Consider the following 72,089-nt stretch of genomic DNA (forward strand, 5'->3'; position numbering starts at 1 on the left):
GTTCAATCTTTAAATTCTAGAATCATATCTTTTAGTTTCTTGTTAGTCAAGTCATTAATTTTAATTTTAAAAATCAAATCTTTTTAAAATCTTTTTCAAATCACATCTTTTTCAAATCTTAATTTCAAAATCTTTTTCTAACCTCTTATCTTTTTAAAAGTTTACTATTTCTTCTTTTTCAAAACCACCTAACTACTTTTCTCTCTCTAATTTTTGAAAACCACTAACAACTCTTTTCAAAAATCTTTTTAATTAACTAATTGTCTTAAACTCTAATTTTATCTTATTCCTTTCCTAATTTTTGAATACTAACTAATATTTAAAATAAAAACAAAAAGATTTTTCCTTTTCTTTTATTTAATATTCGAATTCCCTCTCTCTCATCTCTCTCTATTTATTTATTTATTTACTAACACTTCTGTCCTTCTTAAAATTCGAACCCACTCTCCCTCTCTGTGTTCGAATTCTCTTTATTTTCTCTCTACCTCATTCTTTTCTTCTACTCACATAAAGGAATCTCTATACTGTGACATAGAGGATTCCTCTTCTTTTCTGTTCTCTTTTTTTTTTTCACATGAGCAGGAACAAGGATAAGGATATTCTTGTTGAAGCCGATCCTGAACCTAAAAGGACTCTGAAGAGGAAGCTAAGAGAAGCTAAAGCACAACTCTCTGGAGAGGATCTGACAGAAATTTTTGAAAAAGAAGAAGACATGGTAGCCGAAAATAATAACAACAATGCAAGGAAGATGCTTGGTGACTATGCTGTACCAACTTCCAACTTCTATGGAAGAAGCATCTCAATTCCTGCCATTGGAGCAAACAACTTTGAGCTTAAGCCGCAATTAGTTTCTCCAATGCAGCAGAACTACAAGTTTCATAGACTTCCATCAGAAGATCCTCATCAGTTCTTATCTGAATTCTTGCAGATCTATGATACTGTTAAGACCAATGGGGTTGATTCTGGGGTCTACAGACTTATGCTTTTCCCTTTTGCTGTGAGAGACAGAGCTAGGACATGGTTGGACTCACAACCTATAGAAAGCCTGAACTCTTGGAAAAAGCTGGTCAATGCTTTCTTGACCAAATTCTTTCCACCTTAAAAGATGAGTAAGCTCAGAGTGGATGTCCAAACCTTCAGACAGAAGGAAGGTGAATCCCTCTATGAAGCTTGGGAAAGATACAAGCAATTAACCAAAAGGTGTCCTTCTGACATGTTTCCAGAATAGAGCATCATCATATGTATATTCTATGATGGTCTGTCTGAGTTATCCAAGATGTCATTGGACCACTCTGCTGGTGGATCTCTTCATCTGAAAACACCTGCAAAAGCTTAGGAACTCATTGAAATGGTTGCAAATAACCAGTTCATGTACACTTCTGAGAGAAATTCTGTGAATAATAGGGTGACTCAGAAGAAAAGAGTTCTTGACATTGATACTCTGAATGCCATATTGGCTCAGAATAAAATATTGACTCAGCAAGTCAATATGATTTCTCAGAGTCTGACCGGATTGCAAGCTAAAGACACCTCCTCTGAAGGAGAAGCTTATGAACCTGAGAATCCTGCAATGGAAGAGGTGAATTACATGGGAGAATCCTATGGAAACACCTATAATCCTTCATGGAAGAATCACCCAAATTTCTCATGGAAGGATGAACAGAAGCCTCAACAAGGATTTAATAACAATAATGGTGGGAGAAACAGGTTTGGCAATAGCAAGTCTTTCCCATCATCTTCTCAGCAACAGAAAGAGAATTCTGAGCAGAGCCTCTCTAGCTTGGCAAACATAGTCTCTGATCTATCTAAGACCACCCTCAGTTTCATGACTGAGGTACGATCCTCCATAAGAAATTTGGAGGCACAAGTGGGTCATCTGAGTAAAAGAATTACTGAAACTAATCCTAGTACTCTACCAAGCAATACAGAAGAAAATCCAAAAAGAGAGTGCAAGGCCATTAACACAACCAAAAACATAGTCTCTGATCTATCTAAGACCACTCTCAGTTTCATGACTGAGGTACGATCCTCCATAAGAAATTTGGAGGCACAAGTGGGTCATCTGAGTAAAAGAATTACTGAAACTAATCCTAGTACTCTACCAAGCAATACAGAAGAAAATCCAAAAAGAGAGTGCAAGGCCATTAACACAACCAAAATGGCCGAACCTATAGAAGAGGAGGAGGACGTGCTTCAAAGTAAGGAAGACCTCATGGGACGTCCACTGGACTACAAGGATTCCCCTATTGAGGAACCACAGTAATCTGAGGCTCATCTAGAGACCATAAATATTCCACTGAACTTACTACTACCATTCATGAGCTCTGACGAACATTCTTCCTCTGAAGAGGACGAAAATGTTACTGAAAAGCAAGTTGCTCAATATCTAGGAGCAATCATGAATTTGAATGCCAAATTATTTAGTAATGAGACTAGGGAGGATGAACCTCCATTGCTCATCAATGAACTAAGTGCATTGGTTCAGCTGAAAATACCTCAAAAGAAAGAGGATCTCGGAAGGTTCTTGATACCTTGCACCATAGGCACCATGACCTTTGAAAATGCTCTGTGTGACCTAGGATCAAGTATCAACCTCATGCCACTCTCTATAATGGAGAAACTAGGGATCTTTGAGGTACAAGCTGCAAGAATCTCAGTAGAGATCACAGACAAATCAAAGAAATAGGCTTATGGACTTGTAGAGGATGTCTTGGTAAAGGTTGAAGACCTTTACATCCCTGCTGATTCCATAATTCTAGACACTAGGAAGGATGAGGATGAATCCATCATCCTTAGAAGACCCTTCCTAGCCACAGCAAAGACTGTGATTGATGTGGACAGAGGAGAGATAGTCCTTCAAGTGAATGAGGACTACCTTGTGTTTAAGGCACAATGATCTTCTTTTGTAAACATGGGGAAGAAGCATGAAAAGCTTCATTCAATTCTCTCCTTGCAGAGTCAAGCAAAGCCCCCACATTCAAACTCTAAGTTTGGTGTTGGAAGGCCACAATCATGTTCTGAGCACCTGTGAAGCTCTGTAAGAGCTTCCTGTCAAGCAATTGACATTAAAGAAGCGCTTATTGGGAGGCAACCCAATTTTATTTATCTATATTATTTACTCTTTCATTTTATTTTCCATTGTTATTTTATGTTTTCTTTAGGATGATGATAATGTGGAGTCACAAAAACAACTGCAAAAATTAAAGCAAAATAAAAACAGCATCAAAAATAGCACACCCTGAAGGAAGAGCTTACTGGCGTTTAAACGCCAGTAAGGATACCAAAATGGGCATTTAAGGCCCAGCCTGGCACCATTCATGTGATGCCTAGGCATCTTTAGTAGTTTTTAGGTTTCTTTTTGAATAGTTTTCTTACATTTAATTCAAAGTTTTTATGTTTTTAGTGAAGTTTTTATGACTAATCATATGTTTGGAGTTGTTTTAGAATGATTGTATTTTCAGTCTTTGTTTTAAAAGTAATTAGAATAAAAAAAATTAAACAAAAAAACACAAGTACACTCCTAGGATAAGAAACACAAAGTTGGCGCTTGGCTTAAGAGATTTCAAGCCTAGTGCCAGCTGAAGCATGCCCAAAAGACCCCCCACGCCCGGCTTCCAACATGAAATCTCACTCCTAGGGGTCCAAATCACCCCCAAGCTCGGCACCCAACCTCCATGCCTGGCTCCTTCAAGAAGGTCTTCAAGGGTAGCGCCCAACTTAAGGAATCTAACCCCCGCGCCTCCCAAATTTCCAACATGGGTGCCCAGCACCAAGTCTCAGAGCCCAGCTTCAACACTCCATGCCCGACTTCAATTCCCAGAGCCAGGCTTCAAGTGATTTTTCACTTCAAGTGGCCCAAAAGTGCATTCAAGCCCGGCACAGTCACCCAAGCTCAGCGCCAAGTCCAGTGTCTTCTAGATTCAATCGAAGATTCAAGATTTGAATGCTTAGTTAGCATTAACTTCTTCTAGAAAGATAAGATTATGTTATTAGGATTTAGTTTTATACTAAATTTGAGTTATTGTTTTTATCTATCTTATCCTTCAAAAGATAAGATTAGATTTAGTTTTTGAATTTTAATTCTAAGTTAGAGTTAGGATATAAATAAGTGAACGTATGGTTCACAAATCATCATGGATCCCTGGATCCTAACCATCATCCGTGCATCCCTCTTCTTATTAGTTTAGGTTATTTTCTTGATCATGGGTAATTAACCCTCTTTTATTAAGGGTTAGAAGCTCTGTTTGATTTTATGGATTAATAATGCGAGTGTTTTCTTTATTTTAATTCATGTTCTTCTACTTTTTCAAGATTGAGTCTCGTTTTTTTATCTTTAATGGTTAGAAGTATTAGAAAGTATTATAATTCTGACTTGGATTTGTAATTACTTTGGAAAATTTAATATCGGAATTAGCTTGAAAGTTGAAACTCTTTCTTATAGTTTTTAACTTGACTAAGAATAGTATTTTGAAAGTTATGCGGCTTTAAATCAAAACCGTGCTTAACCTCTTCCATTAATTAGTTGACCAAGAAATTGGCAATTAATTAAGTTAAGAGAAATTGAATTGCCAATTGGAATTTGGTTTTAAATGATTTGCCATGAAAATAATTTTTACATGAGTTAAAGTAAGAAAATATAAGCATGACCTTTTCTAAAAGTTAAACATCTTCGAAACCTTTAACATCTCATTCATTGATTACTTTCCCAAATTCAAAAACATTCTCTTATTCACAAACAAACACTCTTCTTCACTGTTCTTTGTTACTTCAAGATTCACAATCCTCTTACCAAGGTTTGATCGATCTAATTAGAGGTTCAATTAGACGTTACTTGGTTCAATCCGTTAATTCTCGTGGGAACGATATTCATTTACCGTGGTATTACTTGGAGCGATTTGGGAACTTACTAATATTCGAACGTATCAATTTTGGCTCATCAAATTTTTGGCACCATTTCCTTTTCTATTATTCTATTTAATTCTTCTTTGCTTCTTTATTCTTCCTCTTTATTTCACATGATACGTTTGATTTCTTTTGTTTTTGTGCATGAAAGGAAAAGAAGATTGTATTTTCTTCGAACCTAAAATAGAGAAGACACTTGCACAATTAAGGTAGAAGTCAAGGGCTAGGAGAGAAGAGGTAGAGAGAATGGCAGAGGAGAACAATGTGAGAAGGACCCTTGGTGATTACACCACGCCTACAACTGATAGCTGCGGAAGTAGCATAGTGAGGCCTATAGTTCAAGTAAATAACTTTGAACTAAAGCTCTCACTAATTCAATTGGTATAGCGAGACCAATTCAGTGGTAGCTTGCAAGAGGATCCCAATATCTAGATAGCAAATTTTTCTGCAGATATGTGATACAGTGAAGAGTAATGGAGTTAGCCACAAAACCATCTAGCTAAGGCTCTTTCCATTCTCTTTGAGAGATAGAGCCCCACAATGGCTCCAAACTCAACCTTTGGACATCATTACCTCTTGGGAGAATTTAGTTAGCAAATTCCTAACTAAATACTTCGGACTTTAAAAGTTGGCCCAGTTGAGGAATGACATAAATTCTTTTTTCCAAAAGAAGGGTGAATCACTCTATGAAGTTTAAAAAATGTACAAAGAAATGCTTAGAAAATGCCCACACCACGCCTTCCCCAAATGACTTCAAATCTAAATTTTTTATGATGAAGTCTCTTAAGTCTCAAAAACGATGATCGACTCATTGGTAGGAAGTTCTTTCCATAGAAAGACTCTTGAAGAAGCATTGGAATTGATAGAAATAGTGGCAACTAATAATTTCATGTATTCATCCGAAAAGTCCACTAAAAAGGGTGTGATGGCATTAGATATTATGAATGCAATTTTAGCACAAAATAGAATTATGTCCCAATTGTACTCGTATGATTAGTTATGAGTACTATCTAATTAATTTTTAATTTTTTTTTACTATGAGTACGAACATTATTTGATGAATATTTGATAATTATGAATACTCCCTTGCTGTTCGCCAAATGACTAGGCGAACTGCATGCGAACTTTTGGTTCGCCAAGTAATTAAGCGAACTGTGGTGAATCCAAAAAAAAGATACTGATAATTAAAGTCAAAATTATTTTTTTTTAAATAATGAATATTTTTTCATTTATTCCAGAAAGAAAATCCTTATTAGATATATTTAATCTTAACTATTTAAATTAATCCGATGGCTATTAAAGCATTCTCACATTCTCATATAAATCTCATTCTCATAAGATACATTTCATATATATATAATAACCTTTATTGGATAAAAATTAATAAATCGATGTGAGTTTTTTGTTGTGTGGCGAGGTCTTTTGTTGGCTTGAAAGAGTGGCCAGTGGAATGTAATTTATAAAATGAATCGCTTGAGGTAAGGCTTTTCTCTCAGTTCAAATGAGAATCCTCATGTGTGTAGTATTTATCATAATTTGGTTTTTAAGATTTACAATTTTTTTTACTTTTGGAAAAGGAAGACAAATGTGGTGTTGGTGCAGTAAATAACAAATCGTGCAAGGATGCTATGGTAAAATATGCCGTCAGCATCAAGATCTCGTATCTAGAATGGTTAAATCTTAAGAAAATCTTGGATAAACTACCATTTCTACCCATGAAAGTTTAGAACGCTGACAAATCTACCCACAAAAAAATGAAATTGACTTTATACCCATAAAAGATGAACTTTTGCAAACAAAAATATCCAAACTCTAAAAAAATTAAATAAAATTCCCAAACTACCTTCTAATATAACCTAACTCTAACTTCTAAATTTACTCCATGCCACTACCCCAATCCCAAATCCTACAATCACCCTCTTCCCCAACTACCAACATCCTTGCCGCCATCACCATTACCACCGCTGTCATCACCATCCTTCCTCCTCCTTCCACCTATTCGACCCTGACCTCAATCGTAGGCTCCGCTTTCCTCTCACCTTCCTCCCCTTTCGAAACTCCAACCCTGTTGCCTCCTCCCCTTCTATTTCATCCTTCAAATTTAGCACAAATATCCATTTCATAAATTTTAAATTCCATGAACTACTAACTCAAAACACACTACAGTTTTTCTCCTCCTCCAAAGCTTCAAAAGATCAGAATTTGATTATGGTTTTAGTGTAAAATCAAAAATTGGTAACAAAAAACAAGAGAAGAGATGAGGAGTTTGATGAGTACCATTGTAAAATCAAGCGTTGAACCGATGGGTGATGGTCCTCACCAAACTTGTGGCCCTCTATTTCTCCGGCGACAATAACCACCACTAGATGAAATTCTCTTCCAACCTTCCCATGGAGCCATGGAGTCAAATCCTCATCGTAGACCACATCCTCACACTCTGCAATGTCGGCTTGTCATGGCTGATGGAGGTCCCGCGACAGTGTTGATGGTTGGTGGGTTGAAGTCGTTGTTCTCGCTGAACGCGTCATGCTCGATGATCTTGATTCTGCGGCTTAATTTGATGACGATGGAGTCGGAGGAGGAAGAGAAGATGGCGCCAAGGATATTCCGGCACTTAAGGGAGTCCAGCAAGTTCAAGGTTTTTGAAAGCGAAGACATGGTTTGCTTCTCGATGGAGTGGATTAAGAAGAAATTGACACTTTTTGGACCAGTTCGGGAGCAGTGGAGGAGGTGGTGGTAGTGGTGGTGATAGTAATGGCGGTAGTGATAATGGTAGTTGGGGATGAAAGTATTGGTAGGGTTTGAGATTGGAGAAGTGGTGTTGAATAAAATTAAAAGTTAGAGCTAAATTATATGAGAGGGTTTTATTTAATTTTTTAGGGTTTGGATAGTTTTATCTGCAAAAGTTTATCTTTCATGAGTATAAATTCAATTTTATTTTATTTTATTTTTTTGATAAATTTATCAGTATTCTGAACTTTCATAAATAGAAATAGTAGAAATAGTAGTTTACTCTTAAAGAATCCTTTTTTATAATATTACACTTAATCCTTAAACCTAGTTTCTGTCTTTTATTTTTGTTTTCTTTCTTGTTAAATAATAAAAGAAAAAGAAGTCATGAAATTAAATAAGTGCATAAATTTAATACAAATGTCCCTAATACTCATCCGTTGTTATTTTTATACACAACTATAAAATGGAACTCGATTAAAATATTTTATTAGTACATCCTTAAAGTTTGACATCATTTCATCTCTTATTATGTAGTCTAGTTTGAATAATACTTGGTTTCACTTTTATCTCGTTATTAAAGAGTAAAGGATTGTTTTTGTCCTAAATGTCTGGGGTAAATTTTAAAGTTGTCCTTAACGTTTTAATTGTCTTATTTAAATCCCTAACGTTTTAAAATTGACTCAATGTTATCCTACCATTTGGGATCCATTAACAGAATTGACGGCGGGACAAAATTGAGATGATTTTGAAACGTTAGGGACTTAAATAGGACAAAAACGTTGGGAACAAAAACGATACAAAAAAATAAATTTTAATTTTATCTTTTAATAATATCAACTTTTTACTATACATAGTATTCAATTATTTTTTAATCACATCTAAATAACTTACACTTAATCACATTACTTTCATTCTAAATAAATTTATTTTTTTTATAATTTTACACTTTCATTCTAAATAAATAATGTAATGTGATTAGAACGAAAGTGTAAAATTATAAAAAAAAATTATAAGTAATGTGATTAAGTAATGAAAGTAAAATTATATTTATTTAGAATGAAAGTGTAAAATTTATTTATTTATAAAAAATTACATTACTTTAAGAGTAAAATTATAAAAAAAAATTAATTTATTTAGAATGAAAGTATAAAATTATAAAAAAATTATAAGTAATGTGATTAAGTAATAAAAGTAAAATTACATTATTTAGAATGAAAGTGTAAAATTTATTTATTTATAAAAAAATTATATTATTTTAAGAGTAAAATTATAAAAAAATTAATTTATTTAGAATAAAAGTAATGTGATTAACTGTAATTTACTTAAATGTGATTAAAAAAATAATTGAATACTATATACAGTAAAAAATTGATATTATTGAAGGATAAAATTAAAATTTATTTTTATATATCGTTTTTGTCCCCAACGTTTTCGTCTTATTTAAGTCCCTAACGTTTCAAAATTGTCTCAATTTTGTCCCGCTGTCAATTCTGTTAACGAATCCTTAATGGTAGGACAACATTAAGTCCATTTTAAAACGTTAGGACTTAAATACAACGATTGAAACGATAGAGACAACTTTAAAACTTATCCCAAATATTGGAGATAAAAACGATATTTTATTCCATTATTAAATGACTCAAATTTTATAATTATTAATTTGAGTAATCCTATTTATTAATACATATAAAAAAGAATAAATTTTTTATAATAGTTTCAGAAATTCATGCAATTACTCAATGTGGTCTTTGAAATCTTAATTTCATTATTGTAGTCCTCATATAGAGTTTTAGACACCATAATGATTTTTGGACATTCTTCCGACGATGAGTCAACTATGGCAGTACTAACATGGCATCACTTTATCCAATTTGGTCCCTTCTTATATTTAACCCTAACTTCTCAAATCTTCAAAAAGTTACTTTCTTCTTCTTCCTCTGTTCTCTTCCATTCTTGTGACTTCGGCTTCCTCATCAATCCAAGTCCCTGCGGGTTGACACTCGAGTCTCTCTAGCAATCAGCATTCCCAAACCAACCCACAAAAACCCAGATATCCAACACTCGCTGCGATTCAAGAACTCCATTCCATGGTTGTGCCTACAAGGCTCCTTCCAGTGGCGAACTGTCTTCGTTAATGTGTTGAGAGGGTTGTCAATGAAATCCATCTTAAAAATCTTCTACTGCTGCGCACCTCCTAGCTTCTAGCTCACTTGAATTCCATGCTTTTAGCTCACTCGAATTCCATGGAGACGTCGTCGCAATGCCGCAAGAAGGAGATATTAGAGCCGCGTTCCCTTTCGCCTTTTTCAATAATTCTCTGCTCAAGCTCCTAGTTAGCTCTCCTCCGTCGAAGAAGAAGAAAGTCATTCATTGTGTATGTAATGCCTCCGCTCTTCTTTGGTTTTAGTTTGACACGCCTCTGTTGTAAGTTAACTCCAAATCCTGAAGCTCCTTGGCACAACTAAATCGGACTCCTCCTAAAATCCTATTATGAGTCAGCGTTGCTTTGCCACCTCTTACGTGTTTTGTGGTTTCAATTCTCTTATTCACGGTCTGCTTCTCAATCTCAGGGAATCCAGGATCTCTTTCCTCACAATGTTCTTGATGATTTATGGTATACATCTAATTAGTGATAATATGAATTAACTCAAGATATGTTCTCAAATTTTGTTTATTAGGTTTTATTTGTGTGGATGAAAGAAGAAGAAGACACATGAGAAGAAACGGAAGAAGAAGAATTGTGAAGTTAGGGTTAAATAAAGAGGAAGGAACTAAATTGAATACAAATTACAATCTTGCCAGTTAAGCTAGTTGTTGCATTCTCTAGCATGATAAAGTGATGCCACATCAGTATTGCTGACAGCTGATTCTTGTCGGAAAGATGCTCAAAGACCGTTACGGTGCCATGAGATTAATCTAGGGGACTACAATGATAAAATTAGAATATCAAAAACTAGTCACATTGGATAATCGCATGAATTTCGGGACTATTATAAAAATTTATTCTACAAAGAAAAACAAATCATTCAAATATATTTCTTGTAATTCTTGGGATGATAAACTTCCGCTGGTAATCTTGGCTTTCCGAATGCAACTAGTGGCTTAGCTTTTGAGGTGTCCCTTTCAAGTTCAGAGAGATCAATGATTGGTTCACTGGGAGGTGCAACCCATGTGAATCCATGAACCAACCTTGCAAAGAGCATAACAGTTACATAAGTACCAAGTGTGATGGCAGGGCAACTTCGTCTTCCAGCGCCAAATGTGAACAACTCCAAGCTTGGCTCAGTCAAAGTCAAATCACATCCATCTCTTTTCAGATGCCTTTCAGGTTTGAATTTTAATGCTTCTTTCCAAACTCTTGGATTTTGGCCAACACCTTGCCTCCTAATAAGAACATGACTACCTTTTGGGATGAAGTAATTGGCGACAATTGTGTCTTCCGTTGAGACATGAGGAACATTGAAGTCTACAATTGGGTGAAGGCGAAAACCTTCTCTTAAACATGCCTTCACATAGTTGAGTTTTGAAAAATCTGATTCTTGCACTAACCTTTGGTTTCCTACTACCCTGTCTAATTCTTGAGTAGCCTTTTGAAGTATTTTTGGTTGATTTAGCATTTCAGAAAATACCCATTCAACATTATTAAATGGATTATCCATTGTTCCAACTGTAAGTTCCTGCAAAAGACAAAATTCTTTATTATCATATTCATCTTTGTCCAAAAAAAAAAAAAGAAATCTTTTAATATAAGCTTTGAATGCTAAGTAATACGAGGAAGAGTATTAAATTGGAAGTCTAAATTAATTAATGTAATTTTCACATTAAGACGATAAATTTAATTAAAAATCTTCTTTAAAAGATTTTGACAGTTCCACAAAATTTAAAGTCTAAAACGAACCAATACTTACATTCTTTTTTTTTTTAACTTTTAATATAAGAATAAGATAATAAAATTTTTAACTTTTTTAATATATTTAGTAATTAAAATATAAATAATTATATTTTTAATAATTTTTTGAAAAATATGTTCTTATAGTACTATTAATTAAGGTTAAATTACACAGTTAGTCCCTGCACTCTCAGTGAAATTGTAAATTAGTTCTTATACTTTAAAAATTTGTAATTGGATCCTTAAAGAAAATTAAAATTTGTAATTTAATTCTCGCCGTTCAAAAAATGTTTGATTTAACAGAATATTCTCAACATATTCTCCATTTTAACAGAATATTCTCTGCATATGCTGAAAATATTCTGTTAAATCAACACTTTTTGAACGGTAAGAATTAAATTGTAAATTTTAATTCTCTTTAAAAATCAAATTACAAACTTTTAAAGTGTAGGGACCAATCTACAATTTTATTAAAATGTAGAAACTAACTGTATAATTTAATCATTAATTAATTAGTCTCTTTGTAGCATATGTTAGTAACATCCTAATAATATTATAATAATGAGTAAAATTAAGAAATATTCTCGAAAAATTTAAGTGTCAATAAAATTATATCCGAAAGATCAGAATAAAAACGTCCTAATAAAAGAGTTAAAATTTGGATAAAAATAAAAATAAGAACATATTTTTTTTATAAATATCAGTTAGTTTTCGTCTTTGATCTATGAAGTATAGACACTTTGTTGAGTTGTCTAGTCCGTGTGTTGGATACATTTCGGACACGACACTCATTCGACACGCGTGTTTGCCGTGTCCAACTGTGTTTTAATAAAAAATAAAAAATTCTTCTCTAGACACACTTAAATACACCTAAATACTATCATGTAGTTGCGTGTCCAGCCTTATTTTTAACATATATTGTTGAAATGAATTTAGAAATAATATATATTATTATTTATTAAAATAAAAAATATTTTAGATACTTTTATATAGTTAAAAAAACATTAAAAACAGTTAAAAAATTATTTAATATTTTAATTTATCTAAAAAATACTTTATATTTTATATATATACCGTGTCTGTGTATTTCGTGTCGCATCGTGTTCCGTATTCTTGTCAATGTCCGTGCATCATAATCTACTATAAATAATTTATGTATTTGATTTAAAATTTTGTAAAAACATTCAGACTATTTAGAAAGTAAATGAAAAAACGGGAACAAAATTTGATTTTTACACACATTTTTTGAATTTCTATAAAAATTTTATTCACAAAAAAGTAGATAAAAATTTTAATTACCAAATTTTAAGGATGAAAATATCTCATTTTTTTAATTGTATTTATAAAAAAATCATAATCCAATTTTTTATTTTTTTAAGAATATATATTTAATATTTAATTATTTTTATCATTTTTTAGATTTTTTGAGTGTATTTTTGTTGTGTTAGTTTTTCAAAAATAATTTTTTCGGTGTTTATATTTTTAAAGGAATTTTTTCTGATGTAATCTATAATAATAAATGGAATATAAAAGCATTATGATAATAAAAGTAATGTTAATTACCATAATTTGACTTTTTATTTCCTCCACAGTCAAAAGTGGATTTTTATTGGCATCTTTCAATGAGATGAAAATATCAAGCCAATCCTCTTCATGAGTCCTTATCCCATTCTTCCATTGATGAATCCTTTCGTCAATTATGGGATCATGGTACTTCCTTATGGTGGTAGTAGCTTCCTTTAATATTTTTTTATGACCTTCAAAATCAAGCCACCACAAGCAAGGAAGATAATCAGAAATAGGAAATGCAAAAAGGTGCCTTACCACAACGAAAAGTGCTACAACATGGTCCAATTCCTCGGGACCAGGACCCCCATCTTCTCTACCTTTACCAAAGTACCTCTTATTGAATAACATCCTCCTACTCAAGTTTCCACCAAAGTGTTGCCCAACATGCCTCAAATCCACTAGGCCACCCCCATTCTTGGTTTGGTTATACACATAGCGGACAAGGTTGTCGGCTTCTTCAGCCCTTTTGTCATGCATCCATTGATGCCTTTGGGGCGAAAGCAATTCCTCTACAAAGATTCTCTTCATTTTCTTCCATTGTTCTCCACATGGTGTCACAGATGTGGTTAAGTACCCAGATGAGACATATTTACTCGACCAATTCAACGGCCTTGATGCGAAAATCGCATCTTGTTTCATTAAAAATTCACGTGCAATGGACGGACTTGACACTGGGATGACATGGATGTTACCTAGACGGATGCATACAATTTCAGTGTCGAGATCATTCATGATGTTTTGTATCCATCTGAACGTGGGTTTGTTTGCAAGCATTTCAGGGAGGTTACCAACTATAGGCCATGGTTTGGGACCTGGTGGGAGACTAGGCTTTGATTTGTTTGATGAATCAGTGTGTTTGAGGAGTTTGATGAAGAGAGGTATAATGAAAAAAAGTATGAGCAAGAAGGTAGGAGCAGATTCCATGGTTTAAAGACACTTTAACTATGTAATTGATTGAATGATGTGTATTCTCTCATGCACTTCGGTCTTCGATTGATGAGTTGGGTGCATGCAACAATTATATACAGGAGTTCGGTGTGCAGTTACCCTAGGTTCGCAGATAAGGTTACTGGTAACTTGTGATATTCTTTTACACTATATTTAGTTTGATAGAAAATAAATGAAAAGAAAATTCATGAGAAAAAAAAATAATATTATTTTTGTTTGGTTATCAAAAAAAATAATAAAAAAATTTTATGTGGGTCTCACTACAAAATTTTTCTTTTCATTACAAGCAAAAAAAAAAAAAATGTTATATTTTTGTATTTTTAATACTATTTATAGTTATATTATTATTAATATAAATTTAATTTTAATAATTATTATAATAGAAATTCAATTTAAATATTATATATTAGATAAATAATTTAAATCAAATATATAAAATTATAATATTTTATAATATTTATAAAATATAATAAAATATAAATAAATAAAAATATTTATACTTTATTTTATGATAAGAGTATTAATATAATTTTATATTATTATGATTTTTTTATTTTTTTATCTAAACAAAAAAAATATTTTTTTATTTATTTTCTATTCATTCAAAATACATAAATAATTCAACTTTTTCTTTTATTTTTATTTTTTTATTTTTTTTCATTTCATTTTCTTTCCTTTCTTGCTTTCCAACATCCAAATAAAGTGTTAACGGACGGGTGTTTTATTTACAAGAAAAGGGAATTTCATTCGGTAGAGGATATATAAATTGTTTAACAAGGCCAAATTTTAAAGATGATTTTGTTAAGTAACAAGTGTAGAAAAAAAAAGAGTATATAAGATAAAAAATTTATTAATTTATTATTTTAAGGGCTTTTTGGTGATTGAGAATTTTTCACGTGGCCCGACCCAAAAGAGTTGATGTATTTTCTTCCATCCACGTACAACTTGCATTGATAAGTGCAAGTTTGTTAATTCACGACTTCCTCTTGATATGACTAAATTTAAGACTTTTTTAAATAAATATTTTATTTACTAATATAAAAAATTTAGACACAATTTATATTTTTGTATCTTATTTTTAATGTATAGTTTAATTTATTTGTGTATAAATATATATATATAGTTTAATTTATTTTTAATATGTATTTGTATTTTAACATAAATTTTATACTCGTGGTGGCTGATTTTAGCAGTTAATTTTAGTGGACAAATAACATTTTTAAAATGAGATATGAGTATTTATAAGTATAAAAATATAACTTTTATAAAAATATAATTTTTTAAGGTAATAAAAAATATTAATAATTTAATTTAGATCGATTTAAAAAATAAAAATAGATATATTTTATTACTATTTAGATCAACTTTAATTAATATATATCTCAACTAAAATTTAAATTTTAAATTAATAATTTTCTTACTATTGAGATAATAGTATGCCCAAGATCCAATCTATTATGATTGGCTCTCGTGCAAGTGGAAGATTATTGGGAATAAATAGTATTATCACAATCTAATCAATTATGTGTCTAATAATTTGTTATTGTTATTATATTAAAATATTAATATAATAAGATCCTTAATTAAATTTAGAGATTTATCATTGTAATAGTGATCATAATATTGAGAGATAAATTTTTTATAATTTAATCTAAATTATTCTTGGTCATAGGATTATTAAAAAGGACATTATAATCCTGAAAGATCAATATGTATATATAATGGTCTTCATTGGATGAAGATTAATAGATCTCATTTATTAAATTATATATATAGATGGTGCATATAGAGATATAACCATTGAATTGACTCATTTGAAAATTCCTAATAGTTATAATTATCGCATATTTGTCAATAGGATATTCTTAAGATGAACATGGTAATAGAGTTTTCTTTGACTTGCGACTGTCATAGTAATTAACAATGTATTTATTATACTTTGATTCTGAACACCTAATACCCTAGAGTGCTAGTTGAATTGATATTGGGTATGACTTAAATACTTATAGAATTAATGATTAGTCAAATAAGGAATCTGTCAACTTTCGGTAAAGTGAGCTCTATAATTTAATAATTGAAATGAATAAAACCTTGGCTAAAGAGTTGAATGAATGAAGAAATGAGTTTCTTAAGTCATTCATAGTTCATTATAATAATATAACAAGTTAGAGTTTGATAATTAAACCATACTTTAAGGGTTAACCAAGAGTTGGAAAGATGGAAAGAATTATACTTTGTTCTTCTGAAGTTCTCAGTAAAAAAAAAAAAACCAAAACTCTAATACCATTGAAGGATTACCATGTGTTCATAACACGCAGCGGAAAAAAAAATAATCATAAACATCTATTTTGTGCTTAAATTTTATTCAAATAAACAATATATAGATCAGGTATAAATACATGTGTACACTAGTAAAAATTACTTTCTCCTTCGATGGTACGAAGACGCTATGCATATCCATACCGAAACCAACCTTTGCTGTCAACTCCTTAACCAATGAACATCTTATCTAAATTGAGAAACAAGTTGCAACTCTTTGCATACCATAAAATTCTTCTCTAAAAATTAAGCTCACATACGTTTATGTGTGTAGAGGTAAAAGAATAAAACTTTTGTGTTTTATTCTCGTCTGTTTCGTGTACTCTTGACATACATATATATAGTATGAGATTTATTACTAATTTTAAATTTAAATCTTAATTCAAATTTAAATCATATCTTATTATTTTTAAACTTGAATCTTTCAAATTTATGAATCATATCATAACTCAATTTAAAACAGAATTAGTTAGAATCTCATCCAAACTTATAATTCAAATTTAAAAATAGAATAACTAATTATTCTCAATTATCATACTATTATTATATTCTTGGTACTAGCAAAGAATACAATAATATTCCCTTTGAATTAATATAATTATTTATTTGATCAAATAAAAATAATAATTAAATAATTCTACAGCAAAGATTAGAACACTCGTTAGTGTGTGACCCCATAAGTTCAATACTAAGCGGGTAGTAAATTAGTCATACTAAATTTACTAATCAAGGTTAGCGTCTAGCAACACTTCTTAACAATCCAATAATATGAATTAATCTATTTTTACTGAGAACCTCAGAAGAAGAACAAAGTATAATTTCTTACATCTTTTCAACTCTTGGTTAACCGTTAGAGTATAGTTTAATTGTCAAAGTATAATTTGTTACCCAATAGATGTGTGACACTTGACTGAAAAATTATGAAGAGTAATTAGTGGTGAGAATGATAAGTAGCGATTAACTCTTGGAATGTTACTGTAAGAGTAAAATAAAAAATTAAACACCAAAAATTGAACCTTATAATGTGGCCTATGTACCAGGCCAACAAAAATATGAAAAACACAAGACTTACGGATAAAAATTACTAAAAATCAGAGAAAAAAAGATCTTGAATTGTTTTGCTTTTTTTTTTCTTTAGACGAAGATAGTAGTTAATCAAATTTACAATAGACGACTTAAGAAAAAAAAAATCCAATTTGCAAGAAATTGAAAAAAAAAATAAAAAAAATGAGAAAAACACCATCCATGATACATCTTTTTTGCGTGAAACTCTTTCCTTTTTTTAATGGTTTTCTAGTGGATTTTTTTTTTTGACAAAATTCTAATATTTCTATTAGTATTTATGAACACTAACATATCTTACAAATTAAGGTTATTTAATTTAAATGTTGTAATATTAATTTAAAATTATATAAAAATTATAATTTCTAAAATTGTAAATTTTAATTATCCAATAATACATTTTTGAATAATTATCCAATAATATTTTTAAAATTTTTAATATTAAACATTTGAGTCTCCTAAATTTCAAAATACACAAAACAATCCATAATATTTAGATTTAGTTTGGTAAAACTTTTTGAAAAGGTGTTTGTTTTTTTTAAAAGTACAAGCTCCTCATTCTGTTTGAAAAATTAAAAAAATTCTATGCTTGTATTTGCAGCTTTTAAAAGAACGCGGTACCTTTTTAAAGTTGGCTTGTGCTTGTCAAATTTTAAAAGCGTAATATAACCTCGTATATTAACTAATTTTTAAATTTAATGCTTAAATTTATATCTTTTAAAATATTTTTAAATTTTAAAAACTATTTTACCAAACATAATTGTTATTACTTGTATTTATTAAAAGTCATTTTTAATTTGATTTACCAAATATAAATGCTACTCTTTTTAAAAGACTGTCTTTTAACTACCAATGTCTTTTAAACACTGCCACAAAGATATCTACCAATGTTTTAGGTTAAAAAAAAAAACCAGAAAAATAGAAAACTAGGAAATCCTGCTTTAAATATAACTACCAAAGTACCAATCCACTTGAAAAAAAAAATAATTCAATTAATCAAGGTTTGGTTTTAACTTCATAACCAAACCTCATAAACTGAACATTATTGACTAAAATTTTATAAAGAGCATGAACACAAAGATAAATAAAACGAAGTATAATTTTCACAACCCTACACCACCAACAGCCCTTAATGACATTTTTCTGCTTGTTTTGATTTGATAACGGTCCACGCTAGTCACATGTGATGAGAATTATTCAAGGACAAATTGAAAGGCGCAGTCCAGTAGGCCACGACTCCAGCATGTTGTTTCATAATTCTTAGAAACCACCGCCACATGTTTCTACTATATGACGAGGATTATATGAGCAATCGATGAACCTACAAATTTCAAACATGTTGCTAACAACAAGACAGCAAGCAATACAAGAGATGGAGCCATCCATTTTTTGAATGATCAAAGTAGCTAAATAATGCAAGTTCATAACATGAAATCTTCATCTGTAACAATTTCCTATTATAAATATCAATACAATAAAACACCCTAGCAGATCACAACAATACATCCATGAATTGAACACATTCAAGTTTCTCAACTCCCCAAAAGTTTCGATTGTTGCAATTTTTAAGTGCATTGCACATCAATTTGACATGATTTTTCAATGTCACCTCATCCTCCAAAATAGTAGTTAACCAATTATTTTTTACCAATAAATAGCTGAATAAATTCAAGACAAAATATTCACCAACATGTAATGAGTTTACCATTCATTTAAACGATACTAAATGGAATTTTCACCCTCTACTAGAAAGAGAGAGAATGTTCCTACCAATAAAGTTTCCATCATTGAGAAAACTCGCAAGTTATTGACATCGCCAAACCTGACAATCCTAGAGCTGAAACTAATTAACCATTAAGAAATCCTGTTATCCGTGATAACTACTTTAAAACACCATGAAAAACATTCAAATCTCACGCTACAATACAAAACATTAATTCGCAGCACATGAGGCAGTAGCATAAGAATTTCATAAATGCCATTGTATCTAAAGTGAACTCCATTGTACCTAAAGTGGACTTTTACTACGCAATACAAATTTGGTACTCTTACTATTAATTTATGCCAACACCGCTACTTTGTTATTTCAGAACTTCAATATCTTTTACATAGCTTTCACAACGTAAAATGTCCACAAAAATTCAAGTATTTGCATTAACTATGCATGAGTTATTTCAGTTCTTTAACATCTCTTATATCTCCTACATAGCTTTCATAATGACAAAATATCCACAAGAGTCTAAGTAATTGCATCAACTAGGCATTAGAGAACCAAATATATGTCACGATTGAAGACGTTTGGCTCAATTACTATGGAAAGCAATTCATACAAATAATCTAGTTCCAAATTATCACATTTTGCGCCAACAAACTTTGCACTACAAGAAATTATTAGTAAGTATATAGTTATAGTTATTAACTAAATCAAACACAAATATTGGGTCAACTTATGGCACACGGTAAAAGGTGTCTTCTTTACACAAATATTCTGCAAAGATCTCTCAAAACATATTGATCGAAAATTATACCAGACAGAAGATTAATCCAACTGACACTAACAATTATATCTAAACACATCACCTTAGAAGTTTATCCATTGGCATACCATGCACATGTGCCCAAATTCTTTCGACACAAAATGCACAGAGCTAGAGACAGATGTAAGTAAAACACACATAATCGATAAAATCCTCTTACCCGATCACAAGTTGCGTGCTCTGTCTTCGCCAGTCGCTGCTAGCCTGCCTCCGACATTTATCTTCTTCGACGACGAGTACTACCGAGGAAAAGCTCTCCAGCATCTTCCTGCAATCTCAACGGCAGTTCCCCATCGATTTTCCACTTTTCCTCTTCTCGCGACAGATCGTAGACAACGCGATGTGAATGCCATTGCTTGCTATAATGATCGATCTTCCCAAACCCAGATAACCCTAACTCATGTAATACCTCAGCATCCATGGATGATGTGATAACATTTATTTTCTCCTTATTCTTCTAACATAAAAAATTATTTCCCCTAAATTCCAGTTAAAAATGTTTAAACTAACTATTAGCTTTTTTACCATGTTTAACACACAGTAACTCAAAGTCAAAGCATTTTTAGAAAAGCCAAGTGTTCACTTCAATTGGCAACTTCCTTGTAGTCACCATAGCCATGCTAAAGTTATAGGTACCACAGAACGCACTTTATTATAATGAACTGTAAATGATTTAAAAAACTCATTTCTTCATTCATTCAATCCATTGGTCAAGGTTTTATTCATCTCAGTCATTATAATTATAGAGCTCAAACTCTTTACCGAGAGTTGACAGATTTCTTATTGACTAGTCATTAATTCTACAAGTATTTAAATCATACCCAATATCCATTCAACTAGCACTCTAGGGTATTAGGTGTCCAGAATCAAAGTATAATAAAAATATTGTTAATTACTATGACAGTCGCAGGTCAAAGGAAACTCTATTACCATATTCATCTTGAGAATATCCTATTGACAAATATGCGATAATTATAACCATTAGGAATTCTCAAATTGAGTCAGTTTAATGGTCATATTTCTTTACGCACCATCTATATATATAATTTAATAAATGAGATCTATTAATCTTCATCTAATAAAGACCATTATATATATATATATATATTATTGATCTTTTCGGATTATAATGTCCTTTTTAATAATCCTATGACCAAGAACAATTTAGATTAAATTATAAAATATTCATCTCTTAGTATAATGATCACTATCACAATGATAAATCTCTAAATTTAATCAAGAATTTTTTTTGAAACAAAAACCTCAACACAACAAGGTGGAGCATCAACGAAAAAATATTAAACAGATAAAATAAACTAAATTCTAATCATATTTGGTAAAAGCCATCAACAACCCAAAAGATCAAATATCAATTCATTCTTTATAACTTCTAATCGACCTGTTGACTACTCTTGCAACACCCGTTTCTTGATTCCTGAAGATTCTGTCATTCCTTTTCACCCAAGTGCTCTAAATGATAACAATAAAACCAAATTCACCAACATTCTATCAATTCGACTACACGATTGACTCTCGAACCACGTAAACTTACGGTCATTTAGCTCTATATCCAGTAGTTCCATATTGGTCTTAACACACTACCGCATTTTCTTTCTTCCAACTGCACAACCTCATTGAAGACACCCATATAGCAAAAAGAAAATTTACATATTTCCGATAAAAAAACTCAACTCTTCCCACACAGCAAGCTTCTCTTCCCTTGTATACGCACTATACACTAAGCACACCGCACAAATAAAAATTATTGTTTGTCAATTTTCCTTCTATATACAACTATCTCTCCTCTTTGTAACAATTACTCAACCTAAACATCATATCATCCCACATTATTAATAAACATCCAAAAGCACCTTCCGATCCCACAAATTTCAAACTCACTGCATCATTACCCCAAAATTGCACTACATCAAACTTAGTAATCATCTCCTTCTTTGTCTCTATCAATCCTAACATATTCACATTATTTTTACGCTTAAATTTTTACCATTTTTCACTTTTCAACACCCCCTAAACCCCTCCTATTCCACAAACTAAAATCATTTAAAAACTTTATTACACACCTTATTCCAGTTTTTGGGGCGGCTCCTTCTTGCTTTCTCTTTCTGTTTTGCTTGCCTTCTTTTTTTGTGCCAATACTTCATTCTGAGCTTAAAGAATAGCCATAATATCCTCATCCTCGTCATGTAAAATAATTCCTGATTCAACCGCCAGATCCTAAGCAGCCCTATTTTTAGCCATATCTTTATTCCAACTTTCTCTGTACTCATCTTGATTAGTTTCACCGTTTACATCCTGCTCTGAGTCCCCAAAATCTTCCAAGTTTCTTACAGCCCCTTCATCCTCCAACCCAGTTTTCTCTACCACTGTATTCCCATCCTTTAAATATAAATCCTGCACTGCATCACCCCTCATAAGACATATGCCAACATGCTGCTTACCACTCTCGTCCAAACTAGTATGGATCTCATTAACTACACTTGGTGGAATGTTTTCCTCCCCTGTGCTGTTCGAACAATTTTCCGCACCTCCATCAATCTTCTTTCCGATTTGATTCTGCTCGTCGGGTGCATCAGGGGATTCACGCTCCTCCCTGCCCTCCACGCCATCAAACTCAGCGCGGACATTATCACCTCCGCCATCAACAGCTGACTTTCGCGCTCCCATATCCGCTTCGTCAGCACTGTTCACCGTGGCATCAACCCCTTCGCGAACTCCATGACCAGCCACGCCCCTCTCTTCACCGTCGCCCGCAGCAGCCAGCAAAGAGGCTCTTTTAAAATGCACAATGACGTACTCTCCATCGCACCACACAGCTACTTTGCCGCCACATCCCACTAACATTTTAATATTAATATTTTAATATAATAATAATAACAAATTATTAGACACATAATTGATTGAATTGTGGTCATACTATTTATTGGATATGTCTAAAATGAGCACAACAATTATGTGTTTATTGGATGTGCCATGTTTATATAGACCATTAGATTTTATGGGCCTGCTACACATACAAGCAAAAAGCCCTACAAGTCATACAAGCACCCCAGCCCACAATCCTTGCACACGCGCAGTGAAATACATTGAATGGCACGTCATTTACATGCACTCAACTCAAACGGTTGCACTTCGCGTAAATCGCTCTTTAATGGCACGCTCTTCCAATTCTCGAAACCATTCAAGGAAAAAACTCCCGTTCTATTTTCAAGCAACATTTGAAACTGAAGATATACAACTCGTCGCTAAAATTCGAACTCTGCATCAACACAACATAGAATTCTCGATCAAGAATTTCCAGAAAAAACAAAGTTATAATACTCAAGGTATGTTACGTTACTATTTTACTCATCCTGTATATTTTCCACATTTCAAAATCAAAGAACTAGGTTTTACTGTTCTTCTACGTTGTTGTACGTTTTACTGTTCTTCTTGTTCTATGTCTCATTTTACAGTTTATAATGTTCTACTTGTTCTAGGTTTTACTGTTATTATTGGTTCTGTGTTACACTATTCTTCTTAGTTCTTTTAATTGTTACTGTTCTTGTTGTTGTAGTTATTCTAGTAACCAATTTTTGGGGGTATATTCCGTAGTTTGGTGGGGGTATATGGAATAATCTGTTGGGTGTATATGGTATAAATTGTTAGGTGTATATTTCTGAACTGATATACTGTAATAGTCAGTTGATGCAACTGTTCTTATATTTGCTTGTCCATGGTGTATATTGCTTGACATTCTAATGTTGCTTGACCTTGTATATTAATGCATATTTGAGTGATATCTGACTGATATATATGGGTGTATTTAAATCAAATCTATGGGTGTATCTTACTGATATCTATGGGTGTATCTGACTCATATCTATGGGTGTATCTGACTCATATCTATGGGTGTATATTACTGACATCTATGGGTGTATTTTTCATTTTAGAAAAAATGGTAGCGAGAAACCAAGTTGGAAAAAATGTAAGAACAAATATATGCCTTAGATGAAATCAGTTTTATATAATAGAAATATATCTGACTATAATTTTATTTTTTTTATAGCAAACCAAAGACCTTAAGTGTGCAACACATTTATTAAGTGAGAAATTCAGAAACATGAGTGAGGAAAAGAAAATGATTGTGAGGGATTTGGGATTCGGTGGCTTGATGCACATCCCACCACTAAGGGAGCATCACCAAGTATTAAGGGAGTTGGCTAACAACTTCAAATTAGGGGAGAACAGACTGGAAACCGGATACGGTTCTTTTAAAATAACACAAAGAAGAATAGGTGATGCACTTGGCATCAAGGCATCAGGTAACTCGCTAAAATTTATAGGTGTATTGGAGCACGAAATTATGATCATCAATGGCGCCATCAACATGGTACGCTCAATTGCAATCTCAACTCTTTATCACAACATCGCACAACTAACCAGCAAGTGCACTGGGTCGTCCAAGTAATAAACCTTACGCGAGTAAGGGTCGATCCCACGGAGATTGTTGGTATGAAGCAAGCTGTGGTCATCTTGTAAATCTCAGTCAGGCAGATTCAAATGGTTATGAATGATTTATGAATAAAGCATAAAATAAAGATAGAGATACTTATGTAATTCATTGGTGAGAATTTTAGATAAACGTATAGAGATGCTCTGTCCCTTCCGTCTCTCTGCTTTCCTACTGTCTTCATCCAATCCTTCTTACTCATTTCCATGGCAAGCTGTATGTTGGGCATCACCGTTGTCAATGGCTACAGTCCCGTCCTCTCAGTGAAAATGTTCAACGCGCTCTGTCACAGCACGACTAATCATCTATCGATTCTCAATCAGGTTGGAATAGAATCCAGTGATTCTTTTGCGTCTGTCACTAACGCCCAGCCTTCAGGAGTTTGAAACTCGTCACAGTCATTCAATCCTTAAATCCTACTCAGAATACCACAGATAAGGTTTAGACCTTCCAGATTCTCTTGAATGCCGCCATCAATTCTAGCTTATACCACGAAGATTCCGATTAAGGGATCCAAGAGATATCCACTCAATCTAAGGTAGAACGGAGGTGGTTGTCAGGCACACGTTCATAGGTAAGAATGATGATGAGTGTCACAGATCATCACATTCATCAAGTTGAGGAACAAGTGATATCATAGAACAAGAATAAGCTGAATTGAATAGAAGAACAATAGTAATTACATTAATACTCGAGGTACAGTAGAGCTCCATACCTTAATCTATGGTGTGTAGAAACTCCACCGTTGAAAATACATAAGAACAAGGTCTATTGCTGTTCTAGTGAGATTCTTGCAGCTTGTACCTCAAAGATCCCTAGCTTCTCCATTACAGAGAGAGGCATGAGGTTTATGCTTGACCCTAGGTCACACAGAGCCTTCTTGAAGGTCATGGTGCCTATGGTACAAGGTACTGAGAACTTCTCAGGGTCCTGTCTCTTTTGAGGTAAACTCTGCCTAGTCAAGTCATCCAGTTCTTTGGTGAGCAAAGGGGGTTCATCCTCCCAAGTCTCATTACCAAATAACTTGTCATTTAGCTTCATGATTGCTCCAAGGTATTTAGAAACTTGCTCTTCAGTGACATCTTCATCCTCTTTAGAGGAAGAATACTCATTAGAGCTCATCAATGGCAGAAGTAGATCCAATAGAATCTATATGGTCTCAGTGTGAGCCTCAGATTCCCATGGTTCCTCATTAGGGAACTCATTGGAGGCCAGTGGACGTCCATTGAGGCCTTCTTCAGTGGCGCTCACTGCCTCTTTCTCCTCTCCAAGTTCGGCCATGTTGATGGCCTTGCACTCTCCTTTTGGATTCTCTTCTGTATTACTTGGAAGAGTACTAGGAGGGAGTTCAGTAACTTTCTTACTCACCTAACCCACTTGTGCCTCCAAGTTTCTAATGGAGGACCTTGTTTCAGTCATGAAACTTTGAGTGGTTTTGATTAGATCAGAGACCATGGTTGCTAAGTCAGAGTGGCTCTGCTTAGAATTCTCTGTCTGTTGCTGAGAAGATGATGGAAAAGGCTTGCCATTACTAAACCTGTTTCTTCCACCATTATTGTTGTTGAAACCTTGTTGAGGTCTCTGTTGATCCTTCCATGAGAGATTTGGATGATTTCTCCATGAAGGATTATAGGTGTTTCCATAGGGTTCTTGATGGGAAGCAGAAGCTGGTGAATTAAAAATTATTAAAATGATTATGTTGCAAGTATAGTTCTTAATTCACCAAAAATCTGCCTATCAATTTAGAAATATGTCACAGAGAGTTTAAATTAAAATTACTGGGAGTTTTAAGTCCCAGGTCGTCTCCCAACGAGTTGCAGAGAAGTGTGATATCTTATTAATCCTATGTTCAAGAAGTTGAGTTGAGTAAATTGGGATTTAAATTGAGGGAAATTAAATAATATGAATAAAAGCCTTGACTGGGAATTGATTGGTTGGGATCTCTATCATTGATGGAGTAATTTTTAAGATTAATTTATAATTAATGGTTGCTCTGTTTGGTTATCCTTTACTAGGTAAGGGAAAGTCAAACAAGTTGAATTACTGGATCTGCTCACAAGTTATAACCCACTTAGTTCAAAGGGATTGATGTCGGTGACAGAATGGTAATTCAACAGTTAACCCAATTACAAATTTTCTTTCAATCCTTCCAACTCAAGAGTTCCTTTTTAATCAATTCCCCATCAAGTAATGAAACTACTCACGCATTGTAAATAATAAATCTATAAAACATGAAAGGGAATAAAAAAAGACATAGTTATTGAAATTGAAATTGAATGAAAAAGAAATAATCCTTGCATTAAATAATCATAAAAGTATCTGAATGACAAAATTGAACAAAAACAAGGAACATGGAAGAATAGAACCAAGTTAAGAAGACAAACTAGAGTGATGAAGTCTTGATGAGGAAATAACTCTTCTCAATATTCCAATGCTAAGATCAATTAAAGATTAAAATTAAAAACTAGAGAGAAAAACCTAAGAGAGAAAACTAGATCTCCAAAACTACTGAATGAATGTCTGTTGTTTCTGCATATTCTCTGACTCTAGTCTGCTGTTCCAGGCCGAAAACTGGACCTAAATAAGGTCCAAAATCGCCCCCAGCGAATTCTGCAGATTATGCAGATCGCACATGTCACGCGATCGCGTCATCCATGCGGATGCGTCGCTTGCGCTTTTTCCTCGCCACGCGTACACGTCGTCCACACTACCGCGTCGCTTGCGCTTTCCAATCCGCGTGGCCACGTAAGCCATGCGGCCGCGTCACTGCGATTTGCGCTCCTTCGCGCGGTCGTGTGAGCCATGCGACCGCGTCACTTCTCGCTGGTTATCTCCTCAAACTCTTGTGTTCCTTCCATTTTTGCTAGCTTCCTTTCCAACCTCCAACTCATCCATGCCCTATAAAGCCTGAAACACTTGACACAAAGATCACGGCATCGAATGGAATAATGGAGAACTAAAATTAAATAATTAAGGTCTCTAGGGAGCAATTTTCAAACATGTACTAAATTTAGGAAGGAAATCTAAATGCATGCTAAATTAATGAATAAGTGGGTAAGGATCATGACAAAACCACACAATTAAACACAATATAAACCATAAAATAGTGGTTTATCAACCTCCCCACACTTAATCATTAGCATGTCCTCATGCTAAATTGAAGGAGACAAGGAAATAAGTATGAACATGTAGAAACTCATGAAATGCAATGCAATCCTACATATATAAATAAATACAACTATATGATTATTGTCCACTTGATCAAAAGTAAATAAGCCCTTAAAAATAATTACAAATCAAATTCCACTAATTCTATCATTATACAATAAAACAGATAAAAGTGCAAGAAGATAGCTTATGAAAGCAGGAAACATGAAAATTCAAGCATCGAACCCTCACTGATAATGTATGTACGCTCTGATCTTTAGTGTATAGGGTAATCACTCTATTCTTCTCTAGTCATGTTTTCTAACTTTTGTTTTTCTCCTAACCAATCAACAACAGTTAATATATCAATGCAAATATCATGAGGTCTTTCCAGGGTTGTAATGGGGCCAAGGTGCAGGTAAGGGTATACATATGGTTAAGTGAGCTTTATAAATTGAATCTTTAATTAACCTAAGCTCTCACCTAATATACATATACTCTATATACTTTAAATTCATGCCTAGCTACCCATAATTCCCTTTTTCAACCCATACTCATGTTTTAACTTTGTATTTTGATTCTATCATATGTGCATTGATTTTTGAATTCTGAATTTAATATTGGGGTAATTTTGTCCCCTTATTTATTTATTTATCATCATTTTTTTTTGAAAAAGAAATAAATAAAGCTTATCAATGCACATAGATTTTTTTTTTCAATTCTTATAGTTTCACATGAGTAGGAATCCAAATTCCCTTTAAATTTTCATGACACATTCCCTTAACAACTTTTGTTCCCACAATTTCCCATACTTAACTAGCACACACAATTCTATCTTAAGCTAGCCAAAGATTCAATTTGGGATATGCAATTGTTTTTCAGCTTAAGGTTAGTAATGTGGTAAAATATAGAACAAATGGGGTTTTTAAAGGCTCAAAGTGGTTAACAAGGGTAATTGAAAAGGGTAGGCTTGATTTGGATAAGTGAGTTTAAACAAATAATGGCCTCAATCATGTGCAAGCATGTAAATATAATAAATATTGGACATATAAGATAAAACAAAATATAGATTACAATCATAGAGAAGTAAACACACAAGAATAAAATAATTATGGTTAAATAATGTAACCATACATAAAGGCTCAAATCTTTCACAGGTTGTGTGTTCTTTAGCTCAAACGTCATGTTCCAAATACAACTCAAGCAGATTTATCATAAAAATTTTCTGAAAAATTAGTGAAATTTTATTCCAAAGATAGATTTTTAAAAGAAACTTATTGTCTTTTCAATCAAGTAGAACATGCATGCAACTATTCTAACCTCTGCAATTTATTCTATTCTATAAAGGGAAGAAAATCTAACTAAAATATCCTAATTATTGGTGTACAAAGAAGAGAAATTACCTCTGGAAGTCAGGTACTGACCGACCTCCCCACACGTAAGGCTTTGCACCGTACTCGGTGCCATCTGTTAGGAACAGGGGTGGGCTGGTAGCAGTATCTCCACAGTTGGGACTATCATGGCTCCCGGTGCTGGTAAAATAAGTGGAGTCCGGAGTGTCTGAGTCCTTGAATTTGCCCATGATTAGCTCCTTGAGGTATGTGAATCGGTGCTTGTTACGGCGCTCTCTCATCTTAGCTTTCTATTCATGCCGATCCAACTTTTCAAGTATCTGCTGGAGCAATTTCTCAGTTGTAGATGCTTGTGGTGTTGAAGAAGGAATATCTTCAACTGGCTCAGTATGCTGGCTTGTAGTGGCTACTGAAAGTCTGAGGTATTTTCCGTTAGGGACATATTGATCATCCCGTGGAAGCATGGCTTTGGTGTCCCCAGCTCTGTAGGAGACTCCGGCGGCTGAAACAAGATCTGAGACCAGGGCGGGAAAATGTAGGTTGCTCGCAATTTGCACATGCTCCATAGCATTCCGGATGTGTCTTGAGAGATTCAAAGGTTGGTCTGTAAGGATGCACCACAGTAGAACAGCCATGTCTGCAGTGAAGGAGGACTCATGAGTGCTCGGAAAGACGTAATGGGACATGATCTATGCCCATACGCGAGCCTCCAAGGTAAGTGCGGAAGCCAAGATTCCCTTAGGGCGGGTACGGTGGTATCCGTAGATCCAACGGCTGCCAGGTAATGCAATGATTCCGAGGACGGAGTCCCAGTCAAGTTGGTATCTCTGGCGCTGAAGGGTGGCTTCTTGAAAAGCGTCCATTCCTGCTGGAAAAGGGGGAAGACTCAGAGCTTGCTGGATGGCCTCTTCTATAATGGGCACTTGCTTCTGCCGGACATAAACAGACTGCAGGGTCGGTATGTAGAAGTTGGAGTAGAACTCAACTATCCAAGAGAGATTGACCTGCCTCGACTGTCTCCGTAAGAAACCCCATTGTCTTCGTTCAATTTGTGGCTCAACAAAGGTGGCAATATTGGACGGGAGGATTAGAAGGTATTCATTGTTATAGCTCCTTTCTGCTAGGATACGGAACATCTGCTCATAGTAGCGATTGGGAAATCGCGCAGCGTCCTTTGCTGGAAAGGCTTTCTCCTTTTCGTCAACCTTTATTATCCTCTTAACTTTTTTTATTGAGGGCTTGACTGTGGTAGAAGAAGGCTCTGTCACTAATGCTCTTTTTAGTTCCTCTTCTTGCTGGTGGTTTGGAAGTAGCTTTCTCCTTTCCTGTCTTGGTGGCCATCCTGAAAGAAGGGAAGAGAAAGGAAATTAAATGCAAAGAGATAGAGCAAAGAAGAGGGTAGTGGAAGTGATAATCAATGCACAATAAGGATAAATGGCAGTAACACATGGTCCGGATTACATGTGAAAAGCTCATCAATGGAAATATAGTAAGTGCATGTAGGACAATGGAATGCGAGAGGTTTATTGGCATGCAGGCAAAGGCATGAGTAGCATATATCAAACATTCAATGTCCAAATTAGATTACCATTTGTAACAAACTAGCCATCACGTTTGTATTGACAATTAAATTTAATTAATAAAATATGAAAGGGAATTTGTGAAAAGCAAGCATTGCATATTAGAGTAAAATAATGTGAATAAGTGCATAATGTCATATGGGCTTTTTCACAAACACATAGCATGCATGTAGAATAAGCTCTTGAAAGTATGAATTTGAACATGCAAGCATTCCCTTAAAAAGTAATATATATGATTGTCAAACAAATTTACAACAAACCACAAGCATATAATGATAAATAATGACTCACATAAATAGATAACACCAAGTAAAAAGGAAAAGAAAAGAAAAGAAAATAAGAATAATGAAGAAAAGAAAAGAAGATAGCATATGAAAATAAGAAGAATAGTAGAAAAGTGGGAAAGAAGAAAAGAAAAACCTTGTTAATGGGGGTGAGAGAGATAGAGAATGAAAGGTGAGATAGAAAGGGGAAGGGAGAAAGAAGAAAGAAGGAGGGAAAAGAAAAATTAGGATTTGGGAGATAGGAAGATAAGATAATTTGGCAACTTAGGTTGAGCTGTGCGGCGCATGCGACGCGGCCGCGGAGGGCACGCGCTCGCATGAGTGTGCTCCAGGTAGGGCGACGCGATCGCGTCGGTCACGTGGTCGTGTGACCTATGTTGTGCTGCTGGCGCGAGTGCAGCCTCGCTCCAGCACAACTCTCTGTTCAATTTATGTTAATTGCCAAAATCGGGTGACGCGATCGCGTAGGTCACGCGATCGCATGAATGTGTATTATAAAATGAACGACGCGGCCACGTCACTGACGCGATCGCGTGACAAGGATTGTGCTTCTAGCACAAATCCAGCATCACTCTCGCACAGAATGTGACTGTGCACCCTTTTACGTCGAAAACTCAGGGCACGCGGCCGCATGGTGCACACGAACGCGTGAGGTAATTTGTGCCAGTGGCACGCCTCCAGCGCGGCTCCTGCATAACTTTCTGTTCATTTTTATTTTTCTTTACTCTCCCTACCACGCGGACGCGTCGCTGATGCGACCGCATCGCGCAGCGAAATTTTTTTTTTTAAATAAGGACATGTAAGTGTAAAAACATGAAAGTATTAATAAAGAGAAGAGTCATTGAAGAAGAAAAAACTAAAAGTGAAGAAAAGAACGATCATACCGCGGTGGGTTGTCTCCCACCAAGCACTTTGCTTTAACGTCCGTAAGTTGGACGCTTCATTAGCTCAATCTGCTGCTATGTGGGGATCTTCCAAGCGGAAGATCTTGAGCTCCTTATTTTTCTGCACCTTCTCACCATGGTACACCTTCAGGCGGTGTCCATTGACCTTAATAAGTTCAGAGCTTGAAGGATGGCTTAGGTGATAAATTCTGTACGGTTCAGCCTTTTCTACTCTGTATGGACCTTCCCATTTTGATCTTAACTTACCGGGCATTAGCCTTAGTCTAGATTTGTAAAGGAGAACAAAATCTCCAGGTTGAAACTCTTTCATCTTGATGTTTTGATCATGCACAGCTTTCATTCTTTCCTTGCAAATTCTGGAATTCTCATAAGCTTCTAGGCGAAGGTTCTCCAGTTCCTGCAGTTGCAACTTCCTTTCAGCTCCAGCATTCTCAATTCCCATGTTGCACTCTTTAACTGCCCAGAAGGCTCTGTGTTCGATTTCAACTGGGAGATGGCAAGCTTTTCCATAAACCAAGCGAAAGGGACTCATCCCAATGGGTGTCTTGTATGTGGTTCTATACGCCCACAGTGCATCTTGTAGCCTGGTGCTCCAGTCTTTCCTGTGAGGCTTTACTATCTTTTGCAAGATACGCTTAATTTCTCTGTTCGACACCTCGGCTTGCCCATTAGTTTGAGGATGGTAAGCTGTTGCAACTTTATGGATTATCCCATGCTTCTTCATCAATTCTGTTAGTCTCCTGTTACAAAAATGGGTGCCTTGATCGCTCACGATCGCTCGTGGTGATCCAAAACGGCATATAATATGGTTTCTCACAAAGGAAACAACAGTGTTAGCATCATCGGTGCGGGTAGGAATTGCTTCCACCCATTTGGAAACATAATCTACAGCTAACAGTATATAAAAATATCCACTAGAATTTGGAAATGGACCCATGAAGTCAATGCCCCATACATCAAAAATTTCACAGAAAAGCATATATTGTTGAGGCATCTCATCCCTTCTGGATATATTACCAAATTTCTGGCATGGGGGACAAGATTTACAAAACTCAGCAGCGTCTCTAAAAAGAGTAGGCCACCAGAATCCACAGTCTAAGATCTTTCTAGCTGTTCTTTGAGGGCCAAAATGTCCTCCACTCTCAGATGAGTGACAGGCCTCTAAAATGGACTGGAATTCTGATTGAGGCACACAACGTCTAATTATCTGGTCAGCGCCACATCTCCAGAAATATGGGTCATCCCATATATAATATTTAGACTCGCTTTTCAGCTTGTCTCTTTGATGTTTAGAGAAATGTGGAGGGAATGTGCGGCTAACTAAATAATTAGCAACAGGTGCATACCAAGGGACTACCTCAGATACTGCTTGCAGGTTATCAAAAGGAAAATTATCATCTATAGGAGTAGAATCATCCTTTATATGTTCAAGGCGACTCAAGTGGTCTGCTACTAAATTCTGATTACCACTCCTATCCTTTATTTCTAAATTAAATTCTTGTAACAGCAGTATCCAACGGATAAGTCTTGGTTTGGACTCCTTTTTAGCTAATAGATACTTTAGAGCTGCATGGTCCGAATACACTACTACTTTGGTACCAAGTAAATAGGCCCGGAATTTATCCAGAGCAAAAACAATAGCAAGAAGTTCTTTTTCAGTAGTAGTATAATTGGACTGGGCAGTGTCTAAAGTCTTAGACGCATAGGCAATAACAAAAGGATCCTTACCTTCACGCTGAGCCAGCGCTGCTCCTACTGTATGGTTGGAAGCATCGCACATAATTTCAAACGGCTGGCTCCAGTCGGGTCCTCTCACGATTGGGGCTTGAGTTAGAGCAGTCTTCAGCGTATCAAATACTTGTTTGCAATCCTCACTGAACTCAAACTCAATGTCCTTCTGCAGTAATCTGGATAAGGGAAGTGCCACCTTACTAAAGTTTTTAATAAATCTTCGGTAGAAACCTGCATGGCCAAGGAACGAACGGACTTCCCTCACAGAAGAGGGGTAAGGTAGACTTGAAATAACATTCACCTTTGCTGGGTCCACCGAAATGCCAGTATTAGATACCACATGTCCTAATACAATCCCTTGTTTTACCATAAAGTGGCATTTTTCGAAATTCAATACAAGGTTCGTATTAATACATCTATCTAATACTCTCGATAACCCATCTAAGCAAAGGGTAAAAGAATCACCATAAACGCTAAAATCGTCCATAAAAATTTCCATACAGTCCTCAGTAAGATCAGAGAAAAGACTCATCATGCACCTTTGGAAAGTAGATGGTGCATTACACAAGCCAAAGGGCATTCTCTTATAAGCATAAGTCCCAAAAAGACATGTAAAAGTAGTCTTTTCCTGATCCTCAGGAGCTATATGAATCTGGAAATAACCTGTGTAACCATCTAGAAAGCAATAATGTGATTTACCTGACAGGCGATCTAGCATTTGATCAATGAATGGAAGTGGGTAGTGATCCTTACGGGTAGCTTGGTTGAGACGCCTGTAATCAATGCAGACTCTCCAAGCATTCTGAACTCTAGTTGCTATGAGCTCTCCATGCTCATTCTTCACTGTAGTGACTCCAGACTTCTTGGGTACCACTTGTACTGGGCTTACCCATTCACTGTCTGAAATGGGATATATGATACCGGCCTCCAGTAGTCTGGTCACTTCCTTTTTGACAACTTCCAAGATGGTGGGATTCAATCTTCTTTGGGGTTGACGGACAGGTCTTGCTCCCTCTTCTAAAAATATTCTGTGCTCGCATACTTGAGGATTGATTCCCACTATGTCTGCCAAGCTCCACCCGATTGCCTTCTTATGCTTCCTCAGTACATCAAGTAGCTGCTCTTCTTGTTGAGAAGTCAATTCTCTTGCAATAATAACCGGAAGCTTCTGCTCATCCTCAAGATAGGCATATTTGAGGTGTGGAGGGAGAGGTTTCAATTCTAACTTTTGATCATGGGTAGGCTCTGGATTATCTGGAGCTTGTGAAAATGGCGAAGTGTCCTCACTGTCAGTTAAGAGGGTCTCCACACTTGGACCTTGTCCAGTGTGCCTCTCTTCAAACTCTTCTTTTTGAACTTCAGCCACACTTTCGTCTATGACATCACACTGGAAGATAGAACGATCTTCTGGGAGATTGTCAATGACTCTATTCAGATTGAAGATCACTATGCGGCCATCTATTTCAAAGGAGTATGTTCCTGAAAAAGCATCCAACTTGAATTTTGATGTCTTCAGAAATGGTCTTCCAAGTAAGATCGATGATGGCTTATCTGAATCATTATGGGGCATCTCCAAGATATAAAAATCAGTGGGAAATGTAAGCCCTTTAATGTTCACCAAAACATCTTCAGCAACTCCAGCCACTATAATAATGCTTTTATCTGCTAACACAAAACGAGCTGCCGACCTTTTTAAGGGAGGGAGCCTCAAAACATCATATATGGACAAAGGCATTATACTGACACATGCTCCTAAATCACACATGCAATCATAAATTACTACACCACCAATAGTACAACTAACTATGCAAGGACCTGGATCACTGCATTTTTCAGGTAATCCTCCCATTAAAGCAGATATAGAACTACCTAAAGGAATAGTTTCTAATTCATTAATTTTGTCTTTATGGATACATAAGTATTTTAGAAACTTTGCATATTTAGGTACTTGCTGAATAACATAAAAAAGGGGAACAGTTACCTCGACCTTTTTGAAGATCTCTACCATTTTAGGATCAGGTTCCAGCTGCTTCCTGGGCTTCCTTGCAAGCTGTGGAAATGGAATGGGAATGGTGGTTCCTGTGGTGCCTGCGCTTTTTGGTACTTCCTCTTATGGTTGAGCTATTTCTTCTTCAGCTATGTCCTGAATATCCTCTTCCTCTTCAACATCTTCAATTTCCACCACCTTTTCAGCTGAGGTGTATTCTGGTGAGCTTGGTTCCTCCTGATTTCTCTCCTGCAGTGTGGTTCCAGACCTCAGGGTGATGGCATTAATGCCTCCCTTTGGATTGGGTAATAGTTGAGAGGGAGTTCCAGTGGTGCTTGAAGGTTGGTTACTGGAATTTGGTGCTGAGCCAAGCTGTGTCATAAAAGCTTGCAGAGTAGAGGTGAGACCATTCAGACTGGCGTTAATATTGTTCACAATGGTACTTTCCATGGCCAGTTGTCTCTTCTCAAAAGCTTGTAATAAATCTTCATTAGAAGATACAGAAGAATGAGTAAATTGAGAGGTCTGCTGCTGATTGTTCGGTGGTCCTTGGTTTTGCCTCAGGTGAAGTGCTCTGTAAGGTTGATTTTGCTGCCTGTTATTGTTATTATTCCACCTCTGATTTCCCTGATTATCTCTGCCTCCTCTGTTATTGTTGTCCCTCCAATTCTGGTTTGAATTGTCCCGCCATCCATGGTTATTATTTCCACTTTGATTGTACCCTTGGTTGGGGCGGTCATAGAAGTTATGAGTGGATGCCACCATGTTGTCTTCTTGTTGGAGCTGCGGGCATTCATCAGTGTAATGGCTGTAATCAGCACAGATTCCGCAAAATTTTGTGGGACTAGCTGTTGGTTTTGTTGCGGTTGAGGAGGTTGAGCTTGCTGAGCTTGTTGATTCAACTGCATTTTCTTTAGCAAGTTGGTCATTTCACAGATGCTTTGAGTTAGAGCAACAGTCTCTCTGCTAGAGGATACTTCTGCAACGGCTTTTGAACGGCCTTGCTTCTGTCTGTGGTTCCTAGTAGATTCAGCTAAATCACTGATCAATTGCCAAGCTTCATCAGTGGTCTTGTACTTCTTCATAGACCCATTGCTGGCACTTTCCAATGTGGTCTTATCTTGGGGCCTCATACCCTGTGTGATATAGCTGAGTAGCACGATCTTGTCAATCATGTGGTGGGGGCATGCTTCCAGAAGGTTATTGAAGCACTCCCAGTATTCAAAAAGAGTCTCATTGTCATCCTGAACAATGGTAGAGATATCCTTCCTCAGTTTATCAGTAACTTCAGATGGAAAGAATTTCTCCAGAAACTCCTTTCTGAGTGTATCCCAGTTGGATACATTTGCTAGAGGTTGAGTGTAGTACCACTCTCTTGCTTTTCCTTCAAGAGAAAACGGAAAAGCTTTCAGCAGAATTGCAGTTTCATCAGTGCCATCACGCCTGACAGTAGAATAGGCTGCCTGGAAATCTCTCAAGTGCTTGATAGGCTCTTGAGCAGGTAGGCCATGAAACTTGGGCATCAAATTTAGCAGTGCGGTCTTTATTTCAAAATCTGTAGCTACTACTGGATGATGCGCCTGAAACGGTTGCATTGTAAAATCAGGGGCTCCTTCCTCCTGGATGGTAACTCTCCTAGCTGCCATGTTTTCTGCACGCAAAACAACCGAATCAGTAGAACGGGGGCTGGTTTCTTCCTCATACTCACTTTCAAATCCGCCCTCAGAGCGGATCAACCTGCCTGTTCTCGCCTTATTCGTGAAATTGTTCTTTCAATTTCAGGATCGAATATTAGCAAGCGCGGATCAGGAAGTGAACGTGTCATTTGCCGGAAGAAACATGCGGCTCATAGTAGCAAAATTAAATAAAAATGCAAATAAATAAATTCTAATTAATAAAATTAGCACTCTATTGCAACTCCCCGGCAACGGAGCCAAAAATTGATGGGAAGCAGAAGCTGGTGAATTAAAAATTATTAAAATGATTATGTTGCAAGTATAGTTCTTAATTCACCAATAATCTGCCTATCAATTTAGAAATATGTCACAGAGAGTTTAAATTAAAATTACTGGGAGTTTTAAGTCCCAGGTCGTCTCCCAACGAGTTGCAGAGAAGTGTGCTATCTTATTAATCATATGTTCAAGAAGTTGAGTTGAGTAAATTGGGATTTAAATTGAGGGAAATTAAATAATATGAATAAAATCCTTGACTGGGAATTGATTGGTTGGGATCTCTATCATTGATGGAGTGATTTTTAAGATTAATTTATAATTAATGGTTTCTCTGTTTGGTTATCCTTTACTAGGTAAGGGAAAGTCAAACAAGTTGAATTACTGGATCTGTTCACAAGTTACAACCCACTTAGTTCAAAGGGATTGGCATCGGTGACAGGATGGTAATTCAACAGTTAACCCAATTACAAATTTTCTTTCAATCATTCCAACTCAAGAGTTCCTTTTTAATCAATTCCCCATCAAGTAATGAAACTACTCACGCATTGTAAATAATAAATCCATAAAACATGAAAGGGAATAAAAAAAGACATAGTTATTGAAATTGAAATTGAATGAAAAAGAAATAATCCTTGCATTAAATAATCATAAAAGTATCTGAATGACAAAATTGAACAAAAACAAGGAACATGGAAGAATAGGACCAAGTTAAGAAGACAAACTAGAGTGATGAAGTCTTGATGAGGAAATAACTCTTCTCAATGTTCCAATGCTAAGATCAATTAAAGATTAAAATTAAAAACTAGAGAGAAAAACCTAAGAGAGAAAACTAGATCTCCAAAACTACTGAATGAATGTCTGTTGTTTCTGCATATTCTCTGACTCTAGTCTGCTGTTTCGGGCTGAAAACTGGGCCGAAATAAGGTCCAAAATCGCCCCCAGTGAATTCTGCAGATTATGCAGATCGCACATGTCACGCGATCGTGTCATCCATACGGACGCGTCGCTTGCGCTTTTTCCTCGCCACGCGTTCGCGTCGTCCACGCTACCGCGTCGCTTGCGCTTTCCAATCCGCGCGGCCGCGTAAGCCATGCGGCCGCATCACTACGATTTGCGCTCCTTCACGCAGTCGCGTGAGCCATGCGACCGCGTCACTTCTCGCTGGTTATCTCCTCAAACTCTTGTGTTCCTTCCATTTTTGCTAGCTTCCTTTCCAACCTCCAACTCATTCATGCCCTATAAAGCCTGAAACACTTGACACAAAGATCACGGCATTGAATGGAATAATGGAAAATTAAAATTAAATAATTAAGGTCTCTAGGGAGCAATTTTCAAACATGTACTAAATTTAGGAAGGAAATCTAAATGCATGCTAAATTAATGAATAAGTGGGTAAGGATCATGACAAAACCACACAATTAAACACAATATAAACCATAAAATAGTGGTTTATCAGTTTAAATTATTGATGAGGAAAACCACACAATTAAACACAATTAAACACAATATAGGCACCCTGGCTGGCGTTTAAACGCCAGTTTTCCTTCTTCACTGGGCGTTTTGAACGCCCAGCTTTTTCTGTGTAATTCATCTGCTGTATGTTCTGAATCTTCAATTCTCTGTATTATTGACTTGAAAAGATACAAATTAAAATTTTTTTTGGATTTTTAATGATGAGAAAAAATCAAAATGCAACTAAAATCAAATAAACAATGCATGCAAGACACCAAACTTAGAAGTTTGTATACTACTGACACTAACAAATTGAGAATGCATATGAGAAACAACAAAACACACAAAACAAGAGAATTTAAAGATCAGAGCAAGTAAATCATCAAGAACAACTTGAAGATCAATGAAGACACATGATAAATGTAAGAAGAACAGAAACATGCAATTGACACCAAACTTAAAATGAGACACTAGACTCAAACAAGAAATATTTTTGGTTTTTATGATTTTGTAATTTTTTTGGTTTTTTTTTTCAAAAATTATATGGAGAAGAAAATAAAGAGATTCAAAATTTTTAATAAGAATTCCAGGAATCATTGCAGTGTTAGTCTAAAACTCCGGTCCAGGAATTAGACATGGCTTACTAGCCAGCCAAGCTTTCAGTGAAAGCTCCGGTCCAAAACACTAGACATGGCCAATGGCCAGCCAAGCTTTAGCAGATCATTACTTTCAATAACAAAATTGATAGAAATCAACAAGCTCTTGTGATGATAAGTTGAAACCTCGGTCCAAATGATTAGACATGGTCTCACAACCAGCCAGACTTCAACAAATCATCATGAAACTCTAGAATTCATTCTTAAAAATTCTGAAGAACAAATAAATTTTTTTTTTGGAATTTTTCAAAAATAAAAAGTAAAAAGGCTTAAAAATAAAATAAAATTACCTAATCTGAGCAACAAGATGAACCGTCAGTTGTCCAAACTCGAACAATTCTCGGCAACGACGCCAAAAACTTGGTGCACAAAATTATGATCATCAATGGTGCCATCAACATGGTATGCTCAATTGCAATCTCAACTCTTTATCACAATTTTGCACAACTAACCAGCAAGTGCACTGGGTCGTCCAAGTAATAAACCTTACGCGAGTAAGGGTCGATCCCACGGAGATTGTTGGTATGAAGCAAGCTATGGTCATCTTGTAAATCTCAGTCAGGCAGATTCAAATGGTTATGAATGATTTATGAATAAAGCATAAAATAAAGATAGAGATACTTATGTAATTCATTGGTGAGAATTTCAGATAAACGTATGGAGATGCTCTGTCCCTTCCGTCTCTCTGCTTTCCTACTGTCTTCATCCAATCCTTCTTACTCCTTTCCATGGCAAGCTGTATGTTGGGCATTACCGTTGTCAATGGCTACAGTCCCGTCCTCTCAGTGAAAATGTTCAACGCGCTCTGTCACAGCACGGCTAATCATCTTTCGGTTCTCAATCAGGTTGGAATAGAATCCAGTGATTTTTTTGCGTCTGTCACTAACGCCCAGCCTTCAGGAGTTTGAAGCTCGTCACAATCATTCAATCCTTGAATCCTACTCAGAATACCACAGACAAGGTTTAGACCTTCCGGATTCTCTTGAATGCCGCCATCAATTCTAGCTTATACCACGAAGATTCCGATTAAGGGATCCAAGAGATATCCACTCAATCTAAGATAGAACGGAGGTGGTTGTCAGGCACACGTTCATAGGTGAGAATGATGATGAGTGTCACAGATCATCACATTCATCAAGTTGAGGAACAAGTGATATCTTAGAACAAGAATAAGCTGAATTGAATAGAAGAACAATAGTAATTGCATTAATACTCGAGGTACAGCAGAGCTCCACACCTTAATCTATAGTGTGTAGAAACTCCATCGTTGAAAATACATAAGAACAAGGTCTAGGCATGGCCGAATGGCCAGCCTCCCAAAGAGGGTTCAATCATAAAAACATGATCAAAAGATGAAAATACAATAGCAAAAGGTCCTATTTGTAGAGAACTAGTAGCCTAGGGTTTACAAAGATGAGTAAATGACATAAAAATCCACTTTCGGGCCCACTTGGTGTGTGCTTGGACTGAGCATTGAAGCATTTTCATGTAGAGACTTTTCTTGGAGTTAAACGCCAGCTTTTGTGCTAGTTTGGGCGTTTAACTCCCATCCTTGTGCCAGTTCCGGCGTTTTACGCCAGAATTCTTGAGCTGACTTGGAACGCCTGTTTGGGCCATCAAATCTCAGGCAAAGTATGGACTATTATACATTGCTGGAAAGCCAGAATGTCTACTTTCCAACGCAATTGAGAGCGCGCCAATTGGGCTTCTGTAGCTCCAGAAAATACACTTCGAGTGCAGGGAGGTCAGAATCCAACAGCATTTGCAGTCCTTTCCAGTCTTTGAATAAGATTTTTGCTCAGGTCCCTCAATTTCAGCCAGAAAATACCTGAAATGACAGAAAAACACACAAACTCATAGTAAAGTCCAGAAAAGTGAATTTTAAATAAAAACTAATAAAAATATAATAAAAACTAACTAAAACATACTAAAAACATACTAAAAACAATGCCAAAAAGCGTATAAATTATCCGCTCATCATGTATATTAACTGATGCTTGGGTGTATTTAAGCTTATGCATGGGTGTATTTGAACTGATTTTCATACTATGTTGTTTTCCTTTTTGTAGGAGATCTATTTCCTACAAAAGTCAATTATAAGAAACTTTCTGAGGATAATAAAGAAATTTTTAGAAGATTCCAGGGTAAGACCCTAAAAAGTGTTACAGATGAGATGATGGATATTGGCGTTGGTAACGAACAGGATCGCCTAATGTTCAAGAGGATTTTCATCCTCTATATACAGATGGCATTCCTTTTACCAACGACAATAAACAAAATCTCACCTGTGCACCTGACCCCAATTTTTGAGATGGACACCATAACAGAGAGAAACTGGGGAGGGCATGTATTGAATTTTATCATCAAGGGCGTAACTGATTACAAGGAGAAAAAGAAAAAGGCAATTGATGGCTGTCTCTTTACCCTGATGATAATTTACTTTCATCTCTCTAAAATAAAGACAAGAAGAGGGCAGAAAGACCTCCAAAACCCTGGATAGCGAACTGGAGTAAGGAGCAGTTGGTGAAAAGAATGAAGGCGGAAATAGAGGAAAATATGGTAAGTGAACATACTATGTGGGGTGTATTTTATTTACCTGAATGATGCTAACTAAAATTTCTAATGTTTCAGGGGATTGTAAAGATGGGGGAAACAAGAGAGAAAATGAAAAAAATAGAGAAAAAAAGAAAAAAACAAGAAATAAAAAAAACAAAAAAAGGAAGGCACGTTCAACATCGTCTTTGGAGACATAAACAAATGATAGTGATAGTTCTACCTCTGAGTCTGAGACTCAAGAAGACTTAGAGGATTCACCAAGAAAATAACCCAGCAAAATAGGAAAAAAGTAAGTACCATACTTGGGTGTATTTTGTTTATCAATTTGGGTGTGTTTTGTTTATTAAAATGGGTGTATTTTGTTTATTGTGTTGGGTGTATATTGTGCATTCATTTGGGTGTATTTTATATCTTTACTATGTTTTAAATAATGATTGTTTGCCTTCTAGAATCGACTCCAAAAAAAGAAAGAAGAGTCAAGAAGATTCTGATGCAGAATTTGAATCAACTGATGAGTAATGTTCTGAAATTATTACTCCTCTCTTTGGCTTTATTATAAAGATTTCATGTATTAACAGAAGTGTCTCTTAATAACTTATAGAAGCGAAGAATCATCACCGGTGAAGAAGCAAAAAAAAAAGAAAAAGACACAAAGAACACCAAAAAAGTAAGCACTTCTTTGGATAATATTTTGATATAAAATTAATTTTTTATTTCTAATTCATACTTGTTTTTTCCACCCAGAATACAATTCAAACAGAAAAAGGTTGTTGTTGAGCATTCATCTCCTGAAGAAGATCAATCCTATCATGGGTACAGTACTTTGTAAGCTATATTACCGTCTATCATCATGATTATTTTTGTTAACATATTCTTTTATGAATGTACTGACAGATCTGAAATAGGAAGTGAAGATCTAGATGAATTCTTAAGGGAAAATAATGAAAATTCTGCTGCACAGGGGTATGTCTTGTTGGGGTGTATATTTCAGATTTTAGTGTAACACCCTAATATTCAAATCCTTATGCTCGAGTCATAAGTCAATGATATTACGGTGGTACGACTCTCAGGTGGATTTTTAAATATATAAACATAGGTAATTTCGAAAGGAGTATTAATCGAGAAGCCTGAAAAGAGTAGAAATAAATATCGCGAAGACGTATCACTCACGTTTCGACAACGAAAAGATAAAACGTGAAGCCGAAAGCGATATATGGACAAGGCATAAAGGAGATTAAGAGATAGATAACAGATAGATATATATAATATAAGTAAATAGCCACTAGTCGTGACCCGCGAAGTTTAGGCCGGCTAGGGTACAGTATGAAAGTAACTGACAACAGTACATCCTAATCTCTCCCAAAGGAAACATAAGAGCCTCTATAGGCAAGTTCCAAAAGAGTTCAACACATAATATAATCTTTTCAAAACAAAGGTGGAGAGATTCTAAGGGAAACACAAAGTAGAGAAAATAAATATCTTCGCCGTTTCTCAGACGAACCGCAGCTCACTTCTGAGCACCTGAACCTGTATCTGAAAAACAAGAGATATATACGGAATGAGAACCCCGGGCCCATGGGTTCCCAGTACGGTAAAAGTGCCAAATAAACACAATGCACTGCAATAAAAACTCACTAAGCATCCTAAACTCCTTTTCTCCAAGTATCCAGCCTAGATTCTCACTAATCCATGAATAGGCATCTGTCGTAAGGGGATACTAAATCTAGTTCATGTTACACATGTTTCCCAACTCGCTGATTCTTACACGAATCAGACTCAGAATCATAAGCAAAACCATCACCAGTTGTTCTGTCTCAGCAACTCTATACCAATACATCATACCTCGCCTGGAGCTAGTGAAATCACATCACTGCGTCTACCCAGGGGGCTCAAATTATCTCATTCAAAAATCATCATCATCATGCAATCGCATCACCAATTCATCTCATCAAGAACAGCCCCCAACATCCACCGACACCAACATGAGGGATCTCTCAGTTGTACAAACACAAGCAATACAGACAAGTAATACACAAATAAGGTACAAGTAGAACAAGTAGCACGTAATCAGGTAACATAGCATGTATGATATAGAAATCCAAAACAAATAGGCAAACCCAAACAATTCAAACATATGCAAATGATGTATGCCTGCCCTATGGCTGATGATATCATCTGTCGGTTATATAGCCAACCCGACATGTCCTGGTAGCTAACCATTGGACAGAAACACCCCTTGCGGAGCAAGTAGGTTTGAGCTACAACCCCCTTGCTACTACCCGCTCAACCCAGAGCCAGTGGAACAACCACTACAGCGGCTACTACCCAGGCGGGTGTTGAAAAGCTCAACCTGGAGCGAGTGGATTCACCACTACTGCCGCTACTACCCAGGCGTCACAATCTCTGACCTGGAGCAAGTGGGACGAACCACAACCCTTGCTACTGCCCAGGTATCTTAAGCATTAACCCGGAGCAAGCGGGACGGACCATAACCCTTGCTACTGCCCAGGTATCTCAAACATATATTCATTCAATCTCAATTCATATTGTCAATCCTCATTGTTATCAAATCTCAAACATTAACCTGGAGCAAGTGGGACAAACCACAACCCTTACTACTACCCAGGTATCACAAATACATTCATTCAAAACTCCATAATTAAACTCATTTATCATAAACATCCTTTTCCGTCTCACACCCGGAGCAAGTGGACAACGCCACTGCCTACTACCCGGGGTTACACATCACATTTCAACATCTTCCATTATTATCCATTTAACACATTCATTCATTAATCATATATGCAATTATTCTTAGCCATAATCAATAATGGCTTTGCCGTGACCCGGCAATAACTCAGCCATCCGGCTCATGGTCCAATCAAGAACCAGCCATTTATCAATAAATATAGCCCTTCGGCTCATGGCATACACGGTACTCCCACCGTCATCCTCCATATCTCATATAATCATCGTTGATCATCATTGATCATAACTTTTCCCCTTGCTTCACTCGCAAGTTACCACATCCCCTAGCTCCTTTCTCATTGCTAGGCATATCATAATGATTTAATACATAAGGGGTGAGATCGGAGGCTTAGAAGTATGAGATTTGGCTTTTAATACTCAAAAATCAACTTTGGGATGAAAACAGGGCCACGCGTACGCGTACTCCACGCGCACGCGTGGATGGCCACAAAACTCATCGGCGCATACGCGCCATTCACGCGGACGCGCGGATTGAAAAATAGATAACGACGCGTACGCGTGGGTACACTTGCGCCCCAGGCACAAGACTGGCACAACTCTGGCACAACCCTCGGGAAAATGGCTGGGCAATAGGTGCAGCGCATCGACGCGCACGCGCACACCACGCGCACGCGTGGATGGTGCCTTCTCGAAGAACGACGCGTACGCACCAAGTGCGCCTACGCGTGGAAGGTCATTCTGCTAAAAATTTTCTAAGTTAAAAGCTGCAGAATTTACAGATTCAACCCCCAATCTTCCGACAGACATAACTCTCTCATTTTAAATCGTTTTTCACCCGTTCTTCGAACGACATGGACATCCCGGATCCAATTTCATTTCTAAACAGATTTGGCACAAAACAGAGATCCGTAGTCCAAGTTATGTCCCGTCAAAGTATGCCCAAAAACCATATTTTTCATACAAAACCACAAAGTGCCATTTTCAAAACAAGTCATTTTCAACTCTTTTCAAAATCAACCAAAACATGCCAATTTTAACCCTTTTTGAAATCAATCAAAATATACCAAAATCAACATCAAGCCTCCTCAACTCATACATTAATACTTTACCACGATTCACAGAACCGCCATATGACCATTTTTACCCATTTCAACAAATGGCGAAATTACAACACACTAACATGTCATACATCCTTCCCCATCCCAATTTCCAACAATGCTATTTCCAATCGGTCATCATTATACATAATCAATATCATACTCACTATCACGTGGTTTCACCCACAAATCAACCTTAATCATTCCTCAAGCATATATCACAACATACATATCTCTCATGCATCATCATATCCTCAAGGCATCAATAATCATAATTACATATATGACCACATAATATATCTCAACCAAAACCAAACATACCTCATCTACATAATTTCACCCAAAATTACCAAATTCCACACTTCAACTCCTCAAACCTTATTATTCAATAACCAACCCAATCATTCATACATTCATTATTTAAAACTCATCCAATCACTTGTGTCATCATACAATGCACATATCAACTTACCTTCCTTACCTCTTCCCGGCCTCCGGCCCAAAATTCACGGCCTCCGGCCCAATTTCACAATTTAAAAGCATAAACCACAAATCAATACTCATTACCCCATACATTCAATTCTCAATACACCAAACATACAAGGCCACACAATTCTCAACCCAATCATTAATTCACATTACATACCAACTATGCATATTAGCACCAACCATTTACACAATCCAAACTTAATCCTAGGGGCATCTAGCCTAGGAATTCTCATCACACCACACGGTACTTAAATGAAACTTAAACCGTACCTCTTGTAGCCAAATCAATTGAGCCTCTTCTTTGGGAGTCTCCACCAACCTTAGCTCCAAGCCTCACCAAAGCTCCTCAAGCAACACCAATCTCCCAATCGTGCACCAAAACCATCAAATGCACTAACATAACCAATATTACATACATACATCAACCTATGGCTCATAAAGATGATAAATCACAAGGGTTTGAGCACTTCTTACCTCAGCCCATATGAAGTAGGGATAGAACCCACTTAGAATCCATGTTGGAGTATCCCTAAACACCCAAAATCACAAGATTTCAACACTAACTTCCCAAAAACGTGTAACAGTGGGGAATTTCGAAAACTGGGCAGAGATGAATGGAATACTCACCACAAAACTTAGATAAAATTGTAGAGGATGAGAAGAGCGACGCGTGACCGCAAACGGCTCGTCAATCGGAGCTCCGTAGCTCAAGTTATGGTGGTTTGAAGATCAAAGAGAGTTAGGTTTTCTCTCTTCTCTTCTCTCTTCTCAATTCAGCGCCCCACACACCTTCTTTAGGGAAAAATGAGCTGAAATGCTCATAACTAATGTTTATATATGTTGGGTCTTGGGCCCACTTAGGCCCGGTTCACTTATTTTTGTCCGTTGGCCCAATTTTGGACCAAAACCTTTAAGATTAGCGCTCTAAATCGCACTTCAAATATTTCTACCTCCCCTAATTATAATCCCTCATTTCTTAATCTTATTTACTCATAATCAATTTTCTCAGCTGCAGTACCAGACAGGTCTCAGCCGGTACTGCCGGTCAAAATTCCACTGCGCGCTTTTACGCAGAAAACTATGTCTTCCGACTCGGAAAAATTCACTGAATCCAAAAATCATATTTAAATCATCAAATTCCAATTGCCAAATATTCCAACCATATTCGCTCCTACTTAACTCATTATTTAATTAATTTCGGTTAGACCGGGTATTACATTTAGTGTGTTTTCTTTGTTAATAAATGTTTCTTGTTTCGCAGGGAGAAGGAAGCTGACCTACGATCGACGGAAGGTCACTATGTCTCCTCTGAAACATAAGAAGCTTTATTTAATAAAATCTTGTTATAATGATTTAACTGTATGATATTTTGTCTGAATAACATGAACTCTGTTTAGAATACCGGACGTAAACTTGGGAAGTGATGATCCTTCCTCTCAAGGACACACAACACAAAGTAGCATAAACAGACCGGCAGACAGCATGTAATTTCTCTTTCAAATAACCATTACTTTTGTTCTTTTATTACCTTCTACTTCTAATTCTGTATATTTTTTTAGAAAAAAAAGCCTTTTATTGTTTTATTCGAGAAAAAAAAGGAAAAAAAAAACCAAAAACTGCAATTATGTAAGTTCTCAAAAAACAAAGCCTGTCTTTCTTTTGAATTGTTCGGGTGTATTTTTGACTTTCTTTGGGTGTATTTTAGAATGAGTCTGGTTGAAGAGTCAGACAGTGAGCCGGCTGATTTGAATATGATGGTTGTGAGGAAAGAGACACCGTCTGAAACTCTTGCAATGTGAGTTTTTCAAGAATATTTCACTCTTATAACCTTTTTATTTTCAAAGGCATTGTTAACCTTTCATTTTTCTTCTTGTTTAGAGTTCTGATTCAAGTTTGTCTACCAGTGTCCCAAACAACCGCTGTGCCGGAATTTGAAGAAACACCGGAGACAAAATATGAACCAACCCCTCTGCTACAAATTGAAGGAACTACAAAAACGTAAGAAATATTATTGGGTGTATATTGGGTTACAGTTTGGGTGTATATTGGGTTACAGTTTGGGTGTATATTGCCCCTGAATAGTTTTATTTACGTCATGATTAATTTTATGTGCCGTGCAGCACTCCTGAACCCCCCAAAAACTTGAAGAAAGCACACCCACACTTCCTCCAGCTCCATCTAAAATGTAAGTTCATTACAGTAAAATCAATGTTTTGGTTATCATCTGTATATTCTTATTGTTATAATATGTTATAAATGATCACGCAGTAATCCAGCCCCAGAAGATGCTGCTGCGTTGATGATGATGGCACGGACAGCATCATACGTTCCTAAAAAAGATCCGTTGCCATCATTCAGCCTTGGCTTCACTGATTCGAGCCAAGAAGAAACAACAACGTAGGAGGGGGCGTCAACGCAAGATGAACACGTGGCAAAAACTCCAGAAACCCCAACACTGCTAGAATAATTAGAGAATCTGGTACATAAAATTACAAGTGGTGGGGTGACAAAAGAAGAAAAAAGTCCACAGATTCTAAAGGAGAGTGCGGCAGAGAGTTTCGAAAAGTTTGAAACTCCTGTTAGGCCAAATTTAGATACTACTGACATGAAACAGAAATGCTACCACTGGGCTATACGAGTGAAATCCTACTCAAATGAGCGAACTAATGAGTTTGACGATATCGGCAGACTCCAAGCCGGAGATATATACACTCTGTCAAAATTCTACCTTGCATCACTTGCGCCTAAAACGCATATAGAATCTGAGGTAATATCACAACAATATTAATTTTTTTATCACCAAAATTAAGTATAATCCTGATTGATGTGTATTCTATTTTCTAGATTGTCTCTGCCATGTGCTTCATCTTAAACCAACAAAATATTCAAAGGTTTCAAGAAGAAGTATACTGTCTCCCCCCTGATATTGTGGTAAGGGTTGCTTCAACGAATTTTGGGTGTATTTTCTGCATTCCTTAGGATATATTATTTTTCTTACATTGGGTGTATTCTGTTTATTCATTTGGGTGTATTTTCTGTGTTCAATTGGGTGGGAGTTGTTTATTCGTTTGGGTGTATTTTCTGGATTCATTTGGTTGTTCTCAATTATTGTAGAACATGGCGATTGTAAATCATCCAAAGGGGGTATTCTTAAACGCTAAAACTAATAGGCCATTCAGGGTGGAAGACTACCCAATGTTTATACCCTTCTTGGACCTTAAAAAATTAGCATTACATCGTTATGTAAGTTTTCATTTCAAAAACTTCTTATTACGATTTTTTACTTATGTGTCAAATAAATTAAAACAGTGTTCAATTTGAACATATTTCAGATTTTTGCACCTGTTTGCCTTTCAGACCATTGGTGGTTATGGATCGCTGATACAAGAAAGAAGAAATTTTATATAGTCGACCCAGTACACAACAAATCTCCTACCGAAGAGAGAACTGTGCTGAATACATTTGTTGTAAGTTGGTTCTGTGTTCTGTATATATATAGTTGGGTGTATTTCTGTTTATTATAAGGGGTAACTATTAACTCCTTTAGATGTATCCTTTTATTAAAATTATTCATTTATTACTGATTTGTTTTGTGTTTTAAGGGATACGTAATATCACAAATTAAAGTATATGCTAAGGGGCACCTTTGAAATCAAAGGACAAGGACAGGGAAATTGTAGCACCATACCTTCACATCTCGGGCCAAAAGACAAGGTATAAATCTTTCACTCTGAAAATTAAACTTTTCTGTATGTAATTTATAATTTATTTTTCTATTTTCAGCTATGACTGTGCTATCTACGTAATGAAGTGGCTTGAGATATTTGAGCACGCAAACATTAAGAGGCGAAAGTATGAGTGGGACAATTGGACTCAGGTAAATATGTTTAAAACTAATAACTCTGTATTACATTACTCAATTAACATGGTTGATTAAACAGAATATTCTTTTTTACTGTAGGTGATGAGCGGATAATTTATACGCTTTTTGGCATTGTTTTTAGGTAGTTTTTAGTAAGTTCAAACTACTTTTAGGGATGTTTTCATTAGTTTTTATGTTAAATTCACATTTTTGGACTTTACTATGAGTTTGTATGATTTTCTGTGATTTCAGGTAATTTCTGGATGAAATTGAGGGATTTGAGCAAAACTCTGAAAAAAGGCTGACAAAAGGACTGCTGATGCTGTTGGAATCTGACCTCCCTGCACTCGAAATAGATTTTCTGGATCTACAGAACTCCAAATGGCGCGCTCTCAATGGCGTTGGAAAGTAGACATCCAGAGCTTTCCAGCAATATATAATAGTCCATACTTTATTCGGAAATTGACGACGTAACTTGGCGTTGAACGCCAAGTACATGCTGCTGTCTGGAGTTAAACGCCAGAAACATGTCAGGATCCGGAGTTGAACACCCAAAACACGTTATAACTTGGAGTTCAACTCCAAGAAAAGTCTCAGCTCGTGGATAGATCAAGCTCAGCCCAAACATACACCAAATGGGCCCCGGAAGTGAATTTATGCATCAAATACTTACTCATGTAAACCCTAGTAGCTAGTCTAGTATAAATAGGATAATTTACTATTGTATTAGACATCTTTGGTCTCAGTTTTGTTTTATTCTTCATCTTAGGAGGCTATTGATCACTTTCAGGGGGCTGGCCATTCGGCCATGCCTGAACCTTTCACTTATGTATTTTCAACGGTAGAGTTTCTGCACACTATAGATTAAGGGTGTGGAGCTCTGCTGTACCTCAAGTTTCAATACAATTATTATTACTTCCTATTCAATTCTCTTCTATTCTTATTCCAAGATATATGTTACACTTAACTTTGATGAATGTGATGATCCGTGACACTCATCATCATTCTCACCTATGAACGCGCGTGACTGACAACCACTTCCGTTCTACTCTAGGCCAGGCACATATCTCTTAGATTCTCCAACAGAATCTTCGTGGTATAAGCTAGATAGATGGCGGCATTCATGAGGATCCGGAAAGTCTAAACCTTGTCTATGGTATTCCGAGTAGGATTCTGGGATTGAGTGACTGTGACGAGCTTCAAACTCCTGAAGGCTGGGCATGATGACAAACGCAAAAGAATCAAGGGATTCTATTCCAACCTGATTGAGAACCGACAGATGATTAGCCGTGCTGTGACAGAGCATAGGAACGTTTTCACTGAGAGGATGGCATGTAGCCATTGACAACGGTGATGCCCTACATACAGCTTGCCATGGAAAGGAGTAGGAAGGATTGGATGAATGTAATAAGAAAATAGAGATACGAGAGGAGCACAGCATCTTCACACACTTATCTGAAATTCCCACCATTGCTTTACATAAGTATTTCTATCCTTTTTATTTTATATTTATTTACTAATTTTCGAATTCACCATAAACCAATTTAATCTACCTAACTGAGATTTACAAGGTGACCATAGCTTGCTTCATACCAACAATCTCTGTGGGATCGACCCAGTACACTTGCTGGTTAAGTTGAACGGAGTTGTGTCCACACATAGTTGAAAAAGCAATGAATTTTACAAAATACAATAACAAAGGAATCACAATTTCGTCCACCAGTAGGACGAGGTGGACCACTTTAGAGTGGAATATGCTTCTCGGATTCTATTTCATGACATGAATCTAGACAAACATGAAGCCATTAGGGGAAGTAATGCAATAAGACTGTCCAAGCCATCCTCGTTGTTATTGAGTCCATATTGTCAGATAGATTCTGAGGATGTTGACACTGCTTAATGTAATAGATTCTCAGGATGTTGACACTGCTTAATGTAAATCTTATATAGTCTTGTAACAAATGGAAGACATGTTGTAAATATTTGACAATTATAATGCATTTTATTGTGAAATTTCTTTCAATTATTAAACTCTGTGTGCTGTGTTCAAAATGTATGAATTACAGGTACTATAATATGAAGGAAAACATCAAATCAAATATATACTCATAACCTGTCATTTTTTACACCCAAAGAAAGTTGAATATACACCCTTAAATCTATCCCCCCTGATGCTTTGTGCCTAAAACCCTGAACCATAAACACTTAAAACCTAAACCCTTACCCCCTAACCTGTAAACCCTAAAACCCTAAACCCTAATACCTAAAACCATTAAACCATTGTAAAAAAAAACAAACAGTTGATTCTGAAGTATATATATGTATCTATATGTAAAATGTGAATCACAATAAAATTCACAAGAATACACCCAAAAGAACACTGTTTTACACCCATATTCTGTAACTATACACCCAAAGAGTTGTCCCCTGCTGCTGGTACCTTGAACTGATAATTCATAACATGTCCTTGATATTGGCTGGAATTTGAATGCACCACTGATGCAGCATCAAAACAGGTTTATCTGAATATAACAAACTCACATATTAGCTAAACTATTAACGAGAAAAATAAACTCAATCACCACAAATTTAAAGAACATCAATTTTACCTCGCTTAAAACTTTTGTTTTCTTCTTCTTTGTGGCATTTGCAATCTGTTTGTCCAACTTTGAACCTAGCTTATTTTTTGGACGTCCTCTTGTTTGAATCCTTGGGGGGCTTTGAAGCTCGTTAACGGATTCCAAGTTGGCATCTTCGTGAGATAAATAAGATGTGCCCTTTCTTTTGGCTTTCAATGATTCCATCTCAGCCATGACGTTATCGTACGCACGGTACAGAATTGTAGTCAGCTCCTCTGATTCGGATGCAAATTCGCAAATATTTTGCGAACGAAAAACCAATTGGACAAACCTCTTGCTTCTTGGCTCCAACAGTGGCTCGTCGTGGCTGCTCTTGATGTATGTGTGTCGCCTCTTTACCTTCTTGCTCCATCATGTGGGTGACACTTGGCTTACTTGTTCAAAGCTTAACACGCTTAGTGCGTGACGACACAGTATCCCTCTCGACTCGAATAATAAGCATTGACATTTTATCTCGGCTGCAACTGAGTCGTAAGTAACCACAAACTTGTTGAATATTGAGCTGGAAACTTGTTCTCCAACCTCATATACTAAATCGCCTAGAGCAGAATTCGTTAATCTAGTGATGCAATTCACCTTTCCTTGGAATTGCGCTTGGACTTCCCTAAACTTTTGATGAGTGTACACATCTTGAAACTGAGCTTCAATGGAGGATTTGGTTGCACACGGTATGACCGTATGAAAATCTGCAGCATCTGATTCTCTCTCTGCTTGCTCCCTGCTTCCGAGGCAATTATCGTATTGTTTGACGAATTGAATAAACGAGCTGTTATGGGTAATAAACTTGTTAAAAAATGAATGCATGCTCTCGCTCCTTTGTGTGCTTCTCATCCCTGCCCAGAAGTGGTGATCCAGATAGATTGGAACCCATATATGATGGTCTTCATAGAGATCTGCACAATACACCCAAACACAGACTATAAATACACCCGATAAAAATTAAATTTACACCTCTACTGCAGATTTTAAAACAACACTACCTGAAAGCCACTTGTTGTCCACAAGACCAAAATTTAGCAGAAAATCATTCCAACTCCTATCAAATGAGTCTTTGCTATGAGAGTTCCAAACAACATGGCTCATTTATTGTTCAATATCTGCATGTCCTTTATAGGCGTTTAATTTGCTTGGAATCTTCTTCATGATGTGCCAAATACACCAACAGTGAATTGTTGTTGGCATACAGGCCTCTAAAGCCCTTTTCATTGATGCGCATTGATCGGTGAGAAACCCTTTCGGAGCATTTCCTCCCATGCAACGAAGCCAACATTGAAATAACCATTTGAATGATTCAATTTCTTCGTTTTTCATCAAAGAGCATCCAAGAAGTGTTGACTGACCATGGTGATTCACCCCGACAAAAGAACCACAAACCAAATTATATCTGAAACAAATTACCATAGTGCAGAATGAAAAATCATTAGGTACACCCAACAAATGCTTTCTATACACCCAAAAGACACCCAATATACACCTCTGCGGAAGATTCATAAAAATACATTAATTTAGCGTCATAAACAGGGACAGTTTGTTACCTGTTTGTATTGTAAGTGGTGTCAAATGAAATAACATCTCCGAAATACTCAAAGGCAGCTCTACTTCTTGCATCAGCCCAAAAAGCCAGCTTAATCGATTGATCCTCCTTGAGTTCAAGCTCAAAAAAGAAATTATGATTCTTCTCTTTCATTCGTAACAAATATTTCCCGAATTCCTTTGCATCTTCTTGTTCGGAAACATTCCGCACTTCCCTGGTAATGTAATTCTTCACATCCTTTTCAATAAAATTTAACTCGCGGTGACCCCCTGCAGCCGCAACAAATGATTGGTAAGTTTTGCTTGGTCTGATACCAGCCTCCTCGTTATTCTCTATTGTACGACGAATAGACATGCTTAGTTCCCTGTGCTGTTTGAGCATTTCTGCTTTACTTGGACAGCAAGGGTGTGAATGATCCAGCACAATCTTTGAAATGATCCAAGCACCAACATCCTTCAATGTGTGTATATAAATTCTTGCAGGACAGTTTAAACCGGCTGTCGAATTTGTCTTCTTGGTCGGAGATATTTTAGAGTTCCATTTTCCCTCTCTACTACATGTAATCAATTGATTCTTAATCTCGTTTTCCTTCCTATTTGTGCTCCGAACTCTTGTAGAAAAACCTGCAACCTTGGCGTAGTTCCTGTAAAATTTTCCAGCATCTTCAAGGGTGGTAAAGGTCATTCCAACCTTCGAAACAAACTGGTCATCAACAATAGAGAGATACTGCAGAATACACCATGTCAAAAACTATAAATACACCCAATCATTGCTAATATAATACACCCGAACGGTACCAACTCAACTAAAATGACAATAAAAGCCATAAGCTGTAAACACACATGCTGCAGAATACACCATCACAAAAAACTAAAAACACACCCAATCATGTCTGATATAATACACCCGAACGACAACAACTCAGCTAAAATAACAGAAAAAGCCATAACTGTAAATACACCCACACTACCGAAACAAATACATCCAAAAAAATTCTGATCTACACCCGAGCGTCTGCTATAAATTCCAGATAATCAATCAAAGCTAATACATTACATTCAATCCACAGATTTATGTTGACGCGTTAGTTTCACAGTCAATGATCACGAATTATTCAGCTACACAATGCTATACAAATTACTGCAACAAAATTCAGAGTAAACGTATATAAATCAAACCTCAGGAACTTCGTTAGATTCAAATTCATAATCCACTTCGCCCTGATTCAGCTGAGAATATGAGGTTGAATCATCCATTATCTTCAAAACGAATCCAAACTTTGATTTCAGTAAACAAAAATCGATAGAAAACGAAGCTGGAGTTAGAAAGAGAGAAGAATGAGAAGAAGAACAAAGAAGGAAATAAATCTAGAAATAAGGAGAGAAGAACGATAAGAAGAAGAACCACGAGAAGAAGAACGAAGAAGGAAACAAATCTTTTAAATTTGGTAGTTATATATACGCGGGATCTTTATATAGCGCGTGTATTGGACGTAGGGCTTGCAGCGCGTTTTAGGGGGTTTATTGGTTAATGAACTTGTAAAGCATACAAGCCCTAATGGCTTGTATGCAGAGCTTTTCTGTAGATTTTATTAGATGAAAATCAAAGGCTAATATAAAAGAAGAACATTGTTGGACTCTAATAAATACAGAATATCCTAATACATAAATAAATGCTTTAAATGACAATACTTTAATACACGAGACTTTAAATGACAACAAAATCTTTTATTCTTAAATAATTAAATATAAAATATATAAATACAAAATATATGAGTATTTTACTATTTTTTATTTATTAAGATTAATTATTATGCAAGAAATTTTTATAATATTAAAAAATTATATTGAAATGATATTTTAAATTGTAACATAAAAATATAAAATAACTAAAATTTTAGTTTATATTACTTGACAAATAATTAGATTATTATATTCAAAATTTATTAACTAAATAATTTTATTAAAGATATTATTATATAATATAATTTTCATCAAAATATTTTAAAAATATAATTATTTAAAATATTATATATAATATATAAAAATATTAACTTTTTTATATTTTTCAATTTTTTTAAAAACGAAAAAAATAATATAATTTTAAATACATGCCTATCACATTATATATTTACTAATAATGTATATTTACTTATATTAGTAAGACCTAAATTAATCAAATTTAGATAATTAAAAATATAAAACATATAAATATAAAAAATATAAATATTTTTTATTTATTAAAATTAATTATTAACATGAAGATCGTGCATTGGGGGTTGATCCTTTTTTCATTAAGCTTTCCTCTCAACTTTTTCATAGTCTTTTTTGTTGGTGAATACAGTCCATATCAAATAACATATTATATTTGTTACAATTATATTTAAAAAATATATATTTTATTTTTAGATTAATAAAATATATTTTTAATAAATTTTATATGAAATAAATATTTTAAAAATGATGTTTGTAGGCCAATTATATATATATAAAAGTCTGGTAGAGTCAGAGGACAAAAAAATTTAACTAAAAAAATATTTGAAGATAATAAAAATTAAAAAATGATCTTATTATAAATATATAATTATAAATATTATATATATGAAATTATAAATGTTAAATTTAAAAAATAATTTTAAATTATTATATATTTAATATTATCACAAAATAAATATGAATAAAAAATATAAGAAGAGAGAGGTATGAGGTGGCATATATATTAAAGAGTAAAGAATAAAAGAATATATACCAATTCTATATCAGTCACTCTTATATACACACATATGATACATATATACAGTTGATATATATTATTTATTCAGTTTTTTAAAAAAATTAAAAAATAATATTTTTCATATATTATATATAACATTTTAAATAAATTATATTTTGACAAATATTTGATAAAAAAATTATATTATATAATAATATTTTTAACAAAAATAGTTAGTTAATAAATATTGAATATAATAATCTAATTATTTATCAAATAATATAAAATAAAATATAATTATTTTATATTTTTATATTACAGTTTAAAATATTATTTTAATATAATTTTTTAATATTATAAAAAATTGTACATAATAATTAATTTTAATGAATAAAAAATATTTATATTGTTTGTATTTATATATTTTATATTTTTAATTATCTAAGTTTGATTAGTTTATGTCTTACTAATATAAGTAAATATATAATATGATAGGCATGTATTTAGAATGATATTATTTATTCCGTTTTAAAAAAATTAAAAAAAATGAAAAAAATTAAAATTTTCATGTATTATATATAATATCTTTAAAAAAATTAGTTAGTTAATAAATTTTGAATATAATAATTTAATTATTTGTCAAGTAATATAAAATAAAATTTTAATTATTTTATATTTTTATGTTACAGTTTAAAATATCATTTTAATATATTTTTTAATATTATAAACAAATTTTACATAATAATTAATCTTAATGAAAAAATTTCATATATTTTGTATTTATATATTATATATTTAATTAATTGTTTAAGAATAAAAGATTTTGTTGTCATTTAAAGTCTTGTATATTAAAGTATTGTTATTTAAAATATTTATTTATGTATTAAGATATTCTGTATTTATTAGAATCTATCAATATTTTTTTATATTAACCTTTAATTTTTATCTAATAAAATCTAATAATCTATATAAACATAATATATGTAATAAATATATAATTATTGTGCTTATTTTAAACGGATTTTGATTTTTTAAAGTTTAAATTTTACTTTAAAAAGTAAAGTGTGATATTTCATTATTTATTTTATAAGTGGGATCAAAAATAAATATGAAAACGAAATCATTCAAAAGTAGAGAATCACATTTTATTCTTTAAAATACAAATTTAAAATTTAAATGATCCAAATTCATTTTAAACATACCCCTATTTATTCCCAACACTCACTATTATTAATGCTTGTTTGTACTGAATTTATCAAATGAGAGTGATAGTTTTCTTACTACTATTAACCTCCTCATTATTCGTGAACGAATTTAAATCACTAATTTCAAATGAATGGGAAAGAGAAAATAACCGTTGGTTCACGAATTATAACAAATTAAATAATAATTAATAAATAAATACTATTTAAATCATCACAAATTATATATACTCATTTTATGAAAACAAATTCAATTTGATCTAAAAAAATTTTAACACGTTAAAATTAGTGGGTAGTTAAAATTTAAGTTAGTTTAGTGTTATCCAATTTTAAAATAATAATTCACTACCTAAAACTAAAACTGTTGACACATATAATTAAGGGTGAAATTAATAATCACTTTTAAATTCAATAATTCACTGCTCTCAATGTATATATTTTTAAATCCAGCATTGCAAAGTCTCTTTCCCCTATAACTGATTCACTTTTAAAAAACTAATATCTCAATTAGTACTAAAAAAAATATATAAAAAAATTTTAAATTTTAAATATTTTGTTATTTAAAAATTTATAATTTAAATTATATATCATTAAATTTTGTGTGTTTCATGTTCATTTATCATATAGAAAATGTCAGAAAAACAAGAAGTTTGTAGGTGAAAATAATTCATAAGTAGTAGTAAAAAAAATTATAAATAAATCGATCTAATTCGATTTGAATAGTAATAAATTATATTAATTTTTATTTTGAAATTGATCCAAATTATACTATAAATATTTTTTTATTTTAAAATAAAATTTTTTATACCTACAAATACTCATATTTCATTGATAGTGATAAATTAAAATTTTTACACATATTTCATTTGCATTCGAAATATAGCTTAAAAAAAGTAACTTATTTTTTTTATGGTATAAATGAAATATTTGTATACTTTTTTGTATACAGTGCAAATAAAATAAATAATATTATACAAGTTGATAAATACTTCTTAAATTACATATTTTAGTAAATAAAATAATTTATTTATTTAAAAAAAATTAAATTCAACAAATCCAAAGTTACTAATTAGTAAAGGAAAAAATTTGATAACAAAAAATTTTTAAAATTAGTCAAAACTTTTTATGATTTACTTCATTTATATAATTTAATAATATTTTAATCTTCTATCTCACTCTCTTATCAATGTACTTATCATATTCTTATCAGCCCCACTTATTAATAATGTTGATTATAATATCATATCCCTAATTATTAGACATTCTTGTAATCACTATTTAATATTTTATTTTATAATTTGAATGTTATAATGTCATATGATTCTCTCTCCCATGCTTAATAAATAGGCACCAACAAAATGACATCTTTCGAGAGAGGTTCAAATCTTAGATTTAAGAATACAATAATCACTAATAACAATTAAAAATGATAATAATATTAATTAAATAATTTTAATTGTAATTGATTTTTATTTCCTTTAGTTCATTTATTATTATGGCAAAGATTGACAAATGTGAAAGCTTGGTTTAATAGATTTTTCATTGTTAATTTGGATCATGAAGGTTGTTTATTCCCTCTAGCTAAAAATCACAACTCTATTTCAATTACAAGTAGAATTGGAATAGGACAAGAAAATTTACAAGGAGTTAAATAATTTGAACAACAGACAAACTCACCCGATGAAATTATTGTTTGTCAATCAATTTTTGAGAATATGAAAGACTACACTAACTTTGATGAGGTATGGTAATAAACTGATTTAATTTTTTTATGTGCATCTATAATTATATTGTACTAACTAAGTTCATACACATAGCATTCATAAGTTCATATAGATAACATCCATAATTATATACAATTAACATCTAAAATTTAAATTCATGTTTATTAGATATTACATCTATACACATATTTTTTTTTAGTTATTGCATAAGTAACTATCAAATTAACATAGATGTTTTTAAATTCTTTCATAATTGAATTTGAAAATATGTCAAATTTTTAAATTAATTTATTCAATTGATAAATTTACTCATAACATCCATAAATTCATACGCATAACATCGATAATTTCTCATATTAATGACATCCATAATTTTGTACTCATAATATTCATAATTTCATATATATGATGTCTATAATTAATAAATTTTTATAATTAATATTACCAAATTTTAAACTATGCGTTTTATTGTATTTTTTAAATTATCTCATATATGCACTAATAGGTCATAATTTTAATTATTTTAATATTTTTTATTTAATATTCATATATATATTTATTTATTGATTTTACTATGACGAATTAATAATTATTTTTAAAATTTATTTTTTTATATTTTATCTTTTATTTTTTATTTTCTAATAGTTTATATGTAAAATATGAGTTATGCAATAGCAGTTATTAAAATTTTTAAATTTAACTTCCATAATATTTACAGAAAAATTACATTTTAATGAATAATAATGTAAGTGAAAAATTTTAGAGATTTAATTTAAAAAAAATTGAAATTAATTCTAGAAAAAACATTAATAATTTCAAGCATACAAAAAAATAATACATAATAAAAAAATAAATAATAAAAAAGTATATATTATTTATTTATCAGGAATATAAAAATTTTTATATAATATTTTTATATTATAATTAATATTTGGCTAGCTAGCACTCTTCATTAGTAAAATAGCATCACTAATGAAGCTTCCAAAACAATTTTTCTACAGAATGACTGTTTGAAATTTTTATGATGAGAATTCACAAAATTCAAGAACCATGCTTTGATTCATTTGAACGAGGTGGGTCCATGTAAAAAAAAGTTTTTAATAAAATATTATTTTTTATATAGTATGAAAAGGTACTTTCTAATAATGGTTTTTAAGTACCAAGTCCAAATTCAATTGGTAAAATTTTTTTATAGGTATTCTTTGATCTATTTATCTTCATCAAAATATGTTATACATATTTTAGAATTAAGATAATATATGAGACTGATATTACTTATACCAGTATAATTATATGTTTTGTCTGATATAGTAAAAATAAATGATCAAATAATTATTATTTTTAATAATTATTTTTTAAAAATTAATTTCAACCACATGTTTTATCACTCATATATTTATTTCACATTCATAATTTATTATCAACTACTAAAAATTAATTCACCATGTGGTGAATTAACTTGAGATAAACATAAATATGTCATTCAAATAACATCATATTCAACACTAAATTTCCACTCTATCTCCCTCTCAAACTACGACCCTCTTTCTTTCCCTTAAATCCACCACATGCCAAAATTCATTGACTTGGACAGAGCATAAGAATTTCGTGGATGATGATTAAGGAAGAATAGTTAATAGCAGAAATTGAGGAACTCAAATTGGGATTAAAAAACTTTCACAAGAGGTTTGCTTGGCCCAAATAAATGTATCAACCGATTTCAAATCTGCTATTCAACGAGCGCAAGTACAGAAATTAGAGATGTCAAAATTTCTGGCTTCTGTCAACAAAGAGAAGCAAGGAAAGCTACGACAAGATAGTAAAGGGTTATGGAGATTGATGTGTTGGCATCTTTAGCAGTTTTTTGCATTTTTTTTAGTAATTTTTTTTTATGTTTTATTAAATATTTTTCAGCTAATTTATATCATTCGGAGTTGTTTTAGAATTGTTGTGTGTTCAGGTTATTTTAAGAAATTTAGGTGAAAAGAAGCAATTAGAAAAAATGAGTGCCCAACGTACATATATTGGCTCCCAATGTCCAAACAAAGAAGAAAGAATGGGCACCCAACACCCAAAGCCCAAGAGAAAAAGCGGGCACTTAGGTCCCACAACATGGAAAAAAGAATGGGCACCCAGTGCCCAAAAGAAGAGAAGGAATGGGCGTCTAGCGCTCAAAGCTGAGAAAAAGGAATGGGCGCTCAGCGCCAAGAAGAAAAGAAGAATGGGTGCTCAACGCCCAAGCAAGAGAGAAGTGAGTGCCCAGCACCCAAGAATTTTCTAGCTCTCAGGGCCCTAATGCCAAGCACCCAACCTTGGCACCCAACGCCTTATCGAAGAAAAAACAAAGACTAGCGCTCAATTAACACAACAAAAGCTCTGATGCCAAGCGTCAAAGGAGAGCGCCCAATGCTTATGAGGAACCAAAGAAGGGGAGCCAACATCTAGTGCCAGCGAACATGCAAAAATCAAGGTCCAGTATTCTTTCAAGAGCACTTGATTCGGCCGACACACACTCTAAGAATTTAAGATTTGAATGTAGTTAGTTTAAGTTATTGTTAGAGAAGATAAGATTAGTTTTTGTTTAAGTTTAAGATATTGTTAGGTTTATCTTATTCTTCTAGAAAAGAAAATATTAGATTTATTGTGAATTTGGAATTTAGGTTAGAATTTAGGTATAAATAAGTAGGGGATGAGCGATCATCCATCATCTAGCATTCATTAGCATAGTTCATCTTTTGTTTATATTTTTCTCCATGCGTCACTAATTCTTTTGTGTTAGGGTTAGAAGCTCTATTTATTTTTCTGGGGTTGGTAATTGATTATTATTTTATTTTGATTAATGCATTGATACTTTTTAAGAATTTGGTTTCATTTTATTCTAAGTAATTAGAAGTATTGAAAAATATTCTAACCCTGGCTTGGATTCCTTTATTATCTTGGGAAAGCAAATATTAAAATTAGTTTGAAAGTTATTCTCATAACTTTTCAATTGATAAGGAATAGCTTTTGAAAGTTGTGTGATATTAAATTAGAAGTGCACTTAACTTCTTTTTGCTAATTAATTGACCAAGGAATTAGCTATGATAAAGACAAATTAAATTGTCGAGGGATTGTGATTTGATTACAAAAGATTTGTCGTGAAAACATCTTTGCATGAATTAAGGTGATAAACATGAACATTTTCTTTCTTGAGAATTAAATATCTTTGAAATCTTAACATCTTCATTCATTGTCTATCTCTCTCATCAATCAAAAGCTTTGCATAACATTTTGTTTCTATTTCAAAGTTCAACTCATCCTCTTATAAAAGTTTCGTGAATCTAATTAGAGTTTCAATTAAATACTGTTTTACTCAATCCTTTAATTCTTGTGGGAATGATACCACAATGTTAGGTTTGGCAAGTGCACTAAATCGCTTCAACTAATACCATGATGAGTAAGTATCATTTCCACGAGTATTACTTGAAGTGATTTGGTGAACTTGCCAAACCCAACACCGTGGTATCATTTCCATGAGGATTAAAGGATTCAACAAAACAAGTTGGTGCTTGACTTTGGGCTCTGGGAGTTAGAAAATTCATGGGCATTGGGCGCCCATTCCTTTTTCTCAGCTTTGGGGGCTAGGAACCCATTCCTTATCTTCTTTTGGGCACTAAACGCCCATTCTTTCTTCCATGTTCTGGGCACTGGGCACCCATTCTTTCTTCTTTGTTCTAGGCGCTGGGCACCCATTTTTCCTGATTGCTTCTCTTCACCTAAATTTCTTAAAAAATAACTTGGACGTACAACAATTCTAAAACAACTCCAAATAAGATAGATTAGCTGTTAAATCTTTAATAAAACATAAGAAAAACTACTAAAAAGGGAATGAAAAAACTACTAAATATGCTAAGGCATCAGAGATATACAGACATGATTTATGTGTGAAGCGATGAAGGGTTACACCAAAAGATTTTTACATAAGTTCATCAGGGTAAGTTCTCAATACATCTGTGGGTTACCAAAATATATCAAGATTTAAAGCAGATGTTTTAGTGACTGAAAATGAAGAAAGACGTAGCAACATTCGTTTCGAGATGCCTCACCTGCTAGAAAGTTAAGATCGAGCATTAAAAGCCATTAGGGACTCTTCAGCCTCTCAAAATACCACAATGAAAATGGAAAGTGATCACTATGGACTTCGCCACTGGATTGCTGAGGACTGCGATAGGATATGATGCAATATGGGTACTTATGGAAAGATTGACCAAGTTAGTGCATTTCTTGCCTTTTCGAATGAACTACTCATTGGAGAAGCTTGCACAGCTCTACATTTGAAAGATCTTAAGATTACATGGTGTACTCTCCAATATCATGTTAGACAAAGACCCACGGTTCACTTTTAGATTTTGGAGAGTATTTCTGAAGGTGTTTGTGACCAGCTTGCACTTGAATACCATATATCATCCTCAATCGACGGTCAGTTAGTTGAGTTTGCTTATAATAACAATTATCATGCAAGAATCGAAATGGCACCATATGAAGCTATCTACAGGTGTAACTGTCAGTCACCTTTATGCTAATGTGAGGGCAAAGAGTCCATTGTTTTAGGACCCGAATTGGTTCAGAAAACCACCGAACATATAAACAGGATTCGTGATAGGATTCTAAGGGCGCAAAATTGGTAGAAGAGCTATGTCGGTAAGAGAAAAAAATCTTTAGAGTTTGATGAGAGTGGTCCCATTTTCCTAAAAGGTACACCCACTACCGGTGTAGCTCATAGTCTTAAGCCAAAAAGCTGAACCCTTGATACAAAAATCCTTTCTAAATCCTTAAGAGAGTCGGTCCGGTAGCATACGAGATAGGACTTTCCCTGTATCTGTCAAATCTTCACGATGTATTCTATGTCTCCCAATTTAGGAAGTATAATTTGATAAAAGTCATGTTTTAGAGCCTAAGATAGCATAGTTACGAAATGACTTGACATTCCAAGTACCACCAGTAAGGATAGTCGATCAAAGTGTTAATCAATTGAGAGAAAAGACAATTTCCCTAGTTAAGGTAGCCTAGGGAAGAGATGGAATAGAGAATAGATGTGGGAAGTAGAAAAATCTCAAGTCTTGACCTAGTTAAGGTAGCCTAAGATAGCATATATTACATACGACATTTCGAGTCTTGACCCATTTAAAAATCTCCTTGTCTGACATCCGAGCAAACAAGAAAAACAGTAAAGTCTTATTTCTCAAAAAAAATTCTAATAAAAGGGAGGAAAAACACTCTTGCCTCTAAAGTATCATATTATGTTAGGTGTCATCAAAACGTAAAGCATTCCTCTGAACCCCGTCATCGAGCTTTCATGGTCGTGGATACCCTTGGCTAAGAAACAGTTGGGTTGAAGAGCGATCTAGGAAGTGGAGAGAGATAAGATGGTCGGGTAGAATGTACAAAGGGATACATGATTCAACCAGTCAAACAAACAAGAGAATTTGGGTCGTGGAAAGGCTGCTTTAGCGTTTAGTGAACGTCACCGTCAGCTTCATCTATAGGAGCAGTAAAGAAAAGGCAGTGAGAACCTACAATTCCTAGTAGGATACTAACAAAGAAATGATCAGTTCGTCTATCGGTCCTAGGATAACCTTTTTCAATTGGGACAGTCTTGTATTTTACTATTCTGACCCTAAGTCTTAGAGTATCAGTCTATTTATGTTTAGTACCATAGTCATCCTTATAGCAATCAATTAATAATAGCAAACAATCACAAACAACTCATTGATCATAAGTATGGAGTATAATCACAGAGCACAATCATAGAAAATATGCGGCAAATAATATGATGCATGTCTAACCTAGGTAGGCCATGAGATCACGTGTTGGTTCACTTATAAAACTCTTCGGAAATCGTCGAATTTACCAACATATTTACGAAAAAATCTGCTGGTAAATTTATTATCGTCGAATTTAGTGACAGACAATTTCTGGCGATAAAAAACTCACTAGTAATGAGTTACTATCAAACTTTTTTGTTCAAGGGTTTCGAAAAGGCGCCATTAGACAACTTTAATTTCTCCTACATCCATCACAAAACTCTATCCTAAAAAAATTAAGTCTAATATAGAATTTAAACAAATTTAATATATTTAGAGCCAGAAAACTAATTTGAGCACTACATGAATAACCCATGAAATTAAATGTAATAGCATGAATAACCCATGATAAAATTTATACCAAAAAAAAAAAACAAAATCCTAAAAAAGAAATTAAGTTAGTAACTTCACTAAATTACGTAAAGTAACATATTGAACCTAAATAATCCTAATTACCTTAAATTTTATCACAACCCCATAAAATAACATAATCTAAAATAACTAATTTTTTATTCAATGAAATCACAACTCTAATCACTATCTAAATAGTCAATACATAAATATACCCAAAAATTAATTAAAATATTGATTAATTAACATATTGAATATAAATAAATGCTAACTACCTTAAATTTTATTAAAATCCTCTTCAGACTCGTCCGTAAAGATCTCTTGAATCTCTTGATCTTTAACTTGCTTCCTTTACTTTTGAAGAGTCTGTTCAATCTCAGAGTCATACAGAAGAAGTTCTTTATCTCTGTTCTTCTACATAAACAACTAGAATAAGGAAAAAGTGAGATTCTCAACGTCATAGTGAAGAGAATCCCAGTAAAGTACACAAAGGTAATAGAAAAAAAGAACTAAAATAAATTAAGTAAAAGGGACAAAATTAAAGAAAATAAGACTAAAAGAAACGAGAGTTAAAATAGGAATAAAAACAGACCGGACCAAACTAAAATAAAATAAAATAGAAGAGAAACTAAACAAAAATTAAAACAAAGAAAAGGGTCTAATCTAGGCAACTAATCAACTGATAGTTGTTAGTCACAGTTAATTCCCGGCAACGGTGCCAAAAATTTGGTCTCAGAATTTCTAATCCACAACTTACTGGTAAGTGCACCGGGTCGTACCAAGTAATAACTCACGGTGATGAGTTTCGATCCTACGAGAATTAATGGATTAAGCAATCAATAGTCGGTTAGTTAGTCTAGTTAGACAAATTAAAATGAGAGTTTTGAGTATCAATTAACATAAAAGACAAGAAACTAAAAAAAATCAAATAACGAGCGGTTGAGAAAATAGTATGAGAATGGAGTTAAGACTTTGGAGATGTTTAAGTATCCGGATCAATATTCAATATTAACTACCTTGATCACGCAATGACGATGTTTATTGCAAATCTCAGGTGATTAAATTCCTATTCCTAAGCAATCCAATCTCTCCTAATTTAACCGACCGTCAATTTCTTGATCACTCAATTATATCAGAGGAGGGATTGCTTTCGTCTCTTTCCTTATAGGCTAGGAATGGAAGTTGTCGTTAAGCTTGGATCAACTCAAGGGTAAAGAGAGTTTAGTAAGGGCAGTACTTTTCGACTAGCTTTTCGCTTTAGTGGGCAGCATTAGATTCGCTAGCTCTTCTTTATCTTCCTTTGATACATCTCAGACTAGATGTATATATCTGAATAAGATCCAGCCACATCCTAACTAATAAAGCCGGCCCAATATAACTAATATGTCGATTTATATCTGCCTGTATATGAACCCACCTGGTAAGATACTTATGAATCTCCTCAAAAAGACTAAAGCTAAGCCAGCAGTTGCAGTTCTGTCTGACTATTCAGAAGCTGATGTCACTAGTCCCGCCTCTCTTGACTCATGTTTTTTTATTTTTATGCTTTCGCCCGATTTTCGGTTTACACGCCACACAACTCTAAGAATCTCAAAGCATAATGCTGATATATGTCACGTACCACACTAAGTCCAAATAATTAGAGGCTACGAGGAGTTGATTTCAAGTTGTAATTCTAATTATATAACTTTTCCAAGACTCAAATAGAATACATGTAGAATTAAAGTGATTTTCCAATAATCACTAATCCATACGATGAAGAACGAAACTAATCCTTAAACAATAATAAAAAAATTAATAAAGAGTAGAAGAATATATATAATTATTAATCTACTCAAATAAATAGAGCTCCTAACCTTAACAATAGAGGCTTAGTTGCTCATGGTATAGAAAATTCTAGCAAAGAAAAAGTATGAAAAGTGCAGAATGAAAATTAGGAGAAGAGAAGTCTCCGCATGGGTGGATCTCAATCCTATTTATAGTCCTAATTAAAATAGATTTAAAACTTAAATAAAGCCCTAAGAGATCTTTTCTAATTGTTTTGTGATTTACAAAATCAAATCTCCAAAAACCTTGTTGATTTGTTGCACTATGTGGTTCCCACTCCTTTGCACGCACTCGGCACCAAACACCAGGTTCTAGGCATTTGGCGCCACCCATGCAGCAAAGCTTTCACATCAATTATGAGCTTGGGCACTAAACGCTGGTGATTGGGCGCTTAGTGCCAGGTCTCCTGACTTGAATACTGAGTTATGAAGCTTGTGGGCGCTAAATGCCGGGTCGTGGTGTTTAGCGCCAGACATCCAGAGTGGAATTGGTCCAATTAAATTCTTGTGGTTGTGTGTATGCGTAACACATGCGTCCGCACGATCTTTTTTTTGCTCCAGTAATGCGTACGCCTGGATGATGCGTACGCATAGTCCTCTTTTATTTTTTTTATTTCCTCTTTTACCAGTTCTTCACCAGAAAACTACCTGAAATTAAAGTAGTATCCAATAGGAACTAATCTACTAAAATCCTCTAATAAATCAACAGAAAAATCATATAAATTACATAGAAAAGATACCAATAATACTCACGCATCACAAACTCACTGTATTAACCAAGGGGTTAAATAGTTTGCAAACTTGACAACTTACTTTAAAAAACCTATCCTAATGTTTTAAGACCCTTCAAAGATGTTTTGAGACCCTTTAAAAAACCTATCCTAGGGTTAAATAGCTAGCATTCAATTTACAAGACTGTATTATGGTATATGATATGAAAATACTATGTGCATGTACTACATCATTTCAGCACTTTGTTTGTTCTAGCAGCAATTCTCTCTTTATTTAGGGTTATATATATACCTCGTCGTGACATGAGCATGAAAGGGATAATCTATATTTTTATAACTTCTAAGGACATTCATATTAAAAAGATTTCGGTTGAACTCTAAATAAACTACCAACTAAAAAAAATGTAAATAGAGGTAAGAATTTAAAGAATAATACAAAAGCAATATATGCTGATTCGATTTAAACATTCTACATCCATTCTCCAAATAACTTGAGAGTTTTATTATTAGAATAAGTGTGCAAAAATATTATTTGTACAAAATATTTTTAAATTATAATTTTGACTAAGATTTTAGCGTAGCCTAACCTAAGAACATTTAATATTATTTTCTCAAGTCTTTTCAGGACTATGATTGACTTAATTGGATAGTCTATCAAATAAGAAATTTAGATATTCAACGGACCTTCTTAAACAAGACTTAGATTCTTGGATACTCCACCAACCTAAGAATGTTAAATCGATAATATTGTTTCATGTCTTCTCAACCTAAAAAGTGATTTGATTGGATACTCCATCAACCAAAAATTTTAAATATTCTTGTAATCTTTTCAAACAAACACGACAATAAATATGGACTTTAGCAACGCTAAAATTTTGAATGCTATAAAACCATTCTATTAAATAGTTTTAGACAACTATTTTTATAGTATTATTATTGAAATTTAATTTTTTAGTATTTTATAGGAACTAATTAAAACTGTTCCGTTACACTATTGTAAAGAACGATTTTAAAACTGTTATCATAATCTTTTATAGTCACGGTTTTTAAATGTTGTTTGAATAATTATATAAAAATTACTCATAAAAATTATTTTCTATGAATATTAAATTTTGTAGAATGTCCAAAAACTATTGTTCCCTTTATATATAATAATATAATATTTATTTTCAACCTTAGAAAAATAAACTTTGGTAAAAGATTTGCTGGTGGGCTTGCTAAGAGATAGGCAATTCGATAACTTGTATCATTACTGGGCAGGTTCTGGTGTTTTTATTATGTGGTAACTAGTATTTTCGGTTGTTTTATTTGGTTTTGGTGTTGGTGCTATTGTTTATTTGTTTATTATTTTTTGTTGGTTTGTTTGATTTAATTTTCTTAGATGTATGGTAATTAATTACTGCATATTACTCATCCTTAGCTTGTATTGGCTAGGTGTTGTCAGTTTGTCTTATCAAAAAAATATATAAGGTAGCGTTTAGTGGAGAAACAGAAACGGAAAGACTGAGACTGAGAGACAGAGACTAAGAGAAAGGTATTGAAATAAATTTCAGTATTATGTTTGGTGCAAAATGAGAGACAGGAATTGAAATAAGAATGAAACTCTAATTTAATTTGCATAAAGGATAAAATTGAAATTAATTAGTTGAAATAAAAGTATTTTAGGTATAAAATATTATTAAAATTTTAATCTTCATCTCTAAAAATTTCAGTCCCCAATGTCTCTATTTTTTGGAGGTACTGAAATACTAAAATTTTAGAGATAGAGACAGAAATTTTAGTACCAGTCTCTGAACTAACAAACACGATACTAAATCTCAGTCTCTCAATCTCTGTCTCAATACCTCAAAACAAATGCTACCTAATTGTTGAGCATTAATCACTATTGGAGTGTCATTGTTGAGCACGGTAACTAATTTTAGTTTTTAGGTTCAGTGCGTTATTATAACATTAATCACTACAGCTAGAAAGAGAAATTACTATTATGATAGCATCAATTATATGTTAGGAATATGCGAGAGAAATGAAAGTTTCTCCAAATGTTTTGACTTGTTAAGCATACTCAAATTTAAACGTTAGCGTCAAAATGTGTGTTTTATAATTTATATAGATACTTTTGAGGTAAGAATTTTCTTGTCTTTAGTAGTTTTGCAAGCAGAAATTACTTGGCTACTTTCGATATATTTTATTCACTTAGACTTGGTTTATGCTGTTGTTTACTTAGAAGACACCTAATTTACTTGTATTATTTAAGAAAAATTTCTTACTACATTTTTTACTTTGAGAAAATGTTAGATAATACATTAATGAAATCATTAAATTATATATTAGGTTTATTAATCATAAAATTTAATTTGAGATATTTTCGGGATAATAATTCTATTAGTGAAATTCTCAATTTTTTTTAAGGATTGGATGTAGATGTTTTGAGTTAAAATAGTATGTATCATTGTGTACATATTCTAAACTCTTGTCTCTTATATTATGTATTATGTTTATTTTTTTCAAGAGATTTTTTTCTTTTGCTTCAGTTCTGTAGATATCCTAGAAACACTTTTAAACGGACCTGAAGTCTGTTAAAACATTAAACGATCCACCAATAGAACTAAAAATCTTAGAATCAGTATTTGTGAGACCATTACATATATGGAGTCACTCCGATAAAAATGTCTAAAACGTCTTTTTTTAAAGATATTTTTTAATAATTAAAATTTAACACATAAATTGTGTTATTTTTGTCAAAATTAAGTTAGACAAATTAATTTGATTGAAAAATGGTTAATCAAATTTTGAAGTAGTCTAAATTCATATTATTTTTTTTATAAAAAATGATTATAATACCCCTATTATAAAAAATAACTAAAATACTCCTATTGTAAACCCAGGTTAAATTAGTAAATAATTAGTCAATAAATTAGTTTTTAATAAGGAGAATTAGAAATGTGAATATTATATCAAATTAGGATAGAGCTCATTGAAACAAGAACTTTGACACTAATTTCAAAGAAATCGATCCAAGATTGGACTGAATGGGCCAAACCGGTTGAATCGGACCCAAACCGGACTGTTGGTCCAACCGGACCAGCCCTTTTAAATGAGCTGAAAGCCCTTTCTTCCTCACTTCACCAGCAATCAGCGTGAAATGCTTCTAGGGAGGAGAAAACGTTCACTAACCCTTACGCCACTTTTCAAAATCTCGTAACTTCTGCGTCCGAGCTCCAATCGCCGCACCGTTTGCGGCCACGCGTTCACCGCGTCGAGCTTTACGTTTCTACCAGAACAATTTTACTGGTAACTTG

At 34.1% G+C, this 72,089-nt stretch overlaps 1 protein-coding gene, 1 long non-coding RNA gene and 1 other non-coding gene across 3 annotated transcripts in view; 1 reads left to right on the plus strand and 2 right to left on the minus strand.

Moving 5' to 3' along the window:
• Nucleotides 1–1,111: 1,111 nt before the first annotated feature.
• LOC112793621 (small nucleolar RNA R71) lies at nt 1,112–1,215 on the minus strand. Its single transcript, XR_003198319.1, has one exon. It is a non-coding gene; the product is annotated as a small nucleolar RNA R71 (small nucleolar RNA).
• Nucleotides 1,216–10,381: 9,166 nt separating this feature from the next.
• Nucleotides 10,382–14,146, minus strand: LOC112790066 (isoleucine N-monooxygenase 2). The gene is made up of 2 exons (XM_025832292.3): nt 13,088–14,146; nt 10,382–11,312 (listed from the first exon to the last, which is right to left on the minus strand). Exons 1-2 carry the CDS (start codon nt 14,015–14,017, stop codon nt 10,662–10,664), a joined length of 1,581 nt encoding a protein of 526 aa, XP_025688077.1. The 5' UTR covers nt 14,018–14,146; the 3' UTR covers nt 10,382–10,661.
• Nucleotides 14,147–71,909: 57,763 nt separating this feature from the next.
• The window catches only part of LOC140182574 (uncharacterized), a 6,819-nt gene continuing 6,639 nt past the window's right edge, over nt 71,910–72,089 (plus strand). Inside the window, exon 1 of the long non-coding RNA XR_011878454.1 lies at nt 71,910–72,081. This is a non-coding gene — a long non-coding RNA (uncharacterized lncRNA). The remainder of the gene's footprint in view (nt 72,082–72,089) is intronic.

Source organism: Arachis hypogaea, chromosome 3, assembly GCF_003086295.3.
Source record: "Arachis hypogaea cultivar Tifrunner chromosome 3, arahy.Tifrunner.gnm2.J5K5, whole genome shotgun sequence".
NCBI lineage: Eukaryota > Viridiplantae > Streptophyta > Magnoliopsida > Fabales > Fabaceae > Arachis > Arachis hypogaea.

Coding starts and splice junctions, on each gene's coding strand:
- LOC112790066 (XM_025832292.3), bottom strand. CDS start 14,017: ATGGAATCTGCTCCTACCTTCTTGCTCATACTTTTTTTCATTATACCT. Junction 11,313..13,087: donor AAATAAAAAGTCAAATTATG/GTAATTAACATT, acceptor TGTCTTTTGCAG/GAACTTACAGTTGGAACAAT.